This window comes from Dasypus novemcinctus, chromosome 1 (genome assembly GCF_030445035.2).
Source record: "Dasypus novemcinctus isolate mDasNov1 chromosome 1, mDasNov1.1.hap2, whole genome shotgun sequence".
NCBI lineage: Eukaryota > Metazoa > Chordata > Mammalia > Cingulata > Dasypodidae > Dasypus > Dasypus novemcinctus.
This window is the reverse complement of record NC_080673.1, coordinates 134,516,516-134,588,604: the sequence shown is the minus strand read 5'-3', so window position 1 is coordinate 134,588,604 and position 72,089 is coordinate 134,516,516. Positions and strand designations below refer to the sequence as shown.

Sequence of the window (72,089 nt, the reverse complement as noted above, 5' to 3'; positions counted from 1 at the left end):
GTTTTTTCACGTGGAGCAGCTCTCCTTGCAGGACACATTCCTTGCATGTGGGGCTCCCCTATGCAGGGGACACCCCTTGCGTGGCACAGCACTCCTTGCATGTATCAGCACTGCGTGTGGGCCAGCTCACTACATGGGTCAGGAGGCCCTGGGTTTGAACCATGGATCTCCTATATGGTAGGTGGATACTCTATCCATTGAGCCAAATCTGCTTCCTGATAGGGTTCTGATTTGAGTTTCCTAAACAAAAATTTTCCAAATCATGGACAAAACGATCCAAACTTTCCTGATGCCACTGCTTTGGTGTTTTAAATTCCCATATATATTCAACTTTCTATTCTATTCTGTTCTTGATTTGTATTTTCTGTGCCCCTGCCATACTGCTTATATTTCTATGGCTTCGTATTATGTCTCTCTTGTTTTTTAAAGATTTATTTTGTTTATTTCTCCCCCTCACCCCATTACCCCTGTTGTCTGCTCTCTGAGTACATTCGCTGTTTTGTTCTTCTGTGTCTGTTTGTATTCTCATTAGGCAGCTCCAGGGACAGCATCCCAAGTGAGCCAGCACTCTGCATGGGCCAGCTCACTGCGTGGGCCCTGGTGAGGGCAAGTTGGGCATCGAACCCTGGACCTCCTATATCGTAGATGGGAGTCCAATTGGTTAAGCTACATCTGTTTCCCTATATTACATCTTAATATCTGGGTCTACACATTCCCACACATTACTGTTCCTTTGTAAGGCTGGCTTCATTGTAGAGTTTTATTTTTCTACATTCATTTTAGAATAAGGATATTGAGTGACAAAGAAAATTCCATCTGAAATTTTGATGAGGATTGCATTTACTTTACAGATAAATTTGGAGAGAATTGACCTTTTATGGCAGTGAGTGATTCACTCCAAGAGCTTGGACATTCTTTTTGCTGATTCAGACTAATATCTATGATTTTATTAGAGTTTTAAAATTTTCTGAATACAAGAGCAGACTTTAAAAACTTTTCTTTAGCTTCTTTTGCCCCAAACTGAAACTACTTGTGATGGTTAGGCAAATGTGTCAACTTGGCCAAGTAATTGTGCCTAGTTGTCTGGTCCAGCAAGCACTGGGCTAACTGTAATACAAGGGGATTTGTGGACTTTAGTCACCATTGACTTTACTCCAGTAGTAAATCATAGATAGCTGGTTATAATTACATCACTCAGGGAGATTACCATCAGCAAGGAGTAATGTTTTATCCAATCAGTTGAATTCCAGCATTGAGTGAGAATTTTCCAGCTCATCTTTGGACAGCCAGCATCTCCCAGAACTCATCAAGAACCTTCACTGGACTTTCATTGGAGCCCCTGGTTGCAGCCTGCCTGCAGAACCTAGACTTGCGCATCCCACAGTCATGTGAGAGACTCCTATAAAATTGTATACTATTGACAGATATGTCTTGTTGACTCTGTTTCACTAGAGAACTCTGACTAATACAGCTTGGTACCAGAGTGGTTCTTGAGGAACAGAGTCTTAAACATGGGGTGTCTGAGGTGGTTCTGGGAGTTTTGGAATTGGCTCTCTACTCTAATGGGCTCAAGAGTAGTGACAACTCCCTTTTCAGTAACGAAGAGGCTGCTAACAGTCCATGCCACGAGTTGGCAATCAAGATACACAAAATATCATCACTGGATTCTCCTACTTCCATGCTTATAAGAAGCAAGGATCTGGGTGAGAGTGTTTTCAACACCTTAACAGAGTTTTTTGGAGTCAAATGGGATAATAATGTTGGCTGGCTCCTCCTAGATACTCTGAATACTATTACAAAAGAAAGAGATGAGTTAGAGTCTTCAAATTTGAAACTTAAACATGCATGAATGATGGGAAAGTTTCTATGTGTGCTCTGAAGGAAAATCTTGTCTCCTGTAGCCACAAGCTCTAAATACCTGAGAACCAAACTCAGACTCTCATTGTATGAGTAGCTGAGTTACAAAGGAAACTAAAATCTCAACCCTGCAGGGTTTCTGCAGTTAAAGTGAAGGCACTGATTGGAAAAGAGTGGAATCCAGATAATTGGCATGGAGACATATGGGATGATGACAATATTGGGGAGACATTGGAACCCTGAATTCTGCTAAGACTTTACCAGATAAGCCTGTGATGGCCTGCCCTGTCCAGACCATACCTTGTCAACCTTATATCATCCAGCCTCTGGCCTGCTTCAGGGAGTCTGAAACAACTTCCAGCCCTGAGGTGGTTACCAGTCAAACTGAAGCTGCCCTGTCCAACCTCCAGACTGCTCCAGGGAGTCTCGACCTCCTCTCAGCTCTGAGGCATGTACCAACCAAACTCCAGCATGCACTGAATGAGTTTTCCCAACTTATATAGACTGAAATCAGGGGAATATGTGTGGGAATGGATACTAAGTGTATGGGATAATGGTGGAAGGAATATAAAGTTGGATCAGGCTGAATTAATTGATATGGGCCCACTAAGCAGAAATTCTTGATTCAGCACTGTAGCTCGAGGGGTTAGAAAGGGCTCTAACAGTTTGTTCAGGTGGCTGACTGAAACATGGACCAAAACATGGCCTACCATGTCTGAGGTTGAGATGCCTGATTTGCCCTGGTATACAGTGGAAGAAGGAATTCAAAGACTTAGGGAGATTGAAATGCTAGAAGGAGTTTACCATTTGAGAGCTGCCCACCCATCCCAGGAATGTCCAGAGGACACGCCTTACACCAGGACTGTGAAGAGTAAATTTGTGAGGCTAACTCCATTTTCCCTGAAGAGTTCTGTGGTTGCTTTTCTCTGTAGTCCAGATATTACAGTAGGCAGGGCTGTGATGGAATTAGAATCCTTAAACATTATGGAAATGAACAGGTGATGGTCTGGTAAAAGTCGAGTATCGGCAGTTAATCATCTGTCAAGGTGGGCGTGGCTACTGCAATAAAAGGCAGATTCAAAAAAGCACTCAAAATATTCTGAGTCCCATAGAGTTATGGCATTGGCTAATACATCTTGGGGTACCTAACAGTGAAATAGATGGGCAGTCTATTAAATTTCTTCTGGATCTGTATAAACAGAAGAGTTCTAAGTACAGTAGTCACTAAAACCCTAACTCAAATTACAGACACAGAGAATCATGGCCCCTTTATCAAGTCCAAGATGTGAGACAGTTTACAGACACAGAGCCCCTTGAATGAGGAAAAGACCAAGTCTCCTTGGGGAAGGATCCTGTTAAATTGCCCAAAATTTATACTGTTAATCTTCTTCCCACTTTTCCTCAAGGAGATTTATGGCCTTTTACCAGAGTAACTGCACTGGGGAAAGGAAATGTTCAGACATTTCAGGAATTATTAAACACGGGTAAGAAGTGACATAAATTCCAAGAGATCCCAAACATCACTGTGGTCCACCAGTCAGAGTAGGAGCTTACGGAGGTCAGGTGATTAATGGAGTTTTAGCACAGGTCCATCTTACAGTTGGTCCATTGGGTCCCCAGACCCATTCTGTGGTTATTTCCCCAGTTCCAGAATGCATAATTGGAATAGACATACTCAGCAACTGGCAGAATCCTTACATTGGATCCCTGACTTGTGGAGTGAGGACTATTATGGTTGGAAAGGCCAAGTGGAAGCCACTAGAACTGCCCCTGCCTAGCAAAATAGTAGACCGAAAGCAATACTCAATTTCTGGGGGGACTGCAGAAATTAGTGCTACCATCAAGGATTTGAAGGATGCAGGAGTGGTGATTCCCATCACATCCCCATTTCAACTCTACTATTTGGCCTGTACGGAAAACAGATGGATCTTGGAAGATGACATTAGATTATCATAAACTTAACCAGGTGGTGAATCCAATTGTAGCTGCTGTCCCAAATGGTGGTACCATTGCTAGAGCAAATCAACATGTCCTCTGGTATCTGGTTTGCAGCTGTTGATTTGGTGACTCCTTTTTTCTCAATTGCTATTAGTAAGGACCACCAGAAACAGTTTGCTTTCAGCTGGCAAGGCCAGCAGTATACCGTCACTGTCCTGCCTCAGGAATATATCAATTCTCCAGTCCTACATCTTAATATTGTCTGCAGGGATCTTGATCATCTCTGCCTCCCACAAGACATTGCAGAGGCCCATTATATTGATGATATCATGTTGATAAAACCTAGTGAGCAAGAAGTAGCAAAGACTCTAGACTTATTAGCAAGGCATTTGTGTGAGAGAGGATAGGAGATAAATCCAACTAAAATACGAGGTCCTTCCACCTCAGTGAGATTTCTAGGTGTCCAGTGGTGTGGGACATGTTGAGGTATCCCTTCTAAAGTGAAGGATAAGCTGTTGCATCTGGCCCCTCCTATAACCAAAAAAGAGGCACAATGCTTAGTTGGTCTCTTTGGATTTTGGAGACAATACATTCCTCATCTGGGTGTGCTACCCTGGCCCATTTACCCAGTGACCAGAAAAGCTGCTAGTTTTGATTGGGATCAGAACAAGAAGAGGCTCTGCATCAGGTCCAGGCCACTGTGCAAGCTGCACTACCACTTGGGTCATATGATCCAATGGATTCAATGGTGCTGAAAGTTTCATTGGTAAATAGAGATGTTTTCTGGAGCCTTTGGCAGGCTCCTATAGGAGAATCACAATGTAGACCCTTAGGATTTTGTAGCAAAGCCCTGCCATCCTCTGTAGATAAGTACTCCCTTTTTGAGAAACAGCTTTTGACCTGCTTCTGGGCCTTAGTGGAGACTGAATGCTTAACCATGGGCCATCAAGTTACCATGAGACCTGAGTTGCCTATTTTGAGTTGGGTATTATCCGACCCACCAAACCATGAAATTAAGCATGCACAGCAGCACTCCATAATAAAGTGGAAGTGGTATATATGAGATAAGGCTCAAGCGGGTCCTGAAGGCACAGGTAAGTTACATGAGGAAGTAGCCCAAATACCCATGGTCACCACCCCTGCCATGTTACCTTCTCTTTCCCAGCCCATAGCTCCCTCTTGGGGAGTCCCTTACAATCAGTTGACTGAGGACGAGAATACTTGGGCCTGGTTTACACGTGGTTCTGCATGATATGCACGTAGTACCCAAAAGTGGACAGTTGCAGCCCTGCAGTCCTTTTCAGGGACATCCCTGAAGGACAGTGGTGAGGGAAAATCCTCCCAATGGGCAGAACTTTGAGCAGTACACTTGGTTGTTCATTTTGCTTGGAGGAAGAAATGGCCAGAGGTGTATTTGTACACTGACTCATGGGCTATTGCCAATGGTTTGGCTGGATGGTCAGGGACTTGGAAGGAACATGATTGGAAAATTGGTGACTAAAGAGGTCTGGGGGAAGCAGACTTGGTCCAGTGGTTAGGGCATCTGTCTACCACATGGGAGGTCCATGGTTCAAACCCCGGGCCTCCTTGACCTTTGTGGAGCTGGCCCACATGCAGTGCTGATGTGCACAAGGAGTGCCCTGCCATTCAGGGGTGTCCCTGCATAGGGAAGCCCCAGGCACAAGGAGTGTGCCCCGTAAGGAGTGTTGCCCAGCACAAAAGAAAGTTCAGCCTGCCCAGGAATGGCGCCACACACACGGAGAGCTGACATAACAAGATGACGCAACAAAAAGAAACACAGATTCCCGTGCCGCTGACAACAATAAAAGCGCACAAAGAAGAACATGCAGCAAATAGACACAGAGAACAGACAATTGGGTGGGGGGGGGGGGGGAGAAGGGGAGAGAAATAAATAAACAAATCTTAAAAAAAAAAGAGGTCTGGGGAAGGGGTATGTGGTTAGATGTTTTTGAGTGGGCAAAAAACATTAAATATTTATGTCCCATGTGAATGCTCACCAGAGGGTAACCTCAGCAGAGGAAGATTTTAATAATCAAGTGGATAAGATGACCCACTCTGTGGCTAATGCTCAGCCTCTTTCCCCAGGTACTCCCATCCTTGCCCAGTGGGCTCATGAACAAAGTGGCCTTGGAGGTAGGGATGGAGCTTATGCAACACAGACTTCCCCTTACCAAGGCTGACTTGGCTATAGCCAGTGTTGATTGCCCAATTTGCCAGCAGCAGAGATCCACACTCAGCCCCTGATATGGCACCATTCCTCAAGGTGACCAACTAGCCTGCTACCTGTTGACAGGTTGACTTCATTGGACCACTTCCTCCATGGAAAGGGTAGCAATTTGTTTTAACTGGAATAGACACATACTCTGGATATGGGTTTGCATTTCCTGCAAGCAATGCTTCCTCCAAAACTGCCATCTGTGGACTTATCAAATGTCTTTGTGGCATTCCACAAAGCCTTGCTTCCAATCAAGGAACCCATTTGACAACAAATGATGTGCAGGAATGGGCACATGCCAATGGAATTCATTGGTCTTACCATGCTCCCATCACCCTGAAGCAACTAGATTGATGGACCAGGAATGGCCTTTTGAAGACTCAATTACAGTATATCTAGGTGGCAATACCTTGCAGGGCTGGGGCAAAATTCTCCAGGAGGCTGTGTATGCTCTAAATCAGTGTCCACTTTATGGTGCTGTTTCTCCCATAACCAGGATCCATGGGTCCGGGAATCATAGAGGTGGAAATGGGAGTGGCACTATTCACTATTACCCCTAGTGACCCACTAGGAAAATTTTTGCTTTCTGTCCCTACAACCTCAAACTCTGCTGGTCTACAGGTTTTAGTTCCATAAGGAGGAGTGTTATCATCAGGGAACACAACAGTGATTCCATTGAACTTGAAGTTAAAACTGCCACCTGGCCACTTTGGGCTCCTCTTACCTCTGAATCAACAATCAAAGAATGGAATTACTGTACTTATTGGGGCAATTGATTCTGACTATCAGGGTGAAATAGGACTTCATCTACATAATGGAGTAAAGAAGAGTTTGCCTAGAATATGGGAGATCCTCTAGAGCATCTCCTAGTACTGCCATGTCCTATGATTAAAGTCAATGGGAAATTGCAACAATCCAATTCAAGCAGGACTAATAATGGCCCAGAATCTTCAGGAATGAAAGTTTGGGTCACCCACCAGGCAAAGAACCACAGCTAGCTGAAGTGCTTGCTGAGGGTAATGGAAACAATGAATGGGTAGTGGAAGAAGGTAGTGATAAATATGAACTTCAACCACATGACCACTTACAGAAACAAGGACTGTAATGGTCAAGAATCTTTCTTCCTTGTTTCATTATGATGATTGTATATATACTAAAATTAACTTCTTTATCTTCTTCCCAAAACTTTTCCCTTATCAGATAACAAGTTGAATCAGTTTCATGTCCTAATATTTGAGGATGTCAAGTTTAAGAGTGAATATTACCCAAAAACTTGCACCCTATTCTGCATGGAACTAATGTATTTCCAGTTGTATGCAGAAGAGTTGAATATTGTTAGGCAGAAATATATATATCATGTTTGTTATTGTTTTTACTTAGAGACTAATTATGGTTTAAGGTAATGTGTATGGTTGCCAAGTTGACAAGGGGTGGACTGTGATGGTTAAGCTAATGTGTCAACTCGGCCATGTACTTGTGCCCAGTTGTTTGGTCCAGTAAGCACTGGGCTAACTATAATACAAGGGGATTTATGGACTTTAGTCACCATTGGCTTTAATGCAGTGGTTAATCATCGATAGCTGATTAAAATTACTTGAATCAGGGAGATTGCTATCAGCAATGAGTGAAACTTTATCCAATCAGTTGACTGCTTTAAAAGGGGAAGTGGTTCCAGCATTGAGTGAGAATTTCCCAGCTCATCTTTGGACAGCCAGCATCTCCCAGAATTCATCAAGAACCTTCAATGACAGGTGAGTTTAATCCATTGATCCAATACTTTCAAGGAATTATTTATGTTAGCCATATTTTGTTTGGACTTGTGTTTGTCATATTTTGTTTGTTTGTTTTTCCTTTTCTTTTTGTCTTTTTTGTTGCTCTTACACTCTCTTCCCAACTCTGCCTCTCCTGTTTTTTTCTTTCTTCCTGCAGAACTCCCTTTAGTATTTCTTGAAGGGCAGGGTTCTTGTTGGAATACTCTTTTAATTTCTGTTTATCTGTGAATATTTTGAACTCGCCATTATTTTTGAATGCTACCTTAGCTGGGTAGAGTATTCTTGGTTGGAAATTTTTTTCTTTTAGTACCTTGACTATATCATACCACTGCCTTCTTGCCTCCATGGTTTCAGGTGAGAAATCAGCACTTAATCTTATGGAGCCTCCCTTGTATGTGATGGTTCTCATTTCTCTTGCTGCTTTTAGAATTTTCTCTTTGTCTTGAGCATTGGATAATTTGACAAGTATATGTCTTGGGATAGGCTTGCTGGTATTTATGGTGTTTGGGGTGCATTGTGCTTCCTGGACATGTACATCCATCTCTCTCAGTAAATTTTGGAAGTTTTCAGTCATTATTTCCTCCAACACCCCTTCTGTCCCCTTTCCCTTCTCTTCTCCTTCTGGGATGCCTATAATATGTACGTTTGTGCATTTTGCATTGCCATTCGGGTCCCTAAGTCCCAGCTGGATTTTTTCTATCTTTTTATCTATCAGTTCTACTATCTATTTGATTTCAGATGTACTGTCTTCCACTTGCTAATTCTCTCCTCTGCCTCTTCTAATCTGCTGCTATTTGCTGAGAGTGTATTTTTGATGTCTTGAACTGTGGTATTCATCACCATCATATCTGTTATCTTTTTGCATATATCTGCAACTTCCTCTCCAAGTGTTTTCTTCATATTGTTAATCTCTTCCCTTACTTCATTAAGTTGGTCTCTAATATATGTTTGAGATCTTTAATTACTTGTCCAATGTTCTGCTCCTCTTCCTGGTTTTTAGTTTGTTCATTGGATTCGGCCATGTTTTCCTGATTATTGGTTTGGTTTGAAGTTTTTTGTTGCTGTCTGCTGTGAGTTGCTATTCCAAGTTAGCAACCCCTGCTGTGGGCTGCTATTCTAAGTTAGCAACCCACGAGGACCGGGCGGGCTTCCACGGCTCGGCGGTGAGCCCCTAGGCCAGCGCGTAGGCCTAGGTTCTCCAGGCGTGGGGGACGCACGGTAAAAACCACGGAGACAGCCTGTGAGAATGAGCTAGTCCAATTTATTGCGGAAATACACTTGATTATATAAGGTCGGGTCAAGGGAGGGGTAGGAATTGGGGCGGGTAAACTACGGGGCGGTAGTGGATAGGCGGAACTGTGCAGGCAGCTATGAAGTAGGCGGTGATTAAGAAAGGGGGCAGATTATGAGTTGGCTAAGTGGACGGGACTGGCGGGAAGGATAGCAACGGCTGGAAAAGGGAGATAACAAAGGCTAGGAGGAGGGGTGAAGGGAGGCAGCAACAGCTGTCTGGTCATCATTTTATCTTGACAGGTTTAATCAGTTCCTTAGCTTCTTTGTCTAGTCTTGGGGATTAATTAGTTGTTGTTCATGTGTAAGTGTTATGTCTTCTCTTTGTCACTTTGTTCTTCTTACTCTATTTTCTTGTTGCTGGCTAAGTTCACTTTGAAGGAAAATATTAGGGCCAGGGAAAGCAAATGAATTAAAAGACCAGTGTTTTCATGAGAGAGGGAAAGAGAAAAGAAAGACAATAATATCAAAAGTGGATAAAAGACAGAAAACAGAACAAAGGTATTAGAAATAAAAAGTCAGACAATTTGGAGGCCAAAGAAAGGGAGGTGGAATGTAAGAGAAACAGTAGATGATGGAGGATAGAAAGATGTAGGGGAAAGGGGATAGTGTAGGTGGCCAAAATCAATACACACAGAAAAGAGGTAATGGAGGATGAGGAAACATAGCAAATCTGAAGCGCTCCCTGCAGCACCTCTTGCAAGAATCTCCTCTGTCACCGTCCCACCAAATCGACGTCCAGACACCTCCTGCCCTGCAAACACACAAAACAGCCCGGTCCAGCAGGACTCTGACCCTACTCAGCCGCTTCTTTGCAGGAGAGATTATGAGGTGCACTCACCCAGATGCCATCTTGCCCCGCCTCCCCCACTGTTATTTTTGAAGGACAGCTTTGCCAGATAAAAAATTCTTGGCTGGCAGTTTTTCTCTTTCAGTATCTTAAATATATCATACCACTGCTTTCTCACCTTCATGGGTTCTGGTGAGAAATCTGCACTAAGTCTTAAACATCCCTTGAATGTGATGGATCACTTTTTCTCTTGATGCTTTCAGAATTCTTTCTTTTTCTTTGACAATCTGATAAGTACCCTCTTGGAGTAGTTTTACTTAGATTTACTCTGGAGTACATTATGTCTCAGACATGGGTGTTCATGTTGTATTAGTCAGCCAGAGGGGTGCTGATGGAAAGTACCATAAATCTGTTGGATTTCATAAAGGGAATTTATTTGGGGTAAAAGCTTATAGTTACCAGGCCATAAAGCATAAGTTACTTCCCTCACCAAAGTCTGTTGCCACATGTTGGAGCAAGATGGCTGCTGATTCTGCAAGATTTCAGCCTCCCTCTTCTTCTGAAGTCTCTGGGTCCCAGCTTCTTCAAATATTAGCTGTAGGCTGGGATAGTCTCTCTCTCCTGGAGTTCATTTCTCTCTGGGCTCAGCTGCTCTGCTATCTCCATAAGGCCAGCTGTAGGCTCTCAAGCTAACAGCAAGTCTCCTCATATATCAGCTTCTCTGTGTGTTATTTCCAGGGCCTCCAATATCAAAACTCCCTCCTCTGCTGTGTAGTTTCCTCTGTGAATCCCACCCACCAAGGGGGTGGGGACTCAATGTTACTGACATGGCCAAATCAAAGCTTTAATCATTATTTAATCAAGTAAAAGTGAAACCTCTTAATTTAATACAATCTGATACACCCAGAGGAACAGACCAGTTTATAAACATAATCCAGTATCTATTTTTGGAATTCATAAATAATATCAAACTGCTACAATGCCTTTCAAGACAATTGGGAAATTTTCAGCCATTATTTCCTCAAATATTCTTTCTTCCCCTTTTCTCTTCTCTTTTACTGGAACACCCATGATGCATCTGTTTATGCACTTTGTGCTATCATTCACTTCGCTGAGCTCCTGCTCATATTTTTTTAAATTCTTTATCTTTTCAGTTACAGATGCCCTGTTCTCTAATTCCCTGACCCTTTCTTCTACCAATTCAAATCAGTTGTTGTACTCCTCTTATGTGTTTTTAGTTTCATCCATTGCATCTCTTATTCCCTTAAGTTCTGCTATTTTTCTGTTAAGCTTTCAAATTCTTTATGCTCACCCAGTGTCTTCTTAATATCCTTTATCACTTTAGCCATATTTTCCTTCAACTCCTTGAATTGATTTAGGAGCTTTGTTTGAACATCATTGATTAGTTGTTTCAATTCCTGTGTCTTGTGTGATATTTTGATTTGTTCCTTGGACTGGGCCATATCTTCCTGTTTCTTAGTATGGTTTGTAAGTTTTTGCTGAGGTCTAGACATCTGATTATTATGGTGGGTTTATTCTTATGGTCAATTTCTCTCTTACCTGGTGTTTTATTGTTAATTGGCTTTGTGTTACAGCTCTTTGAGTGTTGGTTCAACTTATTCTAGATCTTTAAAATTGCTTGGGTTTCACTGATCAACACAAGGCCAGGGATGCAGATCAGTTTCCAAGGGCCCTGGTGAGAGGAACAGGAAAAACACCAAAAAGCCTTTTTTTCCCCCCTCTAAAAATTCCTAGAGGTGCGCTTTTTTGGCCTGCCGGCAGATGGCCCTATTCAGGAAACCATTATAGCCCTAGTGGGAGGTTTATTTACCCCAACATCCTCCAGGGTGTGCTGAACAGGGTGTGCTGAAACTGCATCTGAAGGAATTTCCCCTCAGGGCCAGTTACTACAGCTGCTATTCAGAGCCAGGCCCAGCATTCCAAGCTCACCCATTCTCAGCCTTGGGTGCACCATCCTTTCTCCCAAGGACTAGCCTGTAACTAGTGTTCTTGACTCTAGGGTGCTGGTGAGCACTGTTCCCTGCCTCAGGGGTGATTTGCTCGTGATTTTTGCTTCCGTTTCTTCATCTTCCTGACCTGCTCCCTCCTGGTTATTGGATAGCACTCCTTTGATCTGCAAACCTCTAGAAAACAATCTTTTTTTTCCTGGATAGTTTCTGCTTCCTCTTACCTGTCTCTATGCCACCATCGTCCCAAAAGCCTCCCCACTGCTTTTCTATTTTTAACTGTATAATTATGGTTGATGGTAATTGCCAGTGAACATTCAGCATCTATTTCAGCATAGGATAAGAGATCAGTTATCTTGACTCACACCCTAACTTTGACACTTACCAGCTGTTGACCATGGGAGACTTATTTAACCACATTGTGCCTCATCTTTCCTATCGTTAAAATGCAGAAAGTGGTAGTACTTCCCTGTTGGAAGTTAAAGAGGCTAATACATACTAAAAACTTCTGCAAATTTTTTTTATACTCCTCAAAACACGCAGTCCATTTTCCCTCCCCTTAAGCTTAGGTGGGCTTTTGGGCTGTCTCGATGAATAAAATGTGGTGGAACAGATGCTGCCTGCCTTGTGAGGGTTGATTAGAAAAGCACAACTTCTGTTTGTTTCTTGAGAAACTCACTCCTGGACTCCACAGCCACCTTGTGAAAGGAGAGACTGCCATGAGGAGAGACTACCTGGGAAGACGTCTCAGAGAGAGATGCCCCAGGAACCCCAGCTATTCCAGACTCCACCTGTGCGATTCCTTCCAGCCCAGGTGCCAGTCACGTGATTGAAAAGCTTTCACGTTGGCCCTAGTCCCAGCCACAGGATTCTCATACCTTGCCTTACATTGTTGTGACACATTTGTTAAAAATGATGAAAGAACATTGTCATAATATTACTGCTATCTATAGTCCATTATTTGTATTTAGATACGCAATTACATGAGATACGCTGAGATTTGTGAGCAAAGTTAACAATTGTTACTGTTTTATGTGCTCATTTAGGGTGATTTGCTACAGAACACATACATATATCAGTGGCACTGTTACAAAGGATTAAGTGCTATATCTAACGTAAGGAAAGTGCTCAGTAAATGTTTCTAATTTTTAGTCAGCCTTTACAGTTAGCTAGCTGTGACCTCATTATAAGCACTTTCATCTCATGGATCCCATTTTATATCTAAATGAGATGTAATTGAACCTGGGTTATCTGCTTCATATGCTTGTGATTGTTAAGAGATAATAGGTAAGAAAATCCTTTGAAAAGTATATAGTATATAAAAACTGAAGTATTTTTACTATCCTTACTTTTTTTAAGCCCTAAGCCTAGCAGACCTTATCAATGAGGAGACATTCTTACTTGATCACTAACACTATCCTTTAAGAAATAAATTAGGTCTAATTTTCTTGAGAATTTTTAAACATTCTCAGGAACAAAAAATTTTTTTGATTGGTCATTTAGCCTGCGTGTACAAAATTGTCAAATTGACATAACTGCAAAAATCTCTGAGAATAAAAGTTGAAGAATTTTGTATTTTGTTAATTTGTCTCCAAGCTTTGCATATTGCTCTAAATAAAGCTGTAGCACAATGTAGCATATTTCAGATAACGACATACTATCAGTTTTAAGACCTGATTTTACAATCTATTTCTGCAGGGGCAAGTGCGTTTAGATCTGCCAACCACAAGGTGGAAGCAGAGGTTTTTATTTGAAAAGGCATTTTTCTACTTTTAGTGATTATTGGCTTTTTTTTTTTTTAATTTGAGAAACTGTGAGTTAACAAAGCAAAGCAATCATGCATACCACACAGGATTCTCATACCTTGCCTTACATTGTTGTGACACATTTGTTAAAAATGATGAAAGAACATTGTCATAATATTACTGCTATCTATAGTCCATTATTTGTATTTATTGTATTTTTTCACAAACCATCCTATTATTAACACCACAAGTTAGTATTGTATCTTTGTTATAGTTCATGGGAGAATGTTAACATATTTGTATGAGAATAATAGTCCATCATTCACCACAGGTTTCCCAGTGTTATATGGCCCTTGTACAATAAATCAAAGTGTACATTCAGTGGCTCTCATTCATCTCAGTCATCATCCACCACAGAAATCACTGTTTTACAGTCCCTAGGCTATCCTCCAGCTTTCTTTCAATTGACATTAACCTCTTTAGATGACCATTTTCAGCCACTGTCATGTTTATAAAACTGCAGTGTTGATTATACTCACTATAGTGTTTTACCATCAACTCTAACTATTATTGACTTTTTAAAAAATATATTCATTTATTTATTTTGTTTCTCTCCCCTTCCCCCCACCCCAGTTGTCTGTTCTCTGTGTCTATTTCCTGCGTGTTCTTCTTTGTTTGCTTCTGTTGTTGTCAGCAGCACACAAGAATCTGTGTTTCTTTTTGTTGCATAATCTTCTTGTGTCAAGTCTTCATGTGTGCGGTGCCATTCCTGGGCAGGCTGAAATTTCTTTCACACTGGGCAGCTCTCCTTATGGGGTACACTCCTTGCACGAGGGGCTCCCCTACACGTGGATACCCCTGTGTGGCACAGCACTCCTTGTGTGCATCAGCACTGTGCGTGGGCCAGCTCCATATGGGTCAAGGAGGCCCGGGGTTTAAACCGCGGACCTCCCATGTGGTAGACGGACACCCTAACCACTGGGCCAAGTCCGCTTCCCCATTATTGACTTTTAATGATTATATGATACAGGATGCAAAGGGCCATACTTCTGTTATTGAAGAGTGTGGAAACAGATGCTTAATTTGTTGCTACAAACTTTGTTTGCAGAGATAGAAGCAATGCAGGAATCCAAAGCTCTTCTCTAATGGGGGGATAATAAGTAAATACTATTATTATTAATTGCAAACTAGAATTTGCCAAAAAGTATGTTATGAAACTAGAAGCCTTGTGGTGGGTATGATGGAGGAAACAATCAGGTGCTTTGTTGGCCAAATCAGGAAAAGACTATTTCATATCTTGGAAGAAATGGGTAAAGGTAAAATAATATCTGAGAAGGATACCTTTCCACTTGATTGTCCATACCTGAATTTTCTTTAATGGGAGACAAAGTTTTATTCTAAAGTTAAGGACCAGATAATCAAAATGCTGGCTCAATCCAATGCTGGATTGATGTAAAGATAGAAATTTAACCTTGCTAAGGGTATGATTGGTCATTTGGCCAGTTGGTGTTTAGTTGGTTGATCTCAGATGATTTCCTTTTTCAATTTGAGTGAAGGCACCAAGCTTCTAAAGCAGTGATTCTCGGCCTTCTTTGCACCCCAGATTCTACTCCAGAACAATTAAATACAAGTCTTTGAGGGGTTAGTTGTCTGAGCATTGGTAATTTAAAAATATTCTCCAGGGATTCTAATGTGTAGGTAAGGTTGAGGATTACTGATCTAAAGTTTGGGTGGGGGTGATCTCTGCTGGGAGAAAGGTTCACAAAAGTGTGACCAGAGGCAAAGACAATCTTCTGACTCCTTATTTTCAGCTATTTATTGCCAAGTGGAAACTGGGTCAACTGTCAAGTTGTTCAAATCTTCCTTCATTAGGGCCTATTGTCATTGTTACATGACATAACAGAACAGTTTTTCATTTGCTATGATTTTAAATTAACATCTCCATAAAAAGGAGTATCCTTTCCCAAGAATTTCCAGATGTGGTATTAATACAATAATATTGACCATTTAAGGTAGTGATTCTCAGGTGATTGAGAACCACAAGTGGGATGGATGATCTATTAATATAGAAAAACTGAGGGTGTTTATAACAATTTTTAAGATTGAGAAATGAAATGTATACAATGATTTTGTAACTTGAAAGAATTTAGACTTTGTAAACAATAACAAAAATAAAAGAATGCTCATAAATGTTATTTTTAGAAATACAGTAGACCTTTGCTCATTTGTTTTTATCATGGTGAAGACCCTGGTTCTTAGATGAAGGTGATATATTAGGTACCAAAAAATTAGGAACTACTTATTTAAGGGAACTAAACTAGTAAAATTAGCTATGGTTCACAGTAGATGTAAATTTAAAAGCATCTCTTCAATACCAGGCAGCCCTTAGGAAGTAAGCATAAATTTTGGCAGTCTTCTCAAAAGTTCTCTGCTCCTTTACACAATGGAGCAAATGTGAACAAAATTATGCAAATACAGTCTAAAAATAAAACTCTTGTGCTAAGATGACAGAAGATATTCGGGTCAGTAATATAAGAAAACATGGCTAGAGATGCCCAGAGTCTGCTGGAAAACATATCCAGCAGAATCATGAAGATACTACTTTAACCAATCATCTAGTATTTATTGAATATGTAATGACAAAAAATGCTCAGTTATACCAGGAGGTCAGGAATAAAAATATTTGACCAAATGGAACAGTTTGTGATGTTAACAAAAATTTTAAAACTTAATATTTCAACTAAGAACAGAGCAGAAATTTTGAAAATTAATTTTGCAAAGTCATAATTCTGGGTGATATTCAAAGGGAAAGGAGTTTGTGGTTTAAAAATTTGGGGAACACTAATTACATACAGTAAATTGTGATTCTGCAAGAAAGAAGTATACTATACTGTATTTCCAAAAGTAATTTGATTAGGGAACACATTCTTTAAATGATGCCCTTTAACTTTCCATGGAAACTGGAATGGAAATCTAAGTCCCTTTCCTGTTCTCTGTTTACTCTGTGACCTTGGCCACTCATTCACAGATTTGGAGTCTTGGTCTCTCCATATTTTATCAATAATATCCATTTCTCAGAGTTGGTTTGAAGCTTTAGTAAGATAATTTTTAAAAATTAAAACTTAAAAATATCTAAAATGCTTAAATTGTAATGGATGATTTGTTGCTTTTTGACTTCATGGCATCTGAAGAACTTTCCTATTTGAGGTTAGTTTCCTATTTTGAAATTTTTTTTGGGAAAGAGGGTGGTGCCTTTTATCACAGACCCTGCCTGCTTAAGACATGGGCATGTGACCTTGGCCAAGTCAATAAAATCTACCCTGCTGGAACTTTGAGTCTTGAAAAAGTGAGAGGGAGTAATTCTGGTTAATTTGACTCCAATTTTACCTGCCACAAAATATGCTTCATCTCTGCCATATAATGCTACATCTACCATGAGGATTCAAATTCTCTGATGCAGTTGGCTATTGCATATAAAAAGCTTTCCTTGTGTATTTAGTTTCAGAGAGAGATTTATTCTGAAAATATGATCTTTCTTTCAAAGCAGAGAATGTTGAGTTACAACAACTTCATTTTCCCTGGGCCAAGAAGGCACATAGAAGCAATATTATATATGGTTTATATATGGTAAATTGAGTTAAACTGAACAATCCTGGTGTTTTAGAACTTTGCGTTGGTAAATTTCTCTGAAGAGTCTCATTCAGGTTATGAAATTTTCTTTTGCAAGGCAGATAATTAGATAACTAATACCATGCAACTTGTTTATGGGAACAAGAAGGTATTCTCAGAAGGTGTTTCTGAGAAGGGAGATATTACAGGCTGTTTACAGTAAAACACTGACTACCTTCTCCCTAATGGTGCCTACTAGGTCCAAAAAGCAATCAGGGTGTGGAGTTTAGTCTGTTGGGAACTGTAAAGTGGATGCTTAATGTTGTGAATCTTTTAGAAAGACTGCAATGACCTAGAAAAAAGCTGAGATCATGAGATTGGGTTGCCTTCTTTCTGAACAAAACTGGACCGGTGCTGAAGATCAACATATTGACATCATTCTCAGTTGCATTTGTGGTTTGCATTGTATTTCAATTTATTTTCCTGGCAAATCTATCATTATTCTCATTGTATGAATTCATGTAGCTGGAAAAGAGTCAGGGAGGATCCTTGTTGTCTCCCCAGAAGCTTATGGTTTTGCTTAGTTTAGGCCATGGTAGATCATTCTTCCTGGTGGCTCCAGCTTTGGGTCTGTGAGAACAAAGGAAATGAGTGATGTGTTAGAAAAACAGAGCTGGTGGGCACCAATCATAGAAAAGGATTTCATATAGGGTCATGTTATTTATATGTTGATGCCAAAGATAAACCTGTCCACCATAATGCATATATCCACTATAGCCTACTTAATTAAAAAAATAAGAAATTCCTAAGACCTGTATGATTGTACAGGTCTTTAAACTAATGATTTGAGGACTTTCTTTTCTATGAGAATGAATAATTGCTGCCAGTCCTAAAAAGGCAACCAATGGCATAAGGAAGCCATAACCCACATCATGATATTGTGAGATGGTAGTGCAGCAGTCTTTATTTAGTAAAATACTCATGAGTGTGAGTTTTTGTCAAATCACTTTCTACTTTGTATTGAGGCAAATGTTTCTTCTCTTATTTTTTCCTACTTTTCTAAGATACTAGACTAAAGTTGTACCACAGTTCTATTTACAGAGTATAAGAAATTCCATTTTTCATTCTATTCAATGAACTTATGCCTTGGTATGACAATGATATGAGATAAATGAATCTGCTCTTCCCTCACTCAGTCTCAGTTCTTATGCTTTTCTTATAGTGTGAGAACCTGGCTGTGCTGAGTGTGAATCTGGTATTTAAAGTATTTTTTGATCCACCCAGTTTTACGGCATAGCCAACTTCTTGTTGACAACACAAGGAACACTACTTGCTTCCAAAACTGAAGGGAAAAAACAAGTTTGTGGGACTTATTAAGTGACAGTATTCTAAATCCAACAGTGCACAATCCATCCTGGGGCTTGAAGGTGTGAAGAAAGAAATTGATCAAGGGGACCAATAACTGGTCAAGGTGACAATTCAAATTTATAAGATGACGTTAGTTAAGATGAAGAAGGCATCAATTTGAATTATAAGTTGTGCCCAAAGGATGGGAATATTTTGAGACAAATGACTTCAGCTTCTCCAAGCTGATCAAATCTCTAATTGAAGAGTAGGAGATTTTTATTGGAAAAAAATAGCAAGCAGCTAAAGTTGGCTTAACGATTTTAGGCACTTCTTCATGTGAAAAATGTGCTGCATCAGTTGGCTAGGCTACCTATTATAATGAGAGAAAAACCACAGAAGAAAATGGATATATTCTGGGACAATTAAAAACCGGGTTATTTTAGGGGAGGAAAGTGCTCAGTTTCACTTAGTTTGCAATCATTACGCAAAGGCCCTTGGGATCAGATCAGATCAGATCACTATTGGGACTCTTGTTTTTGGGCAGCTACTGAAGATTGAGAATTCAATGAATCCAGGATTGTTCTATAGGGCTACAAAATTTTCCCTAGAATACAAAAGTCACAATTTGGTAACTGTGTTTTGGAAGCTTATTAAAAAGGTTTAGGTGTGACATTATTATTTCTGGATTGGATCCATAAACATTTTTCTGAATATCAAGTAATATAGTTGAAGAGAAATGACTATTTCAAAATGTTAGTATTAGATGATTCCAGAGGAATTTATGACATTTGGTTTACATATGATGAAGTTGGAACTGTAGCTATCTTACCTTCTACTCCAATTACCTTCATCCTACAACTTTTAAACAAGGTTTAGTTTACTCTTTCAAGGCCACATAGCTATTCCTAATATAATGGAGTGCTGGTAGCTCTTCATCATGCAGACTGTGATTATAATAAAGAAGCAGTAGATTAAATCAAGCTCCAAAGAGTCAACACATGCTGTTGACATCTGTGGAAGGAATTTATGTATGAATTCAGGGCTTCTTGCCAGATAATTAGAATGTGTTTGGGTGGCCAAACATTGGGTGGTGCAGAAATTGAAGGATTTATTAAGGACCATAGAAAAACACTGACTACCATTGACTAACAGGAGAATTAAAAAGAAATTGTTTAGGAAATGAAGATAACAACTATAAACAATAAGAATCAATATATTTAATCTTCATAATGTGAAGTATTCCAAGCAGCAAAAACACTTGAATAACTTGATTTATGTATAGGATTTTTAGTGGAACAAAGCCTCACAATGATGTATAGCAGTGCGGACTCTTTAACATCTTTAAAATAATTGTTAAAGTAGCTCCAAAAACTATATACCAATTGTTGCTTTTTCAACCTCATTTTTTTCAAGGAAAAATAATCAGCACTTATTTAATTAAGTAGTCAACTTCTACACCTGACATGCACAGTCAACTCTCTGTTTTTTAAGACTGGTCTATGATATATTCCCAGTGGTATTGTCAGGAGCATAAGACAATGAATATCAGAGCACATATAATAGCCTTCAAAATTGTTTCATTTTCATCATAAAAGCACTCTTCTACTCATCATTGGCATTATGGCATATTGTATGAGACTATGAGCACCTGAGCCAGATTGCCTGGGTTCATATTCTAGATATGCCCTGATGCTAGCTAAGTGATCTTGAACAACTTAGTCTCTTTGTGCCTCCTCCATAAAATGGGGTTAATAATAATAATACATGTACATTAGAGTTGTGATGATTTAATGAAATTATAAAGTATTTAATGCAGTGGCTGGCAAATAATAAGAACAAAATGATATTGTCTTTCATTGTTATTATTATTCACCATCACATCACCATTGTCATTTTTATTGTACCATCCATTTTGGCATCATTGTGGATTAGCAAGAATGTCCAGAATGAATGTGTTCAGGCATTAATTTTTATTTTGTTGCTTTAAATTTTTTTCTGCTTATTCTTCTTTATGTAAATAAAATATTTAGTATATGTTGAAGATTATATATGCAACATGAAATTATATATGCATAGTTTTTAATTATATACTATATATTGATGAGTATTCATTTACACATAAATATTGTCTATATAGGATTCTATATACAAACTTTATAATTCATAGTTAAAGTAAGGAATTTTTGAGAATAATTTTAGCTGTATTCACCTTATGAATTAATTTAAAAACTAACTCTTGTGAAACTAAAAAAATAAAAGTGAAAAACATGGCACGTGCTTAAAGTCTCTCAAAACTTCTTGGAAAATTGAGTTCAACCTTCCTTTTTCTTTAGTATTTTTTGGTACTTCAGTATTTCTGAAAGCTGTTAGGTTAAAAATTATCTTTTGAAATCCATCAAATTAGTATTGCCTTCTACTTTTCTTAGGATATTCAATCCTGTTTCAATTTACGCACCCAAGAGCCTGAAAGTCTATACATAAGTTACTGATGGATAACATGGTCCAGTGAAAAACAAATCCAAAGGTGAGGTTATACAGCTTTCCAAATAAAACAGATTCCAAGCTTAAGATATCTTGAAGGGGAAAGGGATGAGATTATTGTATATTGGAATATTTTTCTCTAGAGATTATTACAGGTGAATTAAGATGAAGGGAGACTGGGTTCATTTAAATGGGGAGGAAGAGCACTTGTTGCATTAGACTAGATATTAGTTTAACTCAAATATTTACACTGCAAGTAACTTGCAATTTGATTTTTTCTCCCCAGAAATTATCCAGAACACTTGCATTCCTTTTAAAACTTGATATCTGTATGCAAAAGTGTAAGGTTCATATTCTCAGTAGCATAGTAATAATTTCAGTAATATAACTATTGCTATTTAATTATAACTATTTCCTAGGCATTTTATATACATCATTCACTTAACCATTGTAACAATCCTGTGAGGTAGATAATCTTGATTTTTAATTTTGCAGAAAAAGAAATCCAACTTTAAGGAGAGTAAATAACTTGCTCAATGTCACAAAGAGCTAATGGAGGAGTGGGAATTCTAATCCAGATTGAGTGATTCCAAAGAAGAGCTTTCTTGACACCCATTTTTGCTGTCTCATAGAGTATTAATTTCTTTTTTACTGCCTCACATAATTCAAATAGTTGAAAAGCTGAATATGGTAGAATGATTTAATTTCATAAGTTAATGGATTGGAGGGCTTTTGTTTCCATATTATTTAGGGTGCAGTTGTCAGTAAGTCAGCAAAATAAAAATTTTACATCATTGAAAGGACTCAGTTCAATTAAGATCTGAGATAAACTAAAACAATTGTTTTCATTATTTTTTCTGACTATTGTTTTCTTTGAAGAGTATCATTTAAATGAATATTTGTGAATGTGGAGAGAAAGTGTTTTTTTGTTGTTGTTAAAATATACAGACTTGGGTTTGCCTTCAGCTTGAAGTGTGAAGTTATATCTGAATAAACTATTTCATGCTTTTAATATTTCATCAGGTATCATTAAATATGATATCTGAAAAACGCAAGTGATAGTATTTCAACAGTGTTTTAATTAGAATAAGAATGCCTCTTTCCTCTTAAGAATTTTGCTGAGCTATTTTTAAGACTTGTAGGGCCATGCCGCTAAACACATGGTTTTAGGGGTACATCAGAAATCCCTAAAATGATCTTTATGCATGTCATTATCTTAGAAGTGAGGTTATGATAGATATAGCACAAGGCTGGAAAACATTAAACCTGGATTCTAGTCCTAAATTTGTCAGAAGTTAGCTTTATGTAAGATCTTTAACTTCACTAGATGATAATAGTCTCACCTGCAAAATGAGTGTGAATAGTTCATGAATATTTAAAATAGTTCATTTGAATATATACAGATTCCTTCCTATTCTATAATTTTTAAAATACATTTTACAATGCTGGGCATTTTGGTGCTGCCTTTAAAGAATATACTTACCTAAGACAATATGGAAACTTCATGAGTTCATTTGAGCATCAATCTGAAAATGAAACAAGATTAAATTATCCAACTTATGAAGCATTTTATTTTCAGTGTTCTTGATCATGCAGAAAGTATACAAATATCTGAAATATTGCTTAGAGAAAAAGTGTTTGCCAAAAAGCAATTTTATATTGCATTTTTAAGTGATTAGCCATTCCTTCACACTTTGATTATATATTGGTCTCTCCTTTGAAGAGTTTATATTCTGCTAGGAAAAACAGACAAGAAAGCAATGAAGATAGAATTTATCAAGTGCTATGACTGGAATGTGCATTGAATGTTTTGGGGCCAGCGGGGAGCTTCAGTGTCTGGGAAGAAGTCTCAGAAGAGGTGATGTCTAAATTGAATACAGAATCCTGATGAAAGATTTAGCCAGGTGTAGAATGAGGACAGGGCGATTCAGACTAAATCATCATGTACAAAGGCCTTGAGGTCGGAGCAACTTTAATGTTCTGGGAAAACATCAGGTTGCTCAGGATAACCAAAGCAGGAAGTACAAGAAGTAGTGATAAGAGATAGGCCTGGAGAGGTAATCAGGGCCCCAAATCTCTTGATGTTAAATTTAGACTTCAATTTGGAAGCAACAGAGAGCTAGTGGAGGAATGGACTAACAATTTTGGTCTTACAAAGGGTGTGTTGACCTTAGTACAGAGATGGGATGGTGTAAGTTGGAGGAGACTGGAAATGGGAGGCTGTATTCCACGTGAAGATTCCCTAAAATTAAGTGCTGACAATATAGAAAGAGGTCAGTATGTGACTGAAATATATTCAGGAATTAGAAATGATAGGATTTGGAGTTTGATTTGATGTATATGGGAAAAGTAAAGGAGAAATTAGGGATCAGCAAGTTTTCATCTTGGACAACTGGGTGAATGGTAGTGCTATTCATAAATTTAGGAAACACATGAGGAGGTTTTAGGAGAAGGATTCTAGGCCTGTTCAGCTTTAATTTCTTGGGAGAAAACTAAAAGCCTAATAGACAGAAAAAAAAATTGGCTCGATGATGAAGGGAGAGACCCCAGATGGAGGTAGATATTTGGAGAATAAAGGTACTGGCATGGATGAGAATGCTCAGGAAAAGATAATGTCATGGAAAGTGCAGAATGCCAATTTTTTGGTTCCACCCCCATCAAGCATCTGGGTGGCAACTGAGCTCCAGACCTCACTGTCCAAGAACATTGGAGTGATGGCCACTATTTTCCCACTCTCTGGGGTATAGTTTCAACCCCCTTAGTACAGGGAGATGGTGACAACATTCTCCCTAATCTCTGGCATACAGGCCCAACCCTTTCAGAACAGTGAGTTGGCGACCTTGTCTTCCGTAATCTATGAGGAACAGACTCACCCCTCTCAGAGCACTGGGGTGGTGATTTCACTTTCCTCAACCCTTGGGGAATGTGCTCCACCCTCTCTGTAGCCTGGGGTGGCAAAAATCTTCCTGAAAAGTGGGTTGAAACATCCACCCTTTTCCAATGCCAGGGCAAATTTTCCCTCTCCATACATAAGGGTGGGGTCCCTCTTGTGGCCCAAGAAGACATCAGCTTCCATTGTTTTCCTCTTAAAGCTATTTTCCCTTCCATCTCTACCTTCCATGTCCTTTTAGTTAAGGTTGATAGTGGTTTTGTTCACACAGATCTCTCAAAAAGCTTGTTGGTTTAGCATGCAGGAAGCAGCGGTCCAAGCCATCAGACAGTAGCACTTTCCACAAGTCTTTCCTGGATAATTGCATTTTCAATTGTTACTTGTAAGTTCCAAGTAATTAATTCCTCAAATAGAGCACTATTGTCTGGGGGCTTTATTTCCAGAGGTTTTGAATTTCCAGAAACAATTTCTGGTTTATTTGTTCCCAACAATTCAATTCTCAATTCTCAGCTTATCTCTTTTGTTTTTTGCTATAAGCTGCAAGGAGAAGCCAAGCTGCTTTTTCCAACTTTAGTTTAGAAATCTCCTTAGCTAAATGTCCAAGCTCATAATTTTTAAATTCTGCCTTCCATATAACATCAGGAGTCAATCTTGTGGAGTTCTCTTCAACTTTAAAACATGGATTGTCTTTCCCAGTTTCTAATAATAATTTCATCATTTCTTCTAAGGCCTTATCAGAAATAACTTTAGGCTCCATATTACTACTAACAGTCTCATCATAGAAGTCTAGGTCTTTTCCATCAAGCACATTATAATTCCTCCAAAAAATACCCCTTACCTATTTATATAATCATTTCAGCATATCTGGTAATTGCATCAGACTGTATACCACTCTTCTGGTCCAAATTCTGTATTAGTCAGCCAAAGGGGTGCTGATGCAAAGTACCAGAAATCTGGAATTGGCTTTTATAAAGGGCATTTATTTGGGTAAAAGCTTACAGTTACAAGACCCTAAAGGGTCCAACTCAAGATATCATAAAAGGTACTTTCTCACCAAAGTCAACTGCCACATGTTGAAGCAAGATGGCAGGCGATCTCTGCCTGGTCTTTCCTTCCTTCTTCCTCTTAAGGCTCTGTGGGTACAACTTCTTCCAACTTCAGCTGTAGGCTGGCATAGGGCTCATCTCTTAGGGCTTCCTGTGTCAGTCTGGCATGGGTCTCAATTCTTTCCAGGCCTTATCAGCTACTCAGCAGCTCTGTTCTTTTCAATTGCAAACTATCAGGCAAATAGCTTCTCTCTCCAGACTCCAGGATCAAAACTGACAAAGTTCTCTCTTCTTCTGTATGTCTTCTTGAGTGAGTGACAATTTATATCAGCCCACCAAGGGGGTGGGGCCTCAATCCTGAGTCATGCCCTACTGACATGGTTCAAAACCCTAATCTTAACAGGCAATTTCATCAAAGATATCTCAGGTGAATCTAATATAATCAAAGGTGATCACATCCAGAGGAACAGACAAATATAATCTCTCTTTTTTGGGATTCATAAATAATCTCAAACTGCCACAGCTATCATCCATAAATTACATCAGCTGTAATTTTCCCCTGCAGCACTGTATTCTTAACACTTTGTAAAAGATGAACATTCTTATATAATACTACTAATTATAATCTTCATCCACCACTGAATTCAATATTATACATTCCCTAGATTATTCTCTAGTTTCTTTTAAAGTGACATTTATGTCCACAGACTACCCCTTTCAGCAACACTCACATTTATAAATCAGCAGTATTAGTTATACACCTTACAATGTGTTACTATCAACTCTTCATTTCCACACTTTTACAATTACCTTTATTAATAATGTTACATACATTAAGCATCATCCCCCATTTTAATCCACCTTCTATTTCCTAATAACCTATTCTCTATAATTTACCTCTGTGAGTTTACTCATCATATTTAGTTCATACTAGTGAGACCATACAAAATTTTTCCTCTTGTGTCTGTCTTGATTTCACTCAACATAATATCCTCTAGGTTCATCCATGTTGTCATATGCATCCAGATTCATTTCTTCTTATAGCTGAATAGTATTTCATTGTACAGATATACCACATTTTATTTATCCATTCATCAGCTGATGGATACTTTAGAAATTGTGAATAATGCTGCTGTATCAGTTCATGTCCTTACTTTCCATTCTTCTGAATATATTACTAGTAACAGGAATGCTGGATTATACGGCAACTCTATATTCAACTTGTTGAGGTACTGCCAAACTGTCTTCCACAGAAGTTGCAACATTCTACATTCCCACCATCAAAGAAGGTGTGCTCTGTTTCTTCACATCTTTTGCAGCACTTGTAGTTTTCTCTTTTTTAAAACAATAATGGCCATTCTATAAGGTATGAAATGGTATCTCATTATAGTTTTGATCTGCATTTCCCTAATAGCTAGTGATTTTGATCAATTTTGCATGTGTTTTTTGGCCATTTGTATTTCCTCTATAGAGAAAGTCTATTCAAGTCTTTTGTCCAGTTTTTAATTTGGTTGCTTGTCTTTTTATGGTTGAGTTGTATGATCTCTTTATATAATATGGATATCAAACCCTTATTGGATATGTGGTTTCCAAATATTTTCTCCCAGTGAGTAGGGTACCTTTTTAATTTTTGACAAAGTCTTTTGAAGAATGAAAGTGCTTAATTTTGAGGAGGTCCTATTTATCTATTTTTTCTCTTGTTGCTTATGCTTTGGGTGTAAGGTTTAAGAAACTGCTGCCTACCAGAAGATATTGATGTTTTCCTACATTTTCTTCCTGGAGTTTCATGTTTGTAGCTTTTATGTTTAGGTCCTTGATCCACATTGGTTAATTTTTGTATAAGAGGTGAGATAGGAATCCTTTTTCTTTCCTTTTTTTTTTTGATACAGTTAACCAGTTATTCCAGCACCACTTATTGAGTAGGTAGTTCTGGCCCAGCTGGGTGGCCTTGACAGCTTTGTCAAAAATGACTTGACCATAGATATAAGGGTTTATTTCTGAGTTACTGTTTCAGTTCCTTGGTCAATGTGTCTGTCTTTATGTAAATACTATGTTGTGTTTACCATTGTCTCTAAGTAATAAGCTTTAAAGTCAGAAAGTGAGAGCCCTCCAGCTTTGTTCTTCTTTGCTAAGACATTTTTGGCTGTTCAGTTCCCTTTACCCTTCCAAATGAATTTGATAATTGGTTTTTCCATTTCTGCAAAAAAAAAGGTTGTTGGGATTTTTATCCTAATTGTGCTGAATCTGTATATCATTTTGTGAAGAATTGAAATTTTTACAGTATATAGTCATCCAGTCCATGAACACGGAATTTATTTAACTCTTTGGGTTTTTTAAAGCAATGTTTTGTAGTTTTCTGAATACAGATCCTTTATGTCCTCGGTTAAGTTTATTCCTAATTATTTGATTCTTTTAGTTACTATTATAAATGGGATTTTTTTCTGATTTCTTCCTTAGATTCCTCATCAATTGTTTATAGAAATGCTACTGATTTTGGATATTAATGTTGTGCCATGCCACTTTGCTGAACTTGTCTATTGTTTCTAGTAGCTTTGGAGTGGTTTCCAGGATTTTCTAGATATAGGAGTAAATTATCAGTGAATAGTGAAAAGTTTTACTTCTTCCTTTCCTATTTGGGTGCCCTTTACTTCTTTATCTAGCCTAATTGCTCTAGGGAGAACTTCAAGCCCAATATTTAATAACAGTAGTGACAGAGGCATCCTTGTCTTCTTCCTGATCTCAGTAGGAAAGCTTTCATCAGTCTTTCACCATTCAGTACAATGCTAACTGTAGGTTTTTCACATATGCACTTTATCATGTTGAAAATACTTCCTTCTATTCCAAATTTTGGAGAGTTTTTATCAAGAAAAATGCTATATTTTGTTAAAAGTCTTTTCTGAATCAATTGAGAGGATCATGTGATTTTTCTTCTTCATTTTATGAATGTGGTTTATTACACTAATTGATTTTCTTGTGCTGAACCACCCTTGCATACCTCGGGTAAAACCCACTTGATCACTGTGTATAATTCTTTTCATGTGATTTTGAATTCATTTGCAGGTATTTTGTTTGGGATTTTTGCATCTACATTCATTAGAGTTATTGGTCTGTAATTTTCTTTTTTCATAGAATCTTTATCTGGTTTTGATATTAGGGTGATGTTGGCTTCATAGAATGAATTGGGTAGAATTCTTTCATTTCAATTTTTTGTAAGAGCTTAAGAAAATTGGTATCATATCATCTTTAAATGATTGGTAGAATTTATCTGTGAAACCATCTGATCCTGGGCTTTTCATCTTTGGGAGGTTCTTGATGACTTGATCTTTTCACTTGTGATTGCTTTGTTGAGGTCTTCTATTTCTTCTAGGGTAAATGTAAATTGTTCTTGTGCTACTAGGAATTTGTCAATTTCAATTAGGCTGTCTAGCTTTTAGCATACAGTGTTCATAGTATCCTCTTAAGATCTCTTTTACTTTTGCAGGGTCAGTGGTAATAGCCCCACGCTCATTTCTGATTTTATTTACATACATCTTCTATTTTTTTGTTTTGCCAGTCTAGGGTTTGTTGATTTTGTTGATCTTCTCAAAGAACCAACTTTTGGTTTTGTTGATTCTTTCTATTGTTCTTTGTTCTCAATTTCATTTATTTCTATTGTTTCAAACTCTGCTACCTCATTTCTGCTCTGATTTTATTATTTATTTCCTTTGGCTTGGTTTGGGATTTGTTTGCTGTTCTTTTTCTAGTTCCTCCAGGTGTGCAATTAGGTGTTAGATTTTAGCTCTTTCTTTTCTTTTCTTTTTTTAAAGTTAGGATTGAGGGCTATCAATTTCCCAGTTTGCACTACCTTTGTGGTGACCCATATGTTTTGATATGCTGTTTTAGTTTTCACTCATTTCAAGATATTTACTGAGTTCTCTTGCAATTTCTTCTTTGATCCACAGATTATTTAAGAGTTTGTTGCTCAATCTCCATATATTTGAGAATTTTCTCTTTTTCCATCCATTATTGATTTCTTGTTTCATTTTGTTATGATCAGAGAAAGTGTTTTGTATAATTTCAGTCTTTTTAAGTTTATTGAGACCTACCTTATGACTCAACATATTGTCTATCTTGGAGAAGGATCCATGAGCACTTTACAAGAATGTATATCCTGCTGTTTTGTGGTGTAATTTCCATAAGTGTCTGTTAAGTCTAGTTCATTTATTACATTATTCAAGCTCTCTATTTCTTTATTTATACCCTCTTCAGATGTTCTATCCAATATTGAGAGTAGTGTATTGAAGTCTCCAGCAATTGTTGTAGAGAAGTCTATTTCTCCCTTCAGTTTGCCAGTGTATGCCTCATGTATCTTGGGGCACACAGGTTAGCTGCATAAATATTCTATAGTCAATTCTTCTTGGTGAATTGCCCCATATCTTTGTATATAATGACACTCTTCATCCCTTATAACAATTTTGCATTTAAAATCTAATTTTTCTTATATTAGTATTGCTAATCAATATTTTTTTGGTTGCAATTTTTAAAAATATCTTTTTCCAACCTTTCACTATCAGTCTGCTTGTGGCCTTACATCTGAGGTGAGTCTCTTATAGACAGCATATAGATGGCTCATATTTTTTATCCATTTTATCAGTCTATGTCTTTTGATTAGGGAGTTCAAGACATTAACATTCAATATTATTATTGTAAAGGCATTACTTTCTTCATCCATTATATCCTTGGGCTTTCTGTTGTCATATCTGAGTATTGTCTGTTTTTTACCCTTTAATTTATCCTTCCTAATAATCTTCATTTCTACACTCCTCTTCAGTCTATCATCCCTTTTTTTCCTTTCAGGATGCAGCACTTCTTTTAGTATATCTCTTATAATTCTGGTGTTTTGGTAACATACTCTCTCAGTTTTTGTTTGTCTGTGGAGATTTTAAACCATCCCTTATTTTTGAAGAGCAGTTTTCCCAGATATAGAATTCTTGACTGGCAATTTTTAAAAACATCATACCACTGTCTTTTCACTTCCATGGTTCCTGATCTGAGGTTGGCACTTAATCTTATTGAGGCTCCCTTCTATGTGATGCTTTGCTTTTCTCTTGCTGCTTTCAGAATCCTCTTTACGACTGACATTTGCCATTCTGTGTAGTAGGTATCTTGGAGTAGGTCTATTGTTTCAAACTCTGCTATCTCATTCTTCTAGTATGGGCAAAGCCAAGATTCAATGTGGGCTCTGCTGGCGAAATTCACTTTGTAAAAATACTCTCCACCCTCTGCTGTACCATCCCTCTTCCCAAGAGGAAGATGTTTATTCCATTCTCAGTCAGTTGCAGTGAACCATGGGCTTATGCAGGCTGTGCCCCTTGAGGGTGGGGAATGGGTGCCATGCCTGGCTGCCATGGGGGTTTATTAACTCATGGCTGCTATTTCAGGTTCTTCCTTTGTCTGTCCCTTGCCCTCCTGGGGATTGCACGGCACTGTCCTCATCTGCTTATCCCCAAAGCAGGTCCCTCAGACAATATTTTGTCCTTTCTCCATTGTTTTTGTGGGAAAGTTGAGTCCTGCCTGCCTACTCCCACACCATCTTTATAGAATTCCCTGAATGTATTTTATTATTGTATTTTAAGATAGGAACACTTGAGTAACTCTAACACTGAATGGACAGAACCCATAAAAAATGAAACATTGAAGCAAAAGGTGATTATAACAGAAGAATATTCTGAGGAAGAGAAATGAGTATAATTCAGAGTGATGTTACTGACCTAGTATCATTTTTTGTCATTTTTACAGCAAGAATTTTGGATTTTTAAGTCAATAATTAATAGTGTTTTGGTACCAATACTTTGTTTTGTTGTTTTTTTTTCTTTTTTTGTTATATTATAAACAAAATCACAGCCGAAGTCTATGAAAATGACATGGAGTGAGAGTAAATGACTCATCTGGAATAAATTTATGATTTTCCTAATGTCATTATCCTCTGTAAATCTCATTCAATCCTTTAAGAAAAGGGGAATTAATATAGTACCTAACTTTTAGAATTGTTTCAGATTATTCTAAAACACATACACGTGAAGTTCTAATATTCTACTTAACATATTACAATGCTTAATAAATGCTAGCTATGACATTGAGGACCACAGGATCTTCTTACACTGAAATATATATCAATCTACAGAGGAATCACTAATTTTTCCAGAAGGCACAAGAGATAGAGAGTGTGTGTGACAGAGAGAGGGGTTGAGGAGGGAGAACCACTCAACTTGCTAATTACCTCTTTGCCCATGTTCCATATGGCGATTTGCATTTTTCTTTATGTTTTCAAGATTTTAATTATTAACTCTGGCAAATTACAGTGGCTTTCTGAATACTTTGGGGAATCATAGTTGATCGCCACTCGCCCTCTTTTGGGAAGTTATAAAGGAAGCATAGTAAAGTGTTGTTATATGAGTGAACAGGGATATTTTGCCTGAATTATGGTGGGGAGAGAAAAATATTTCAAATCTGATTTTGCAACTGAAAGTTTTTCTCAGATATTGGACCTCTATGGCATAAAGAACAAATTAACTCTGAGAATGCTATAATGAAATCAAAAGAAAATTACACTGGTTGTTCTATTTCCTGGTCATTTCAAGATCATGCTGAAGGTAGGGGTAGAGTTCCAGAAAGGAAAACTTTATACTTGCCCCTTTACTTCTCTTTCAGAAGCTGTGCCATGTATATTTAGAAGAGCAGAAGGCAGGAAAATGGATTCCTAAATATGTGTGTTATTTTCCAGACGTATAGTATGATCCCATTTTTCTAAAAGAAATTTTATCAAGTATATATCCACACAAACACACATATGTATATATGAAACCACATTTACCCTTACTATAGGAGAGACCCTCTGATATTTCTCCTGTATTTTTATTTTTCTCTTCTTTCGTTTTTAAAGGTTGCTAATGGGTACCAAGCTACAGTTTGAAGAGCACGGCACTATACTTTGCTACTTTTATTCAAAAGCCCTTTTATTTCTCATGAATAAAAGTAAAATTTCATAAGTTTTGCAAGAACGTCAATTTTTTGAGTTAGCATAACATGGAAACTGTCAGTTTTCTACTTTCATTGTGAGGAGAACAGAATTATAATATATCAGAAAAAGCCTGTGACATAATACTACGTCAATAACAAGAAAGCAATGAATAAACCTGAGTGTATACATTCTTAGACTCCTGTGTGGTAATTAGCAGACGGTTAAATTTTCCTACCTCTGAGCTGCAGTAAATAGGAGGTGAATTTATGAAACAGCATTTGGAAGCAAAGTCTGAGAACTTGTTAACCAGCTCCCCAAGGTCAGTGGATGTGACTTCAGGCAATTTTGCTCTTAATCGTTCTGCCAGTCTGAAAGACATTTTCGTATAAGTTTTTATTTGTTGTGTTTTATAAACATTCCTAGTGCAAAATGATAGCTATGTCAGATCTTGTACAATAAAGAAAATAGAAATCCTTGCCCCTCTCAAGAAAATTTTATATCTGTGAAATTATTTTTGGTGACTCAATTTGAAATTGCAAAGAGAGGTCTACATCTCTTTGAAGACTTTGAAAGTAAACATATAAATTACTCCTGCATTTGAGTTCCAAACTTTTCCTCTTTATTTGCTCAATAATTTCATTATGGATGACTTCTATTTATCTGAACTTTCATCTTCTCCCCAATTCTAGATTTCAAGATTGTGATTGGAATTGATATCTCTTGAATCTCTTCCAGCTTGAACAACCCATGTTCTCGGTCCCTCTTCACCCTCATAATAGACAAGCTCCCCGTTTTTTGCCTCAAGAAATGCTTGAAAGCCTAGCAGTGGGCAGTGGAGATAGAAGAGACCCCAGTTGATATAGATTGAGGGTTGGCAAAGTGGATACTGGGAGGGGACAAGATGGTGAAGGGGACTAGTTTGCTCATAAAAGCGTTATTGAAATGAGTAAGTCTGAGCTGGGAGGGGCGACAAGTGAGATCAGAAGGAATGTAGGAAATGGAATAAAGAGGGAGTTCAAATAACTAGACTTAATAGTCTTGACTCAAATTTCATAACCCTAAGTCTTAATTCTACTACATGCTCTTTTGGAATCTATCCTATGGATTATCACTTAATTGCTCACATGCAATCTTGAAGTTCAAAACTGTTAGCAGATAATTTAATCTTGAATTACCAGTTTAACATTGTTCTATATTGTCTCAATCATAGTCTATTAGATTCTACAATTAAATAATTTTCTGATAACTGGGAAATAACCATTTTCACCTTATAACTTTTATTGTTTTTCATTTTTCTTTTAAAGCTTTGCTGAAATAGACCTCAAGGGTATCATTGAAAGAGTTCTTTAGAAAAATCTTTTTACAGAATTCTATTTGTCTTACTTGAGGTGCATGTTGTATAATATATTGAAATGGACCTAAGAATTTACCAAATAAAGAAAATTTGGAATGACATTTTTTTTAATAGATACTTTTTTCCAGACAACCAGTTCAAATTCTCTTATTATGGCCTATTATTTTGGTGTTAATACCTCTTTATAATGAATGTTTTCTTCTCTTATTACTTAAAAAAAATGCCTATGTATGACATTATTGATGATTAATTTGCATTTATATTTGCAATTACAGGAAATGCATGCTGGTGATAGCTGCATGCTGGTGATAGCTGAGACTACAACTGATTAAAAGTTTGGGCCTTCTTGTCAGGCAATCAGCCATGAAGTTTATAGTTCTGTTATATATAGCAACAGCTCAGATAGTATTTGGGCAAGAATGTTGATAAGTTATATACTAACTTTGCCACCTAGAACCAAATTTCTACAGACAGATTTTGAAATTCATGTTTTTATAGCTGTGACCTAATTGGCCTCTTACTTGATACACATGACATTTTTTCCCTCAAAAAGAACTCAGTTTTGTCTACACAGGTATCAAATTCTGACTATTTTCCACTGTCTTTTTATTGTACCTCCTCTTTTCATTGTTCACTTAGCATATCTTATACCTTCAACTATGCTTTCAAATCACAATATCAGGTAAATATTATTAATAAATTTGTAGGATAGAACCAGGACAAATTCCTTACTTTTTCTTGTACTCTGTAAATGTGTTTTCTGAGTAATCTGCACACAGTTCTTGTCCCTTATCAATGAAGGAAGATAATTCCTTCTGCAGTAGAGGGGCCTGTAAGAAAACAATAATTACATAACAAAATCATTGTCTTGACACTTATCACCATGATCCAATTAAGTCAAAATTCCATGTTAACATATCAGCATGAATGTTTATTATCTGTAAACACTGGCATTTCCGCTAAGATTTTCTGTATAGGGCCAGATAGTAAATATTTTAGGCCTTTATAGGCCATATAGTTTCTGTTTCAGCTATTAAACTTTGTTATTATAAATCAAAAGCAGCCAAAACAATGCATAAATGATGAGCATGATCATGTTCCAATGAAAATTATTTTATAAACACTGAAATCTGAATTTCATGTAATTTTCATGTCATGAAATATTCTTCTTTTGATTTTTTTCAACCATTTAAAAATGTAAAAACATTCTTAGCTCAGAAGCCATGCAAGTGGCAGCAGGTCACATTTGGTCCATGAGCTGCAGCTTGCCAATCCCTGATCTATGCCAAGATTTGTGAAGAAACTCTATCAAGTTGTACCTTAGCTTTAAAACAGGCCGTAGAGTCTTTCGCATCACAGCATTCATCAAGGCTTTTAAGAGTTGGATCAAGTATTTTACTAAGGAATACTTCTGGGATATGAGAACTCCTGCTTAGTTGAAATGCATATCTGCCATAAGAGAAAAAGTAATGAGACTCTTTAAGTTGCAGATATATAAATAGGATTTCATTCTTTGAAAGGAGGAGCACGTGGTTTCTGTGTCTTAATGGAAAAAGAAAAGATTTATGTAAAATGACTCCAAATTGACAGGATTTGGATTATACAATATTTTCATTAAAAGGCAAGTTATTTAAAATTGCTTTAAATGAAGCTATTGTGATTAGTTAATACTGAATCAACAGTTTAAATCTGTGTACTTTATGTATACATCCATACATTTTATATATAAACCTATGTACCCAAAGGCATATAAACTGGATCCTTTAAGTGATTTTTTTGTGAAAATGGATTTGTGTAAATTCTTCTATTATATATTACCCCATTGTATTGCTCTCTGTGAGTATTTTAGAAAAATGTAAATTAGAATTTCAGTCCAGTCCAAATTCTGCTGCTGATATAGATAAACTAATATTGCGACCTGCTTCTTCAACCTATTTACCTTACTTACACCCGTGGTATAGTTTAGTTTTTTTTGTTTGATGAAACTAGATAAAAGTTTACCATTTCTTCTCATGTAATTTCTTTCTCACATCGTGGTAGTGAATATTGCATAAAATGCTTAGTTATCCAAAAGTTTGACTTAACTTAGGCTTTTGATTTGTGACCTTGAACTAGAAATAATATAATAAAAAGGGTAGGGAAGCAGACTTGGCCCAATGGATAGGGTGTCCGTCTACCACATGGGAGGTCCGCAGTTCAAACCCCAGGCCTCCTTGACCCGTGTGGAGCTGCCCATGCGCAGTGCTGATGCACACAAGGAGTGCCCTGCCACGCAGGGGTGTCCCCTGTGTAGGGGAGCCCCATGCGCAAGGAGTGAGCCCCATAAGGAGAGCTGCCCAGCGCAAAAGAAAGTGCAGCCTGTCCAGGAATGGCACCACATACATGGAGACCTGACACAGCAAGACAATGCAACAAAAAGAAACACAGATTCCTGGTGCCACTGATAAGGATAGAAGCGGTCACAGAAGAACACATAGCGAACACAGAAAGCAGACAACTGGGGGGGGGGGGAGGAAGGGGGAGGGGGGAGGAAGGGGGAGGGGGGAGAGAAATAAAAAATAAATCTTAAAAAAAAGAAAATAAAATGGGTAACGAATATGAAAAGTGTTATTGGTGACATGATAATATTTGATATATGTACAACATTTTATGGTACAGCAAGGTGTTTTCACACTTAGTTTCAGGTACTTTCTATATGCATTTCTCATTAACAATCTGTGTGTTAAGTAAGACAAGTATTATCATTCTCAAATTACTTAAGAAGAGACCAAAGTTAAGAAATGAGAAGTCACTTCTTTCAGTTATACACAACCATCAGAAGAGGTAGAATTGGGAACCCAATACTTCTTTCTCCCTATCTAAAATTTTATTAAACCCATTTGTACTTTATTTTGAAAGCTTATTAATTTAGTTTTTAAAATGGAAAATCATTTGAAATAAATTAAATACTTAAAGTCCATGAAAAACATAAAAATACTTTGCTTACATTTGAAATGAATGACAGCATTCCTTTGCCCTCAGCATAATTCCCATGTGCTCCGATGAAACTCAGAGGGAAACACATTTAAGATCAACTCTACTTACTGATCTTTAGCTTTAGTGTTTCCTTCTTCACACATGTCTTTAACTGTGGGCAACTCAACAGGTGGCAGCTCGAGTGGCTGGGCAGCTGGCATGACATAAACGCACACAAAAATGTCCATAGGTGTTTTTTCTTGACAACACTCCTCAAATTTAGAATTCTTTGTGGATAATTTGTCACAGATTTTTACTGTGTATTCAGGCAGCTAAAAAAGGAATGGTGAGTTTGTGCATTGTTAGTTTCCTTGTTGGTCTAATTAAAAATAAGGCTTACATGTCCATAAGCCCTGGCATGGTGCTTTTAAAAGTCAATATGAGTGCTCTCAGAAAGTAAATTTTGGAAGGCAATTTGTAAATGTATACCAAAAGCCTTAAAAATGTACAATTTCAGTTCTAGCAATTTATCCTCAGAAAATCATTATAAATGAAGAAAGATTTAACTATAAGGCTATTAATTGAAGCATTGCTTAAAGTAATTTAAACAACCTAAATCCAATAATAGAGTACAGGTTAAATAAAAAATATGTTATATTTAGGTAGATAGATGCAATAGATATATGCAATATAATCATATTAAGCCATTATAAATAGGTTATAGAAACACCTGTTAACATGCACATGTATTCTTAATGGATAAGGACCAGGTCACACAATGTATCTATTCCTAAAGACCTCAAGTAGATTCCAGATTTGGGCAACTATTCAAATTTGTATCCAATAGAAAGGGTTATGTAAATGAAAATGGGTAAAAAATATTGGGATGACCATCAAGTAATAAAATATATAATAAGAGCATCGGTAGCTTCTAATAGCTTCTAATAGCATAGTAATGAGCAGTGCTGTCCAATAGAATGCTATGAGATGATGGACATGGCCTGTTTCTGCATTGTCCAATACTACTGACCACTTGAAATGTGGCTACTATGACGGAAAACTGGTTTTTATATTTTATTTAGTTCTAATTAAATTCAAGTAATCACATGTTGCCAGTGGATACTATACTGGATAGCACAGGTAGAGCAAGATCTTGGCATCTTGTGTTTAAGGGTTGACCATGCCACTTACTAGCTGTGTGACCTCAAATAATTTTTCCTGCAAATCTTTTGTTTCCTCATATGTAAAATGGAGGCCACACAGGGTACTTATGAGGATTTATTGAGAAGACAATGCATGTAAAAAGCAACTGAGAAGAGTGTCTTCTCAGTAAATGGTGCGTGATGATGATGGTGGAATGGGATTCTCCTACCTCCTTTGGCAAGCAGTCCTCAGAGGGAGAGTCACAGCACTTGGAGAGAATTTCAGTAATATCTTCAGCTAGTAACAACACATCTTCCAGATCAGCAGTAGGCGCCTTTTGGGCTAATTTTATGAGATGGCTAAACAGTTAAAAATGAATGTATTAGCTTACCAATATCCTCAGTTTTCTTTCTTTCTTTCTTTCTTTCTTTCTTTCTTTCTTTCTTTCTTTCTTTCTTTCTTTCTTTCTTTCTTTCTTTCTTTCTTTCTTTCTTTCTTTCTTTCTTTCTTTCTTTCTTTCTTTCTTTCTTTCTTTCTTTCTTTCTTTCTTTCTTTCTTTCTTTTTTAAATTATGAACACACTGACTGGAGGAATAATAACATAGTTTTCACTCTGGCCTCAGCAGCTGCATGGAACACAGCTGTACTTGATGGATCTTAGCTGTCAAAGCTACTGACTCAAAATTAAACCATCCCTAAAGAACCTTTTCACATATTCAGCACTCATATACTGTTTCTCTTCTGGCCAGATCTAAATATTAGAGCAGGCCCTTATAATGTTAGATCTGAAATCACAGTAAAGAAAAGCACTAATGTCTCGATTCACATGGCCAATATTGTGTTTCTGTGGCCCCAAACATTCCATTAAAAATGTTTTTATAATTTCACTTAGAAAATGGAGATAAAATAAAAGAAGGAATAATTACTATAGAGTTAATTCATATTGATATTTTTGGTATGTAGCCATTAGGTATTTTATAAGGTTAATATATGCATGGAATCATATTCTGCTCCAATATTCTCATATTTGTTTTTTCACTTACTTTGTCAAGAATAAGTCCTATATTATAACGTATTCTTTTGTAATATATTTTTTCCTTTTTTATCTTTTTTTTAAAAAGATATATAAATCACACAAAATGTTATGTTAAAAAATATGAGGTTCCCATATACCCCTCTCCCAACACCCCTTTCTCCTCCCACATTGACAGCCTCTTTCATTAGTGTGGAACATTCATTGCGTTTGATGAATACATTTTGGAGTATTGCTACACAGCATGGTGTAGTATATTTTTTAACAAACTGTATGGCATTCTCATATGGACATACCATAATTAATCTGAGTTCTACTCTATTCTAGAAATATTCAGGAAATCTCCAATGTTTTCATATCTAAAAAAATGTGGCTTGAATATATTATAGCTAAGTCTTTCTTCACACATTACTATTTTTTAGCGATAAATTTCTAGGTATCAATGCAAGTATCAATTAGTGATTAATTAAACACATCTTTGTATAAATTCCTATGTCTTATTTGCCAAACACACTATTTTAATGTAAAAAGATAACTAAAAGAGAAGTCCAGAGAAATGCCTTTGAGTATTTGTACAGTCCTAATGGGAAGATTATTTTTTAAATACTCATGACAGTAGTATTTTTTCCCATTAGTAAGGCTTGTTATACATTGCCCAGCAAAAGAAAGTTTTTCATTACTATTAGAGAAAAGAAATACTGTGGATCAGAGTAGAATGAATTAAATAAACTCTAAATACTGACAAGATAAAGCTGGCAAATCTAGAGGTCTGGGGAGCTAAGAGAGAAGTATAAACATAGAAATTGTCAAAACTAAAATATGCAATTAACACAAAGGACTAGCCATTAAAAAATCAAAGTGAAGGTTGCAAATAGTTGAAACTAGGTAAGTAGAATGAATTCATGCAGGTACATATTGTATCTCCTGATATGTACCAGATAGCAGGAAGTTTCCTATAACAATATAGGAAAATAAGAATATAGGAATATAGGAAGTCTTTTCCAAAGAGAAAAAGGAGTAAAGCAATTAACAGGTAATGTACAAAGATATATATGTATATATATATATCTTTCTTTAGTGTTTGTAAGACATGCTAATATAAAATGTTGCAAATAGTTTCTAGTAGTCTATGAGTTTTCTCTTATAATGTGTGTATGCAAAAGGTTGACTTAAAACAAATCTCATGTCTTTACAACATTTCCCTGTTTCCTATTGTTCAAATTCTATGTAGAGAAAAGAAAAAGGAAGAACAACCAGGAAATGTATTTAAAGAATATTGGGAACATTGTGGACATAGGATATTCTATGTCTTATACTACAAACATACTTTTATAGAATACTAATATTTTGGAAAATAATTATAGAACCAAACAACTAAACACAGCGATGGTGTTTAGTTTTTTACCTGAGCCTTGACCTCTCCTTCCCATAAGCAGCATATTGTGAGCAGACTCTATTTGAAATAGTGGTGAGAAGTGATAAATACTTCATCTGGAGTCTCTAGAAAATGAGAGAATATCATTAGATGGCCAAGAGCCATTGACAGCAATGGATAGGAATGGGAAAAACAGAGACTATTAATTTCATGGTGTATTTATTTATTTATTTACTTTTGATGAGTTGAGAACCAAATTCTAGCCAAAGGAAATTAATGAAATTTCTTTCCCAGTAAGGTCTGTTAATTTTCCAATGGATAAAATGCAAGGGAGACATTTTAGAAACTTTTTCTGATTCCAGAATCTCAATGTCTACCATAATTTATAAGGAATGCCATTAAAAGAAGAAAAAAATTACAAGATAACTATGTAATAAACAAAATAGAACCTACCTCTTTCAAAAAGCATATAGTTGAGCTTCGTGAAGTACAGCAGGATGCTACCATAGAGAGATAACTTTTGGTGTAACTGACTAAAAGTGCTAAAGAGGCATGTCCATAATTAATGGAATATTCATACATAAATCTGTAGGAGAAAATAGGAGGGTTGCTCAAAACATTTGTGGGAAAACAAAACTACTTTTACATAATGATGGATCAAGGGTGCTTGCTGCATCAGTGTATAAGTTTTAATATTTAAAAAGCACTAATAATTTATAGAAAAGGATAAAATACTGATGTCATTTATAATGAATGTTTTGCTAAATATTAGATTCTTTGCTAAATTCCCATGTGGTCTGCTTGAAGAATGGGTTTATTTGTCCCTTTATTCACTTCACCAAGTACATGCACTATACTAGTTGCTTATTAGTGTTCACTGAATAAATTAAAATGAACATAGAAGGATTGTGGGAAGATGATATTGGACTAACAAGTAGAGCTCAATGCCCTCACAAAAAACAACAGAGAAAGGGAAGCAGACTTGGCCCAGTGGTTAGGGCGTCTGTCTACCACATGGGAGGTCTGTGGTTCAAACCCTGGGCCTCCTTGACCCATGTGGAGCTGGCCCATGTGCAGTGCTGATGCACGCAAGGAGTGCCGTGCCATGCAGGGGTGTCCCCCATGTAGGGGAGCCCCACGTTCAAGAAGTGCATCCTGTAAGGAGAGCTGCCCAGCGTGAAAGAAAGTCCAGCCTGCTCAGGAATGGCACCGCACACACGGAGAATTAACACAGCAAGATGATGCAACAAAAAGAGATACAGATTCCCATGCTGCTGAGAACAAGAGAAGCGGACAAAGAAGAACACGCAGCAAAATGGACACAGAGAACAGGTAACTGGGGGGGGGGGGGAAGGGGAGAGAAATAACTAAAAATAAATCTTAAAACAACAACAACAGCAACAGAGAAAGACCCAAAAGCTGTCTGAGGGACCTGCTTTCGGGGTCAGCAGACCAGTACAGTGCTACACATCTCCCAGGAGGGTGAGGGACTGAGGGATAAAGAACTCGAAACAACAAATGGGAGTTACCAACCCCTGTGGCAACCCTCCTCTGTCCACAAGATATTAAGCAGGGGTAAAACCCTGGCTCACTGCCGCTGAGAAGTGAACAGACATCTTCCTCCCTGTCAGCTGTTTCAAAGGAAAAGGGAGGGGGGGTTAGGGGGATTTTCTTTAGTGAATTTGACCAGCAAGACTGCTTTGAATCTCCATTCTGAAGAATCAACACAGGAACATAGGAAAATCCAGACTGAAACACTTCCATGGAAAGGTGCACTGATAAGCACCATCTTCTGGCAGGTTGGGAAGCTGCATGGAAAAAAAACTGTTCTCAGTTTACTCTGTGTCCTAAACCTTGGGAGAGAATCTGTGTCTCATTAGTGAGTACCTGCCTGATTTTGATAACTATAGCTGGGCAATGAGTTGAACCAAATTTCAAAGAAAAACCATGGAAAAAAAAAAATAGGTAGGAGAAAGAAATTGGCTATCAGAGTAAATTTGTCAACATATTCAGATGCCTAGACATCAGGAAATATTACAAGCCAACTAGGAAATAGGAAGAGATGGCCTAGCTTAAAGAACAAACCCAATATCCTGAAGAGATACAGAATTTAAGACAATTAATAATGGTAATCACAAAACTCTCCTAAATCACTTCAAAAAATCTGAAGAAAATATGACTAAAAAAATAAAGGATATTAAGAAGACACAGGTTGAGCATAAAGAAGAATTTGAAAGCCTGCAAAGAAAAGTAACAGACTTTATGGGAATTAAAGACATGATGGATGAGATTAAAAATACATCAGAGGCACATAAGAGCAGATTTGAATTGCTTGAAGACAGAATTAGTGATTTAAAAGACAGAACATCTGAACTGGAAGAGACAGAAGAGAAAGAGAAGAGAGTGAAAAAAATGGAACAGAGTCTCAGAGAATTGCATGACAACATAAAATGCACAAACGTACTCATTATTGGTGTCCCAGAAGGAGAAGAGAATGGAAAAAGAGCAGAAGAATATTTGAGGAAATAATGACTGAAAATTTCCCAACCCTATGAAAGACATAAATATCAGTACAATGCACCACAAACAGAATAAAATCAGAATAGACCTATGCTGAGACACCTACTATTCCAAATGACAAATATCAGAGATAAAGAGAGGATTCTGAAAGCAGTAAGAGAAAAACAAGGCATTACATACAAGGGAAACTTTATTAGTGCTGACCTCTCATCAGAAACCATGGAGCTAGAAGAAAGTGGTATGATGTATTTAAGATTCTGAAAGAGATAATTTGCCAGCCAAGAATTCTGTAACTGGCAAAGCTGTCCTTCAAAAATTAGGGTGAGTTCTGAATCAAAAACTCATAGAAGTTGTTACTAAAAGACCAGAATTACAAGGATATTAAAGGGAGAGATGCAGCCTGAAACGAAAACACAAGGGCTACAGATCTGAAGAAGAGTTTAAAAATGAAGATTATTAAGAAGGGCAAACAAAAAGTTAAGACAGATAACAGAACAATATGATAACAGAGAGTCAAAGGACAAAATAGATGAAGTAAGTAATGCCTTTACAATAATAACATTGAATGTTAATAGCTTGAACTCTACATTCAAGAGAGACTAATAGAATGGATAAAAAAAATAAGCAATCTACCTGTTGTCTACAAGAGATTCACCACAGACATAAGGACACAATTGAGTTAAAAGTGAAAGATTAGAAAAAGATATTCCATGCAAATAGTAAACAAAAAAGAGCTGGTGTAATGATACTAATATTGGCTAAAATAGATTTCAAATGCAAATCTGCTTTAAGAGATGAAGAATGTCATTAAATATTAATAAAAGGTGCAAGTTACTAAGAAGAAATAACTATACTATTTATGAACTTAACCTGAGTGCCCCAAGATACATGAGGCAAACACTGTTCGGTCACACTTGGAGGAGAAATTGTTGTCTTTATAAAAATAGTTGGAGACTTCAGTACACACTCTCAGTATTGGGTAGAACAGACATCTATAGAGCCTTGTACCCCAAAACAGCAGGATATAATTCTTTTCAAGGGCTCTTGTGTCCTTCTCCAAGATAGACAACATGTTGGGTCACAAGATAGGTTTTAATAAATTTAAAAAGATTGAAATTATATAAAACACTTTCTCTGATCATAACGGAATGAAGCTGGAAATCAATAATGGATGGGAAAAGGGAAAATTCATAAATATGTGGAGATTAAATAACATACTCTAAAATAATCAGCGTGTCAAAGAAGAAATTGCAAGACAATTCAGCAAATATCTTCAGACAAATGAAAATGAGAACACAACATATCAAACCTATGGAACACTGCAAAGACAGTGTTGAGAGGGAAATGTATAGCCCTAAATGCTTACATTAAAAAAGAAGAAAGACATAAAATTGAAGATTTAATTGTACACCTGGAGGAAACAGAAAAAGAATGGCAAGCTAATCCCAAACCAAGATGAAGGAAAAAAATAGTAAAGAGAAGAAATAAATGAAATTGAGAACAAGAAAACAATAGAGAGAATCAACGAAACCAAAGGAGCTTCTTTGAGAGCCACAAAATCAACAAACCCTTAGCTCAATGACAAACAAAAAAGGAGAGAAGATGCAAATAAATAAAATCATAAATGAGAGGTGGGACATTACCACTGACCCCACAAAAATAAAAGGGATCATAAGAAGATACTGTTAACAACTGTATACCAAAAAAGAAGACAATGTAGAGGAGATAGACAAATTCCTAGAAACACAAAACCACCTGCCTGACCCTAGAATAAACAGAAGACCTCAACAAACCAATCACAAGTGAAGAGATGGAAACAATCATCAAAAACCTCCCAAAGATGAAAAGCCTGGAAACAGATGGCTTCACAGACTGTCATTCAAAGACAATCTAATAACAATCTTGCTCAAGTTCTTCCAAAAAATTAAACAGGAAGGAATGCTACCAAACTCATTCTATGACGTCAGCATCACCCTAATACCAAAAACAAATAAAAATACTATGAAAAAAGGAAATTACAGACCAGTATCTCTAATGAATGTATATGCAAAAATCCTCAACAAAATACTTGCAAACAGAATCCAAAAACACATTGATAAATTTACACACCACGATCCCAGTTATGCAAGCGTAGTTGAACACAAGAAAATCAATTAGTGTAATAAACCATGTTGATAAATTGAAGAAGAAAAATCACTTGATCCTCTCAATTGATGCAGAAAAGGCATTTGACAAAATACAGCATCCTTTCTTGATAAAAATTCTCCAAAAGATAGGAATAGAAGTAGGCTTTCTCAAAATGTTAAAGTGCATATATGAATTAGGCTAGATAAAGAAATAAAAGACACCCAGATAGGAAAGGAAAAAATAGAGCTTTCATTTTTCACTGATATGATCTTATATCTAAAATCTCTTGAAAAATCCACCAAAAGCTACTAGAACTAGTAGATGAGTTCAACAAAGGGGCGGGATAAAAGATTAATATGCAAAAATATGTAGCACTTCTATACACAACGGAAGTACAAGCTGAGGGTGAAATCAGAAAAAAATTCCATTTATAATAACAAGTAAAACATTCATATATTTAGGAATAAACTTAACCAAGGATGTAAAGGATCAGTATTCAGAAAACTACAAAACTCAGCAAAAAGAAACTGAAAACTTAAATAAATGGATGGACATTCTGAGTTCATGGATTGGAAGATTAAATATCATTAAGATGTCAATTATATCAAAACTGATTTACAGATTCAATACAATCCCATAAAATTCCCAACAGCCTTCATTGCAGAAATGGTAAAACCAACTATCAAATTTATTTGGGTGGGCAAGGGGCACCTGATAGCCAAAAAGAACTTAAAAAAGAAAAATGAAGTTGGAGGACTCTCACTTCTGGATTTTAAAACATATTACTTAGCTCCAGTGGTAATAACAGCATGGTACTGACATAAAGACAGACACATTGACAAATGAAACTGAATTGATAACTCAGAAATAGACCCTCACAGGTACAGTTACGTGACTTTTGCAAGGTGATTATGCCCTCCCAGCTGGGCCAGAACAGTCTATACAACAAATGGTGCTGGGAAAACTGGATATCCATATCCAAAAGAAAGAAAGAGGACCCCCGTCTCACACCTTTATACAAAAATTAACTCAAAATGAAACAAGGACCTAAATATAAAAGTAACAACCACAAAATTACTAGAAGAAAATGTAGGGAAATATCTTCAACATCTTGTGGTAGGTGGTAGTTTCTTAAATCTTACATCCAAAGCACATGCAACAAAAGAAAAATTAGATAAATGGTACCTCCGCAATTAAACAATTTTGCACATCAGAGGACTTTGTCAAAAAGGGTGAAAAGGCATTTGATTAAATGGGAGAAAATATTTGGCAATCACATATCTGATAAGGGTTTAATATCCATGATATACAAAGAGATCATACAACTTGCCAATTAAAAAATGAACTATTAATTAAAAAATAGGCAAAAGACTTGAAAAGACAACTGTCCAAAGAAGAAATACAAATGGCAAAGAAACACATGAAAAAATCTTCAACATTGGAATTGATTAGGGAAATACAAATCAAAACTACAATGAAATATCATTTCATACCTTTTAGACTGGCTGCTATTAAAAAGTGGGAATATTGTAAATTTTGGAGAGGATGTAGAGAGATAGGAATGCTCATTCACTATTGGTGGAATATTGGATGCTACAGCCCATGTGGAGGATTGTTTAGCAGTTTCTAAGGGAGTTGAATATAGACCATGTGACCTGACAATATCATTATTAATTGTATACCCAGAAGAACTGAGAGCAGAGACAAAAACAGAAATCTGTACTCCAGTGTTCATAGTGGCATTACTCATGATTGCCAAAAGTTGGAAACAACCCAGGTGTCCATCAACAGATGAATGGATAAACAAATTGTGGGGTATACCCATGATAAAATATTATGTAGTGGTAAGACATGGATTACAGAGTTGAAGTTTTATTTTTAAGGAAAATTCACACTAGCTAACATCCACTTAATCCATTATCACCCTTTATTTTATTGAAATGTATAATTAACTTAACTGAAGAAAAGATTATTTTGGGAATATGTTGCCATAACATATGAAGAGATTTCCCTTCATTTAAACTAAATTACTGTTTTATGTTGATCTGCATATTTCTGTATATTTGTCATGACAGTGCTTGCATCCTATTTGGTGTACTGAGCAAATAAACTTTCTATTTTAAACAAAAAAAGAAGAAATGAAGCTGTGAAGCATATGACAGATGTATGAACCTGAATGACATTATTTTGAGTGAAGCAAGCCAGACACAAAAGGGCAAATATACTGTATGATTGCACTATTATGAACTGAATATACTGCATAAACTCATGGAGTTAATAATTAGAATATAAGTCGCCAGATAATAGGAGGGTCGAGAATGGAAAGCTGAGGGTTAATCTGTGCAGAATTGGTAAAAGAAGTTGTTTGTAAATCTTTGGAATTGACGAGATATGGTAAAAGGAATATCATGGTGTTTGTAACTAGCAGTGCTGTTATATGGGTATGACAGTGATTGAAAGGGAAAGTCTAAGATCATGCATTACTACAAGGAAAGCTAAAAATTGTAACATGGAACTGTGTAAGAGTAAAACCTCATGTAAAACACAAATATGGGTGATATTGCATATATAAGACTTTCTACAAAATATAAACACAAATATACTAGAGAGAAGGAAAAAGAACAGCAGCTATGTTTGGCAAGGGAGGCATAGAGAGATTGAGAGGTGAGTTTGTTTTTTGCTTATTATTATTTTTATTGAAATAACGAAAGGGCTTTAAGAATGATTGAAGTGATGAATGCACAAATAGTGATTACACTGGAAACCATTGACTGTACACTTTGGTTAGATTTATGTTTTCTTAATATGTATCAATAAAATTGATTTGTAAATAAAAGAAAAAAATGAATGTGATTAATGACTTACTACTCTTCATTATCTATCTCAGTTTACTATCTAAGACAATTAATGTGCATGGATTTATTTGTTGTAGAAATGCTTTTCAACTTAGTAAGAGAATAAGTCTCTATGAACCCAAAAGCAGCTGTGAAATCTCATCCAAAATCTCCCCGGAAAATTTACATGGATCAACAAACAAACCAATTTTTAATGAAATTGTGACTTTGATGTCATACTTTTTTTAAAAAAGATTTATTTTATTTTCCCTCCCTTGCTGCTTCTGTTCACTGTCTTCTGTGTACATTCAGTGCATATTCTTCTGTGTCTGCTTGTCTCCTTTGTTGCATCATCTTGCTGAACCAGCTTCTCCATGGTGTGGGCCAGCTTGCCTTTACCAGGAGGCCCCGGGAATCAAACATGGGCCTCCCATATGGTATATGAGTGCCCAATCGCTGGAGCCACATCCGCTTCCCTGATGGCACACTTTTAAAGTCAGTTTAATGATTTTGCTTTTTGCATATATATTATATTAAATTGGATTTCCCCCATTTTTTGTTCACCAAGGTTAACATAAAGAATCAGTGTATAATCTATCTCCTCACGCATTTTAAACAATGAGAAGCCTAAAGGTACATGCTCACTTATATGAACATCTGTGTAATATGTCATGCTCACAACTGTTTCTGTTAGCAAATGTCCTACAGGTGTGAGTGAAAAAGGTAGTTTATTTGTTATGGTTCATTGGAAATTAAGTCTTAAAATGAGAATAGCCATAAAATGAATTCTTTCGTATGGATATGCAAGGATTCACAGCATAATGCCTTGCGAATAAAGGATCTAAGTGGTTCTGCTTCAGATAATAAATCTAAGACTAGGAGATGAGAGTCTGGGGAAGTTGATATTATCTCTGTCAAAGAAATTGTGATCTGTGTAGAAAAGGAAATGGGTTGCCCTGAGGGGTAGTTAAGTTCTCCATTATTGGAAGAGTTCAAATAGAAGTTGCTGTCTAGGTTGTTGTTTAAGAGAGATTTGTACTGAGTAGGATCCATTTTTATATTTTATGATCTAAAGTTCTATTTATGATACAAGCAACTTACCGTTCAGCAAATTCCTTGGGATCTTTCCTGAATGCTTCACAGATTTCAAGATTTGTTGGCTCTACATAGGTAGGAAATTCTTGTGGCTGGTGCTTCAACGCAGCCATACAGAGTTTCTGCTCGAGGCCCTCTCTGGTACAGCATTCAGCAGTTTCTGGGTGCACTGGGAATGGAGAGTCCCTTTCACATGACTTCGCAGACAATGCTGAGGTCTGGAATGGGAGAAGGGAAAAAAGTAAACTCATATATATATAAGTGTTCAGGCTCGGAGTTCTCCATTCAGTAAAACATCTTATCATGTAATTTTAAAATTCCGAGCAGCAACCAGTTGCCCATCCTAAGGCTCCATGAGATGATTTGTCAGAGTGACAAGTTGCATATTTATGGTTGTAGGCAAGTAAAGGGTCTTATTCATTTTAATTAATAACTCTCAGAGTAGAACAAAAAAAGAACCTTAATTAATAAATGGACTGCTTGTGCCCATTTGTGCTTTATCCTCTAGTTCACTTGTTCTCTACTGGAATATTAGTGTCTCTGAGAAATAAGGGGTTCATTTCATTTGAAAAATTTCCCCAGGTAATTCTGATATTGTTCTTCCTATCTGCTTTCACTGCAAATATCCCACTGAGAATTTTGACCTTCTACTTTTAACAGTACCTCTTTTATTAAATCAGTAGACTCCTAGTTCTGCTTTAGTTTTCTATATTGGTTTGCATTCTCTTAACCAGGGGTTTTTGAGCCTGCTTCTGCATCAGAATCATTTTCAGAGTGTATAAAAATCAGAAATTCATGGGTTGCACAGCCTGGAAATTCTGAATCAGTAGGTCAAAGATGGGACCTGAAAATCTTTTTTTCTCAAAGCACCATGTTTTATTCTTACGTACAGCAAAGATTGAAAACCATTGGTGTAGCTTAAAGTACAAGCACAACACAGATAGACTGATACATGTGTACAGACTAAACCCATGATTAGCGCACCAAAAAACCAACTGCAGCATAAAAAAAAAAGTTCTTTTTGGAAAGAAGTTTATATTTCAAATGAAAAAAGTCATAAGAAAATTTAGCACTTTGACATGCTTATACTTAGTTTACAAGTTAGTCATCTTTTGGGGACAAAACTTCTAACTTCCTTCCTCATTAGTGAAAGAAAGTGACATGATGAATTAGTTATATAAATCACAAGTGGCAACTTCTCATCATCTCCCATACCTATCTTCCGTTAGATTCTCAAGAACTGAGGAATTAGACTTCCTTTATTCTCTCTTTTAACATTCTTATCTCTCATTTCAGTGAACCTCCTTTTCCTTTCTATTTCTTTCCCTGGAAGCCTTTCTGTTCTTCCTTTTTTATTACCTCCTTTCAAATAAAAAAAGAGTTTGAGAAGAAAAAGTGTGGACCCATTTTTAAAAAATGCTTTGAAGAAGCAGGAAAAAGAGTAATGTGTCATTCAAGAAATGCCAATCCACCTCTCTTCTCTTATGATTTGTCTCTACCATCCTGGAACTTATCTCTGGTATAGGGATGCATTAGCAAAATTTCCCAATACTAACTGAAATAAAATGGAAATAAATTAAAAATGTATTTTGTTATTTTGGTCAGGTTTGTTTTTTTTTTTAAAGATTGTGTGGAGTATTATGTTGAAATAAAGAGTATTTATAGAGTAGATGGTGGCAGAAAATGTTTATAAAATTCTTAGAAAGTAGAGGATCAGATAAAACAATTGATGGCTAAGAAAAATCATTCTATAGAATACATTCTGTAGAATATAACAAAATGTGTCTGTTATTTCCACCAGGCTTGACAATTCCATTAGCACATTCTTAAACTCCTGTGGTTTCACCTTTTTACACTACTTTCATTTCAGTGTTTTAATTTCTGCATATATGCTTTTGCAAGGGGACCCTAAAACTAGTATATAATCTGTAAGACAATTTATGAACCACTAAATACTTTGAGACCAACATTAAACTATTCTTGGCTAGTTGGTACCAGTTATGGCATGATAATAAAGGTATGGGTAAGTTTTGAAGGTACACAGTTTGTGTTAGAATTATTATAAGAGGGTCATTTTCAGGTATACGAATATGTAAAAGGCTCATATTTATACTCATCCAAAGTTCATATTTTAGAATCAGGCAGGTCTGGATTTAAATCCTCTGTCTCTTACTAATAATGTATCTTTAGTAAATCACTAAGGCACTTCATGATCCAGTTTTCTTATTTGAACTTGGACCAAATTGATTCTGGTAATGTTTGAATAAGCCTTGCGTCTAGTGATAATAGGTTTCATGTTTTCCCCAAACTGGGAGTTTATGGATTTGCTTTCTCAGATTTCTCCAAGACAGAGTAGAACGTCCTCTTTTAGCTTCCTTCTATGGGCCACCATAGGGATGGAGAGTCACAGCCTACCCTGTTGTCATAGCAGTCAGGGTCAGCTCCATCAGCACAGCAGGCTTCAGTCAAGGAGACGACCTCGTTCACCAGCTGTCTGACCTGCTGAAATGTGCCACTGGGAAATTTTCTGCTGTATAGGACCATCGATCTGAGTAGAAAAGAGGTCAATGTATCAATTGGAAAATTACATTTCTTTCACATTTGTTCATATTAAAACATAAAACATGGTCATTTATTTCAGCATTTTTTTGTTGTTGTTAATGAAAGGAATGTGCAGTTACTTTGAAATACAGTTCCTGTTCTAGGTAAATATACCATGAAAAGCAATGCAAATTTGACTCTGGTGTTCTATCTCACCATCCTGGAAGAGGTCTATTGGGCTGAGCTTCCCCAAGTGAACCTGTTCTGTACGTCTTTCCCTTTGTTTGTCAGAATCTTAGCATGTAACTCATTGCATTTTAATTTATTTTAGAAAACTATGCTTAAATATTCTCTTTTAACTCATTAGTCACTTGATGGTGACAAATTTTTGGACTGTATTAACCACAGTCCAACTAAAATCATTGCATGACCTCTATTGGCCCGACAACTCTGCCTACATTAACCCTGTGCTCTTCCATCTTTATGTTAGCAGAGATCATTTCTCCCTGTTGAATTAAAGTTATCTCTAACTCAGTTTCCTCCAAAGTCAAATTACTAAGAGAGTGTGAGAGAGTGAGTGGCTCCTGCACACTTACAGAAATCTGAAGTCATCTTTTCCCAGATCGGCGAGTTCCTTGCAGACTTTACTCTTTTCATAATCACGTCCTAGGAAACCAGAAATAGAAAAATGTGAAACTTTTTCTTTAAATGAATGCTATGTTAAATACGTATATTTATGTATTTATGTATAAAGGGTCCTCCACATGAGCTGTGGTGAAAATGATGTTTTCTTAATATCTATATGAAATTTTACTTTTTGCTACATTTCTAGCTGTTTTCTCACAGTGGATTAGAATATTAGAATATGCTGTTATATTTTAATAGACTGTGGAAAATAAAGAGAAATAGAGTCAATACTGAATGTAGGTCAGTACAAAGACATATTACAGTTGACAAGTCAGACCCCATCCTTTATAAAATTGCTAAACACGGCTTCCTCCCTCCCTTTCTTCCTTCCTTCCTTATCTCAGTTTTACCTAAGACCTCAAAAGACAAAAAGGACAAAAACAAAATAAGTGGAGAGCATGTCTACATTCCATATTGTGGGTCTAGCCCACCAAAGCAGGGTTCTAAAAGATGTGTATGAGAGCAGATGTTGCCACTTTGCTCCATTATTCACCTCCATGCTTTGTCAGGAAGTCTAGGAATTCAGCTGAAGGAGAAGGTAGAAATTAGACAAACTATGTTTTGGAGAAAACTGTCAGCGTGACGAATCTGAGAGAATGGTGTGGAGTGCTTCCCCCTACCTCACTGGTAGTGAAAGATGAGAAAGGCCTCAAGGAAACCACGGAGAGACCTTGACACTGACGTTTGGAGTACAAGGGATTGGTTTCTGTTTCAGACCTGAGACATCTAAAGGGTGAGGGACTGGTCCAAGTGCCTTGGGTCAGCAAGGAGAGGGCTTTGGGTGGTAAGCTTTGTAGCCTGTAGACCTGATGTAGGTCAAGTAGGAGAGTTGTACTGAAGTGTCTTAAATGTTTTCTTTCCTCCCAAAAGAGCCCTCTAGAGGGCAGCAGGCTGCCAGCAGTGGGATATCTCTGTGAAGACAGACAATTTAAAAATCAGGGCCTAAAGGGAAGCCCTAAGGTATTAGCTGAGAGATCTTCAAAGTACCCACAAAGAGGAAATATCAGCTCTGAACATCTCCCATAAGCAGAGGAATCAAAACCAGCACCACATTGCTCATCAAATTACTTTTGCCTGTTACTTACCTCACCTGCTAGTTACTCTCTTCCCTGTGCTAATCCTGAAGGAGCTAGAAGCAGGCTAGAGAGTGAGAGGAGGAAGATGCGGGAAATAAAGGAGAGAGAGAAGAAAGTGAATATGTCTCCCTTTCACACCATACGCAACATGTCTGAAACCTAACCTCATGGAGAAACTTCAACTTCAAATGAATGAATTTAGGAATTTTTTGACTATTAAATACAACCAGACTACCTCATGACTGAAATAAGGTAGCTATTTTGGGATGAAAAGGGACAGCTTTATTTATTTGAGAGTGAGCAGGAAAATCAGGGCCCACTCAAGTCCATTCATGAGGCAGGGGAGAGGTAGTCCCCTCAGGGGAAGATGACTTCATTACTGATTGTGAGACCCACTAGTTCAGCATACTTATTGCACATTCAGTAGGGTGGACACATGGAAGTCAGGCAATGTTCATCTTTCCTGATGCATCACTTATGCAAAGAAGCCTAGGACACTTCCTAACACCTTATGATGCCATAGCTTTTGAAAAACATTAAGTATATAAACGACCCAGTTTCTATTATAAGATTGTAGGTTTAGCTCTTACTAATTTATCCTTCTGGTTTTAAATGTTGAGAAAGCTATCTCAGGTGATATGGTGACAATGACCATCATGTCTTTAACCCCAAAGATGAACTGTTTTCTGTAACAATTACAATCTGTGAAAGGGTGAATATACATATGCTCTGGTAGAAATCGTTAGTTCATGGGTTAGCAGTAGAGATGGGTGTTTTGTCAGAATTAATGGTGAAAATGCCTTCTATAATGTGAGAAGAGTCAGAATTGAGGGACAAAATCAATGTTAAACTGTATTTTGCAGTAAAGAACCAATTTAATCCAATTTTATTAAAATCACGTGGTAGGGGGAAACCATATATTCAAATCTCACACTATCTTGGAAACTAGGAATAAAACTAATGGTCAATGGGGTACAAAACACCACTTACTACAAGCCTGTGATATGTCTGAAAACTTTCACATCTAGCAAATTTTCTGGAATTTATTGATTACTTTATATGGTCAGATATTGTCACAGGTTCAAAAGGTTAAAATAAGGCAGACATTTTTGTTAATCATTAGTGGTATTCTGTGAGACAAAGATTAGGGCATTGAGAGAGAGATTTTAAGGTAGATCTGTCCTCAAAAAGTGAAAACTTGTAACATTAGGATGTCAATAGAATTGTTTTATGTTTCACCTAAGGTAGAGCTCAGAAAATGACTAGCTGTTTATAATGCAGTGAATTTTAGTTCAATGTGAGACAAATTTATTAAACCTGTGGGTAACCAGTAATTGATATAATGAGCAGCCTTTTGAAGAAGTGATGAGTTTGTTTTGTCACTGGAAATATTCAATTGGAGTTTAAAACACCATATGTATTAAAGATTCCTGACTTTAGTAAAGGATTGTATTCTCATGATCTCTAAGGTCACTTCTAATATGTTTTAGAAATAGTAAATTATTTTAAAAATCTTTTTTCCCCTAAAGCTTACAAAACCAGCTCTAAGAACTTCTTTCTTCTTTAAATGCATATGAGCTAACTTCCTTTAACAAACTTCCCCTACATAATCAAAAAGGTTGTTGTTGTTGGTATTTTTATTGTGGTCTTTCAGTAATATGCAAAGTGAGAGCCTGTGTTTAAATGGAATACCTCACATGTACAGGTTGAGAAATACTTTATTTCAACACTTCCAGGTTCAGATTTCTCATTTCATGAAAAATTAGAATTTTTTCTCCCTGTGTTCTATTTAATTGTGTGTGTTGACTTGAAAGAAAGTGTAAATAAATAGCACAGTTTGTCCATATTAACTGCTTGTGTTTTCACAAATACTTGAGGATTCATGGATGTTATATATTATTTGAGTCAGGATACATAACGATGAGAGAAAGGTGGGAAAACTCGGGTTGTATAAAGTTTAAAATGGTTGTTTTGAAACCATTTTTTTTGCTGGAACATTCAGCTTGGAAGTGAGAGGAAGTAAAATGAGACCCAAAAGGGAGGCATTCAGAATTAAAATATGAAAGGCAAATGTTCTGATAAAAATAACCTGCAGAGGAAGCTGTTGCACCACGTGCCTTTCAGGTGGAATACCCTGAAGTACATTTTTGATAACAAAACATCCATTAATTTATCCAAAGAAAAGATATACAGCTTACAAGGCTAAGAAAATACATGTTAACCATTTTCACATCTTGTCAAAAAAACCACAAATACATGCTCAAATTAATTTGCAATGTGATTATTACAAATTGATTACTAAGCCCAAGGAATACTGCTCAATACTTTTTAAATACCAGTTGAACTCACTTTGATTCTGATAGTTAAATCACACCTTAAATGAATTTTGGATGACATACTCAATCTTAGTTATGAAGAGGATGACCTGGACTTTGATATGATCTCAGTAAATATTGGCATAATCTTAGTGACTCTTGCAAAATCATTTTCACATCAAATGACCTATCAGTACTAAATATTTACAAATTTCATTAACAGAATTTTTCCCTTTTGTAACAGCCTGTCCCATTTTTATCTATATTGTGAAATATTCTGGTAACTCACCTTTTTTTTTGGTAATTCATATCTAATTCTGGACTTGTGAAAACAAATTTGATTTACTTTCAAGATATCTTCACTGCTTCATGCACCTCAACTTTCTCAACAAACCTGACAAAATTCATTCATGCAAGTAACATATTTTTTGAGAGCTTACTACATGTCAGGGATAGGGTTCAGAATTCAATATGCAATGAAGACCAAAACAGCCACAACCCTGCTCTCATGGAACTTTCAATTCTAATGGGGCTACCAATAAGATACTCACTATCTTGGTACAAGCATTACTACAAAGATACTTGGGGTGCATTAGTGTTACTGTAATCTTTCTCTAAAACCTAATTTGGCGCCCCCCAAAAAAGTTGTTTGCAAACAACTTTGGATAGTTGGACCTAAAGTAACATTAAATTGAATAGATGTTTATACAAGATGCTAGGAACTGTTTTAAATTATTTTCTAATTGTGTTATAGGGAATCATGGACTCTCAGGGCTCTGGCATTTTATATTTTTGCAATTGCATTTATTTGGCATTTTTATTTCTATTTTGCACTGACAGGATCATCAGTGTCAGAAATGGTCAGGATATTTATTAGTGTTTTCAATAAAATGTTATCTTTGAAGAATATGCTTTGCAGTATTTATTAAAACTAGTCAGGCTATAGAATGGTGATTTCATCTGAATAATTAAACATTGTTGGGTTGGTTTAGGAAGCTGCCTTTATTATTGGAGATAAAGAGAACTATTGATATGTTCACTAGAAATACTCTCCATGAGTGTTGCCACTTTTAACACTTCCTTTTATTTTATTTTTCAGGCTGATTTTTTCATCTTCATTGAGTGTTTTAATCATTATGTGGAGCATTGAACTTGTTTTTTCATATTAATATTGGTGTTTGCAAGCATGTGCCCAATTCTCTGTTTGAGTCAATGAAAAGAAATTCATTTATTTAAAGATTAAGCCCTGAGTCCTAGATGACATCTACAGATTAACTAACTCAGAGGAAATTAAATGTATCTTTTAGGATGCCATCATGGAACAACGAGGGTTTCGTGTCAGACTCTGAAAATTCAAAAACCAATGAAAACAATAGGACATGTAGAATCAATGGATCTGTGGTCCAAAAACTGAAGCTGCAATAGGGGCAGCCTCAATGGCTCACGCAAACTATTGTCAACGGGCCCACTCTGGGGGTAGGTGCCACACTTATTGAAGTCCCAAAGGCAGAAAGGAGGCATTCTTCCTCTCTGCATCTCATCTCACCTCCCATTACCTCCATGGCTTGAATACCTCATCAACTATAATTGTGTCTGTGGAAGAGAGATGGGAATAAAGTTTCCCTCTTCCATTTTGGGATGGCTGAGTGTGATGTCCTCAACATCTCCATTTGGAAACTCAGAATTCATTGCAGGGCTTAGGTGCTAAAGAAATATAAGGATAAATAATAATATTGTGATAATAGTTAATAGCTGAGTACCAACAATATAGCAGTTACTGTTCTAAATATTTGAATACGTTATCTCATTTAATCCCCACAAAAATCCTGAGGTTGGCAGTTATCATAGTTCACCTCCAATGTTCATAACGTGTTCTTTTTTTTTTTTAAAGATTTATTTATTTATTTATTTCTCTCCCTTCTACCCCCACCCTGGTTGTCTGTTCTGTGTCTATTTGCTGCGCCGTCTTTGTCCGCTTCTGTTGTTGTCAGCAAGGGAATCTGTGTTTTTTTCGGTTGCGTCATCTTGTTGTGTCAGCTCTCCATATGGGTGGCACCATATTGAGGCAGGCTGCACTTTCTTTTGCGCTGGGTGGCTCTCCTTATGGGGTTCACTCCTTGTGAGTGGGGCTCCCCTATGCGGGGGACACCCCTGCATGACACGGCATTCCCTGCGCGCCTCAGCACTGCGCGTGGGCCAGATCCACATGGGTCAAGGAGGCCCTGGGTTTGAATCGCGGACCTCCCGTGTGGTAGATGGATGCCCTAACCACTGGGCCAAGTCCGCCACCCCATAACATATTCTTGTGTGTCACTCTAAGAACTTCATCTTTGTGTATTAGTTGTTTCTATAGAAAATCGTGTTTTGAATTCCAAACAATCAAAATCATATTGACCTTAGGAGCACATTTTTTCTATGAGCCTGAGAATTATTCTATTGGCATTTAGCACTATTCTGTTTATGTCATTGGAAGAATCATTATTTGTGCCCTTATAGTGGCATTAATTTATAACTAATGCTAGGGAAAATCTTATCCTTTCTCTTCACATTTTCCCTTTTAACAACTTTAAAGCCCTTATATATGCCAGGCTTTGGCCTTAATATAGACAAGGATATAAAGTAATATTCACTAGTCATTTGCTAAATAGATCTTAGAAAGGAAGTTATTACTAGTTACTTTTCTGCAGGATAAGTTGTCCTTATGTTCTCTGAAAGATCATTCAGGACAAGGATTATATATGGCATTTTTAGGTCTTTAGTGTTTGGCATGACTCTGGGCACAGCACAAATATTTAAAAAGCCAATTCAATGAGGATTTATTATGAATCATGAACAAAATAGCATTCAATAAAGAAGGGATGTCAAAATCCTGTTTCCATGGAAGTGGACTTGGCCCAATGGATAGGGTGTCTGCCTACCACATGGGAGGTCTGTGGTTCAAATCCCCAGCCTCCTTGATCCATGTGGAGTTGGCCCATGCACAGTGCTGATACGCGCAAGGAGTGCTGTGCCACGCAGGGGTGTCCCCTGTGTAGCGGAGCCCCACGTGCAAGGAGTGCACCCTGTAAGGAGAGCCGCCCAGCGCGAAAGAAAGTGCAGCCTGCCCAAGAATGGTGCCACACACATGGAGAGTGGAGAGCTGACACAACAAGATGAAAAAAACAACAACAAAAAAGAAACACAGACTCCAACTGGGGCGGGGGGAATAAAAAATAAATCTTTAAAAAAATCCTTTTTCCATAACTTTCATGAGGTGGTATAAAAAGGAGGTGGTTGGTGATGCCTCTTTATGCTTAGCCATGCTCTATCTGTATCTTGATTAAAACTTCAGAAAATATTGGATAGGGATGATTTCTGTTCATTGCCTCCTATTAATACAGACATCTTAATGCATCAATGGAAAATAAATTGGGTGATCTAATGACAAGGGTATATTATATATGTGTATCACTATAATACTATATCCATTCATGGTGTTTGTTAAGAAGATTCTCTGAGGCATTTAAATGCATTTTAAAGTACAACAGATTATCATAAAATACATTACTTTGTATATAAAAATTTCCTTTACAAGAGTTATTAATCATTCTTTTATAGTTATAAAAACTAGATTTGTGTATGTTTGTTTTTTAAGGCTGAAACAATTCTACATTATTTTTTGTTATACTGAAATAAAAACTTCCATTACAAAAGTTATTAATCATTCTTTTAATAGTTATAAAAATTATATTTGTGTGTTAGTTTTTTATAAGGCTGAAACAATTCCATAGTTATTGACTGTTTTACTGAAGTCCCTCCCAGCAAATTTTTTTTTCCTGAATGGAATACAGCTTTCTAATTTTCTTATTAAATTCCAGTGAGAAGTCAAAGACTCATTATTGGATATTTGTAAGATCTCTAATTTTGATGGAAATATTTCATAAGTATTAAACATTCAGTACTATTTTGTGCTTAGCATTGTAATTTAGGTTGCTTTTAAAACAAATAAATTAACAATCAGCTCTGCAAGTAACACATACATAGAAAATGAAATGCCACTGTTGCCTGTAGGATATACACCAGGTGTTAAATTCTAGTTGTCACTGTATGGTATCTTAAAAGAATACCCACTGTGATAGTTAAGTTCTGTGTCAACTTGGCTACAATATGGTGTTGCGATTGGTGAGCAAGCACTGGCCTGATTGTTCATGTGAGGGTATTTTGTGGGTTTAAATCATCAGCCAGTTGATTGCATCTATGACTCATTACATCTGCAATCAATAAGGGAGATGGCCTTCAGCAATGAGAGAAAGCCTATCCAATCAGTTGAAGGTCTTAAAGGTAGAACTAACGCGTTCAGCAGTCAGAAACAATTTCTGTCTCTACTTTCTTTACCCAGCCAGCTTCTCTGGGGAATTCATCAAAACCATCATTGGAGTTCCCAACTTTTCGCCTGCCTAAGGGAATTCAGAATTGCCAATCCTCACAGTCATGTGAACTCAATTTCTATAATAAATCTCATAATATTTACAAACACACACACATATGTACATACACTGTCAGTTCTATTTCCCTGGATAACCCTGACTGAAACATCCACTTAAATGCTATCATAGCCAACAATTCACTATTTTTGTTATTTATATTTGACAAATTGAAGTATTCTTACTATCTTCTATTAGAGTCTTTAATATATACAAAATTCTAGTTTATATATGAAAGTGTTGAGCAAGTTTGCTTCTCTAGGATGAAAATTACAACTTGTTAAATGTAAACCTATTTAAGGAATTCATATGTAATTTCCTTTATGGATGACACAAATAGTTGATAATTAATTATTTTGCCTTTTTTTGGTATAAGAGACAGTAATTATCTCGTCTTCCTTTTTTGGTGGCATTAAGTCTCAAACTACAGCCAGGAAACCCTGTATAGCAAACTCAAATGTGCATAGGATCTAGGAAGCTCATAACTGATATTTGAACCAAGGGATGGAAAGAAAAGGACCAGTCCAGTGGTGGGAGTCATGGTTTCAGTCCAAAAGGGGCCATCACAGTTCAGTTGCAGTTCATTATTGCCTTGTGAAAATTTGGTCCTTAATATAAAATATTTGCATGTTTCCAGAGAAGCCAGAAATGTGGATTTGTATGTGAAATCTCTAGTTTTTAAAAGTTGAGGGCACATCAAATTATACTTAAAAACACTTTGCTAGTCCTAAGCATGGCCTCCATAAGAGGATCTATTTTATAGTGATTTGGAGTATGGATTCTGGACCCAGTTCACTTGATTTGAATTTCTGTTACCCAAGTTAATAGTGAGAGCATCAGCAAGTTGCTTATCCTCTTCATTCCTCCTCAGTTTTCTTTCCTTTTAAAAAATGGAGATGATAGTACCACATAAGATTGTTGTGAGGATTAAATAATAAAATAAAAAGTTTACTTTCACTTTGTATTGTAAGACTAAAATATTTGTTATATAAACATTCAGAACAGTACTTGCCTCCTCCATGGTATACATTAAATACCTGTCAGTTATTTTTATTATTATTATTTTGAGCTGAATCCAGTCAGATTGTGATTACTGTTATACAAATGCATAGGAGAGATGTTTTTGACCATCTACTAGGAGCAAGGCTCCATGAAAAGGAAACTCTAAAGCCTCCAATCCCTAAGGAACATAAGTCTAATAGTAGAGGTAAGTATATAAAAATAAGTATCCAAAAGTAAAGTCTTGCCATAGAAGAGATAGAAACAATGCTTTATGATTGGAAGAGGACTTTTAGAAAGTTTCATGATGGAAAGTTATTACTTGAGGTGGAATAGAAATAATAGGTAGGATTTTAACGGAAGTAAATGAAGTAGGGGAGAAATATAAAGTGGAGAGAACAACATGAAGGGATACTGCAAGTTAGAGAATCATGAGTCATGTTTGGAGAATAAAGAATAGTCTGATAAGGAAACTGGAATATGATACTTAAACACAGAAAGGTTTGAGAGCAAAAGTGTTACTTGTTTTCTTAATGAAGAATCTATTGAAATATATTTATATAGGGGAATGGCCAGCTTGGCTATATTCAAAGAAGAGTACTCTGGGATTTAAGATAAGATAGTACTTTCTTCAAAGGCTATTCTATGAAATAGGTTATTCCATGGAAAAATACTTAGCATAAATGTTAGCAATTATTTAAACTAAAAATCCAGTGATAAACTACATTCAGATATCATGTAATTTTCTCAGTCCTTTTCTCAGGTGCTGGGCTAAATTCTTATTTTCTGGTTAGGGGAATGTGGGAAATAAGGTATAAAGAGAGGGGTAAATTCCCTGAATGTAAAGAAATGAGTCAACATGCCCCCAGCCATCTCCTTGCCAATTCTTCCTACATCTGGCCAATGAAATTGTTGCCTGAGAAGAAAGAGCTACCTTGCCTCACTGCTCTTGCTGTAGGTAGTCCCAGCGAGCCATCGACTGTATTGGATTTCTGTTGCTACTGGAACACATTACTACAGACTGAGCAGCTTAAACAATACAAATTTATTACCTTACAGTTATATATGATAGAGTCTGACACATATCTCATTGGGATAAGATCATGGTCTTGACAGAACATATTCCTTTTTCCTTTTTTTTTCTTTTAAGAATGTATATAGCAGTTTTATACTTAAGAACATTAACAAACAACATCTGGAAACATCTATTATCAGGAGAGTGGTTCTGTAAATTTTTATATAGTCACACAATGAGAAACCACTCAGAAAATGCAAAACAAGCAAGCAAGCAAACAAAAAAAGTACTAGCACATGCAACAGTTTTTTGAATCTTAAAAATACCTTGTTAAGTGAAATAAGTCAGACAGAAAATAATACATATGTTCTTGTTTCATTTATAAGAAGTTCAAGAACAGTGGTCATGGGGATTTGACTGCCTCAAAAAGGAGCTCAAGGGGACTCTACGAGGTGATGGGAATTCTCCTTGTTGCGGAAGGTGGTGACATGGGTGTGTGCAAATATAAAAACTGATCACATAGAACACTGAAGATCAGTGCATTTAACTGTATGTAAATTTTACTTCAATAAAAAAAGAAAACTGAAACATTGCCTACAATGAGATCCAGTTACCTGAAAACAGAGCCTTGTTCTTAAATGAAGCTGACTTCAGTTCTCATCCATCTGCTTTTCTCTCTGGCCCTGAAGCACATTGAACATGCCTCTATCATGATACACATCCTGGCTCATTGGAGTTAGCAAGGACTTGAATGATTCTCCCACTGTTCCTCATCTCCTGAGGGCTGGGGCTTTCTTTGTTTTGCTCATCTTCTTGTCCCTAACACTGGGTGTGAGGAAGACTTTGATGAGTGTGTTATATGTCGAATGATCGTGATGTCAGAACATGGCAGATGGGTTCCTTTTGAAGGCTCTAGGGGAGAATCCATTTCTCTTCCCTTTCCAGTTTTTAGAAGCTGCCTAAATTTCTAGGCTTGTGGCCCCCTTTCTCCATCTTCAGTGTCAACAACTTTGTCTCTCTCTGTGCCTTTTTATCTGTAGTCATGACTTCCTCTGTTATATCCTTCCCTCTTCTACCTTTAAGACCCTTGTAATTACATTGGGTCCACTCCAATAATCCAGATAATTTTATCCAATTTCTTGGTGTAAAATTCTGTTTATGCTTATTTCTATCTTGAGTAAGTTATTTAACCTCTCTATACCTGTTTCCTCATCTATACTATAGACACAATAATAGCTCTGAGTTTTTGACAATGTTTATAATAATTGAATAATCCCCCAAACCTTAAACATGCTACTACTTAGTAAATAAAATATTAGTAATAATTATTGTTATGCACAGTGCATAAAATCTAGTGCCAATGCTTCACAGGCAGTGGATACTTTCTATAATAAAAATAATTCATAGAGTTTAGTTCTTCCAGGATGCCTATTATGAGTCCTAGGTGACCCTTAGTTTTCCTTTAATATTCCAAACACACTTTATGACATATTCTAATAATCTTCATTTTGTGATATTTCAACAGAAATTTATTGAACTCTTACCATAAGCCAAATAATGTTCTAAAATTGGGAATTATAGCAAGGAAGAAAAATAGGGTATTTAATTTCATGGAGCTTTTTTCCTATATTTTTATATCTGCAACAGTAAACAAGTAAAGAGCTGGCAGTCAGTTGGTGAAAGTGCTAAGAAGATAAATCAGGGAGAGGACAGAGAGGAATGGAGTGGTAGATGCTATTTGAGGTAGGTTGGCCAGAGAAGTCCTGTCTAAGTGTACACTTGGAGCTTTTAGAGACTTGGAGCTTCAGAAACCTCAAGTAAGTCACGGAAGGAGCTATGGGGATATCTGGGGGATGAATTCCCTCAAGGAGAAGGATGAGTTAGTGCAAAGCCAATACTGAGTGTGGGAATAGAGCGGAGGCCAGTGTGTTTGGAGCAGAGTAAGCTGGAGGAAAATAGATGATGATTTCAGAGAGATAGGATAGGATAGAATAAAGATGTTACCAGAGATACTGGAGAAGAGTAAAATCAATTTTCCTCTTCCTATATAGATTATATCTGTGGCACTGTAAAGTCTGGGACACTTATCCCTATACCACACTTGTAATGGTGACTGTATACCTGCATTGTTCCTTACAATGATGAGGTTAACATTGCTTTTGATTTCCAGTGAGGTTACTGTTGCTTTTGATGAAGTTACCTACCTCTGACTTCAGCTCCCTCTACTTTCCCCTCTCAGCCAAGCGTCTTCTATGTTTTTACTTGGAATTCTGTATGAAATTGGACCAGGCCTAGCTTGTTCCTAGCTCAGGTCTTTTGTACCTGAGTTCCTTCACCTTGAAACATATGTCTAGGTCTTTGCATGGCTCTCTCCTTTTTATCACATAGGTCTCAAATCCTATGTCACCTCCTCAATAGCTATTATATAAGTCTTATTGACAGGATACAGAGACATTTACATCTGGAAAAATAGAAAGGACATCTATTTATCCGAAATTACTTCTCTCTGTCATTCTGAACAACTGTATTCTAGAATCAAACTTAGGACAACTTTGTTTTTAAAATGGCTATAGATACGAGTCAACTCATAAAACAAAAATAGAGTGATTCAGTGGTTTGGGGGATTGGAATAACCTCATCATCTAGGGCTGTTTTAACAAAGAAGTGGAAGAAGGAAAGATATAGCTCACCCACCAACCCAAAGGGACTTGCTTTCTTCTTGCTGTTTGATATCCAGTTCAGTAAATACATGCATGTTGTAAATGAAAAGATTAAAGCAAAAGGGTAAATGTTTGCAATAACAATCCTACTCTTGCTGAGAGCTCTTATAAACTGCAGCAGTTTATTTTCTGCTGGCATTATATTATTATTATTATTGTTACTATTTGGTTTGGTAGTTATTCAGCTTGTTAGCAGCCTGTGTTGATTTTGGCGGGGAGCAGGGAGAGGGAAAGACATATTTTAGCAGATTAGTGTTACATCTATTTTCAGTCATGGAGAAAGAAGCCAAATGAAGAGTACTGGAAAATAGCCTTCTTTCCTCTTATGGAGTAGCTAGAGTGGAAGTTTTCTTATGACACCATCCAAATTTGGGAGAATTGGTGAATCCTTTCTTGAATGGCCCCTGAAGGGCTTATGTCTGTAAACCCCAATGCCGTTTGATAAGAGAGAAAAGTCCTCTTTGGAGTTGATGTTTTGCTGAGCAGCGGCAATATCCTGTTTAAACTCAAGATTTTCCAAAGAATGGTTCCTGGGGTATAGGCATTTTGGGAACAGTCAATATATTTGGAAAATGCTCAGTTAAAGGTTTCTCTCCAAAGGACTTCTCAGAGCCTTCAGGATAATAAAAACATATTGTGAATCAGCCAAGAAGTGCTATGTATACCTTATTTCTTAAAAGTATTTGACCATGAACACTTTTTTTCAAAATGAGTCTTGGTTGAAATACACTTTGGGAAAAGTGTTCTAGATAAACATGGTAGATGGCTAGTTCTCTAGAACTGTAACAACAACAGTGTACTGCAACTTTGGCCAACTCCCCACCATCCAAGGCTCCTCTGAACCTAAGATCCCTCTGAATTCCTCTATTCCATACACTTCATAGCTTCTTGGTGGCTGCTCTGCAAAGAAATAAGACAATAATGAACCTTTCTGCCACGAGAAAGGATATTCAGCTTCCAGTTAAATTGCTAATTTTGTCAGATAGAGCTTCGTTGCTCTTTGGGGCATGTTCAGGTGTTATAGAATACAAGACTACTTGTCTCAAATATGGGAGTTTTATATGTATATGTGATCTGACCTCTGGTACCTGGGGAATATAATTGAAGTTCATTGTGAAGTTCAGAACTTCAAAGGAGCTGAACTGAGGTTCTTAGCATCCATTTCATCAAGGTCGGAGAGACTGTTGAAGGATTTTGAAATAGAGGTCTCAGAATACTGTTATTCTCCAAAAGACACTGTAATATCTTAAGGTAAAGTCGATGTACACTCAATGAGTCAGCAGTCTGGAATGATGACTCATGTCCTGGGTTATGGCCTCACATATACTTCTAAGTCCTAGCTATTTCTAGAACTTCTGTGTTTGACTGTCCTGATCCAAATTGACTTCAGTAAGATTTTCCAGATTCACATCTGCCCCAGGGAAACTTTGGACTAAAAGTCAGTTTTCTAGGTTTCTTGGGACTTGACCTATTCCAAGATCTGCTAAGGGCTACAATTTATTTTGCTTATTCATACCACAGTATATCTCAGAAAGACTTCATAGTCTTACTTAAAGACTTATAGTTTACTTAAGGATTTGCAGACAAGGAAAACAAAATTTAAAATAACTTGAAAGACAAAATTAAGTTCTAGAAAACATGAGTATAAAAAGAATAAGAAGTCAGGAGTAAGATTATTCATGTCATAGTTAATAACTGATATCTCCTTAGGGGCATGTACTTTATTCTGCTGGTTAAACATATTACCAATATGAATACTAAAGTATGTCTTGGGTGAAGTTTACTAACAGCAATAAATGAAAATTTTGATTTTACAAAGCATGATGAACACATATTCTTTCATAAACGTTAAAGGGTAAACCAGAAGAGTAAATTAAAATCCGGTGGAAAATTCCAAAGCTGCAAAATTTATTATGTTGCTTATGTTAGATGATTTCCACTTGTGTCACTTTAAAAAGTTTTTAAACATTGCCCAAAGAAGAAGCCACCATTTGAAGAATAACTTCAATGAAAACCATAGCTAAATTATCTTACTTACAGTTGTGTTTCATAACTATAGAAAGTTCTTATTTATTTGGGGGATATTTTAGGAACTATAATGCCTTTTCAAATACTGCATGTATAAGATCCTTTGAAGAGGATCAAAAAATCTCTCAGTTCACTTCATACATTATGGCCACAGTATTTATTATACTCTCAAAGGCAATAAATATTTGAAATCTGCTCAGTGATGGCTCATAGTCTCCATATGCATTATCTTTTTTTTTCATGTATCTTTTTTTTACTGAGTTTAATATGGTAGAAAACTGTGAATGCTAAATTGCTGCAATGAAAAATGAAAACTCTTCTTTTGACAGAGTACATTATCTTTTAACACAAAAATTGTTCAAATTTCAAACCATTCTTTTTAAGTCTCATTTATCAAAAAAGAGAGAAGAGATAATTGATAAACTATATACTTCCTTTTTCTCTTTCATGAGATTCTTCATTTTTTTTAGCTTTTCCAATCCAATGCTATTGGCACTGCTAAGCTCAGCTTAAGCCCTCTGTGATCCTTTCCTCTCTCTCCAACATATTTGCAATTCTTCTATTGGTCATCCTTTTTGTAATTTTTTATGTTAATAGAATATAAGACTAGGAAAAGTTCTGGTAAATGGTCACAACACAGAAGTCTTACCTCTCTCTATAGCATGCCCAAATCCTACAGCAAACAGGAGAAACAGAATCCCCTTCATTTTCTTGCTGGTGAGTCCTGAAGCACTTCCTGGCTCCTGCAGGTTACCAAGTGAAAGACAGCTGTCAGGAGGAACCAGTTTCCTCTTACTAGGATTCCCAACTCTAAACTAATCAATTATTAATCATTACCCAGAAGCAAGGGGCAATCATCCTTGGCCCACAAGAGATAAAAATAATATAGTCAATCAACTCAAATAGACACCCTGGGTATATTGTACTGGAAAACCTAGATTTTAATCATTAACTTTGTCATACTGCAAAAGAACCAAATACATTTATTATTTTCCACTGCTTCTTTTGACTGATATTTATTTAACACATTAATAAGGGGCACATTTGTTCCTCTTTATAGGGTTATGTGTCTTCTTGGACATTCCCTGCCCTTGTCATGTATAGATGGAAAATTGGAGGTGATCTCTCTCTCTGTCTTATTCTCTCTCTGTTCAAACTAGTCTTACTTCAAAATATTTCAAACCAGATGTTTTAAAAACTGAGAAGTAAAAAATAAGTAAGAAGTCAGTTCAGCATAATTCCTCAAATCTATAATTTTAATGTTATAAAATAATTTTATTTGAGATGAGATAAACTTTTATATTTATATTCTATATTATACTATTTGTATTATTTAATGTAACCCTTGAAATAAGACAAGTAATATCTGGGGAAGTTAATTTGCTTTGAATCACAAAAGTTGAACTCCCTATAGCTAGTTTAATTCTCTTTCTACAGTTAGTATATAACTAATGGATTTTAGGATGATATAACTTAAAAGCTAATAGTGTCCCTGCAGAGCATGGAATCTAACATCTTCTTTTACAGAAGAGGAACCTGGGCCCCAAGTAGAATCTGTGACATGCACAGAGAGACACAGGTAATCATTGTTGATCGGAATTAGGCTGGCTGTTGGTTCCTGCGACAGCTCTCTTTTCAGGAAGTTGGGTCAGGTAAGGGTTAGGTACACAGGAACTGGAAACAGGCCTACCTAAGTGCAAGTCCCTATTCAGCATTAACTGGCTATAAAATTATGGAAAATTTATTTTAAGTCTCTAAGCCTCACTGCGCTTACATACAAAGTGGCAATAACTCTTAGTGCCCTTTATCACAGACACAGATTGTTGTGAATTTACTTGTCAATCCCTGTGCAGGGCCTACTGTAACATCTAAAACAAGGTGACAGCATTGATGGCATCTACTATTCTGATTCTAGTTATTGCCACTTTCCCCCCACTCATTCTCCAAATTTATAATGATATCTGAGAAGCTCCTGGGAAATACTGTGGCCTGGAATGCAGTGGCAGACTTAGAAGCCAGCTCTGTACCAGGTTTAGAACCATTAGTGATAAATGATCTAGAATTCTATTATCAATTTGGAGCCAAGGGTTAACTGTATGGGAAGTTTTCATTAAAATTTCAAACAGCATTAAGCAGTTACAGTTTCAGTCAGATCCTCCATCTATATTGAAAATATTTGGGATGCTAGGTTCTGAAAATAGAGTCATGTTTGGAGGAAAATTATAACTAAACAAGATCAAAGCAGAGGTAACTCCATAAATCTAATAAAAATCCACATGGTAGAGGAGATTAGAAACTACTGTAAGCATTGTTACGGGCAATACGAGAAGATAGTTTTCCTGTCAAGGATCTACTATAACTCCTTATTACCTACTGAAAATCTTCTAAACTTTCTCTTTTCCCTTGGGCAGTACTCTTAATTTACAATTATTAAAAGCATGTTGAAGCTTACATAAATAATTTGGAAATACAGAAATTCTAAATGAGTGCAAAAAAAGGTTTTAAAAAGTATCGAGAATGCCAGAACTCAGAAAGAAAAACTGTTAACATGTTAGTATATTTCTATAGTTTCCATTTTTACTTAGGATTATACAATTTATATACTTTTGTATAATTTTTAACATTATTTTTACTATTATTGCATAGTCACTTTCTGATGATTTGTTCTTTCAAAGACACACTTGGATCGTTTCCCATGAATTTTGGTATAGTTTAAGACCAGCCTGTTATGTAATTAAAAAATATAGAACTTTTTCTCTGCTTTTGCAATGACATCTTTCATTTTTGTTTAATGATAAACTACATGTAGCAAGAATTGCAACATCTCATTAAGTTGTCCTCTTGAGAAATATCTACAAAAACTGCCAAGTGCATTCTCTTGGATGAGTTTATCTTTTTCCAAGTGAAAATTGGCACAAATATGCTTGTAGCTGAATATATGAACCTCTTCTCTGTCTTATTTATGTAAATTCCTTTAATCTTTTATATGTTGATGGCTTGGGGAAATTTTGAAACTGGGAATAATCATCATTGACCTAAATAAGAAGCATCATGTCATCAGGTGACCATGTTACAACGATTACTATAATAAGACAGATTGGGGAAAAATGAGCAAAAAAGACCAAGCCCAATTTTCTGACAGACTCTGTTATAGCAGAGTTTATAGACATTCAGAAATTTATTATAGAAATAAACTTAAAAAGCAAATACCCATTAAATAATTTAACTACACAGTGGAATTGAACAAGAGCTATTTTACCCATAATGAACTGATTTGAAATAGTCTCTCTCTTCTTTCTTCATCTCACCATTGACTTCAGAGGAAATGCAGTTTTTTTTTCCCAAAACAGGGTTAGTTCTAGGCAAAATTGTAAGGAAGAAGTCTATTTTTAGTTCCCTTCCCAATCACATTTTTCTAATTTTAGCATCTCTCAGGTCTCACACTCTTTACCAAAGCAATAGCTTTAACATTCTTATGCTGCAACAGACTGGTTAAGCACTTCCACTATAGGACTCCAACAGAAATGTGTTCTTTAAAAGATATCATTTGTCAGATTTTTTCCTTTATGCAGATTCTCTTTTACTATAACAATGCATTCCCTGTATCTTTACTTGAAAAATTACCCGATGAAATGGATGTTAGTAACTTAATATAACACCTTTAGAGTTGGCAAGCAGAGAAGAGCAGAGGACAATCTAGATTTCAGGGTATTCATGTAGCTCAGCAATTTTCCTGTTCTTGACCTCATAAGAAATTTCAGTATCCTTAATATAAATATCCCCTTTTGCTTAGGCTTATTCAAGCTGAGTTTCTGTCATTTGAAATTAAAATTGTCTTAACTAACATGCCTTTAGATCATATTCCCCTCTGATACCATCATTATTTATCTGAAGTGCAAATATGAATACAGGCATACTTCATTTTATTGTGTTTTACTTTATTGTGTTTCACAGATTTTACAAATTGAAGGTTTGTCACAATCTTGTGACAATCATGTCCAGTGGTGCCATATTTTCAACAGCATATGCCCACTTTGTGTGTCTATGTCATATTTTGGTAAGTCTTACAATATTTCAAACTTTTTCATTAATTATACCTGTTATGGTAATCCATGATCTGTGATTTAAAAAAAAAAATTATTTTATTATTATTTTTTGAGGTACCAGGGCCGGGGGTTGAACCTACTATCTCTTATGTGGGAAGTCAGTGCTCAACCTCTGAGTCATGTTGTGTTCCTTGAGTTAATTTTTTCATTTATTTTGCTTGTTGTTCATTATTTTTTGCTTTTTCAGAAAGCGTTAGGAACTGAACCTGGGACGTCCCATGTGGGAGGCAGGAGCTCAACCACTTGAGCCACATCTGCTCCTGATCTGTGATCTTTGAGGTTACTGTTATAATAGTTTTGGGATACAATGAACCATGCCTGTATAAGATAGCAAACTTAATCCATAAACGTGTGTGTTCTGACTGCTGCACTGACTGGTAATTCTCCCATTTCTCTCTTCACCTCAGGCCTTCCTATTTCCTGAGACACAACAATATTGAAATTGGCCCAAGTAATAACCCTATAATCGACCTTAGTGTTCAAGTGAAAGAAGAGACATATATCTCTCCTTATAAAACAAAAAAACACAAAAACAATGAGCTATAAATGATTAAACTTAGTGTTTTAGTTTCCTATGCTTCTCAAAGCAAATACCATGAAATGGGTTGGCTAAACAATGGGAAGTTATTCACTCATGGTTAGAGCCCAGGAAAATGTCCAAGTCAAGGCATGATCAAGGTGATGCTTTCTTCCTGAAAACTGGCTATCAGAGATCATCAGCTTCTTTGCCACATAGTAGAATCTTCTGGTCATTCCCATATCCTCCTGATTTTGTTGTTTTTAGCTTCTTGTTTCTGTGGCTAACTCATTCTCTGTATTCATTCTGTTTATAAAGGACTCCAGTAATAGAATTAAGAACCAACCTGAATGAGGTGGGTCACAAATTAACTGAATTTGCCTCATCAAAATGTCCTACTTAAAAGGGCTGACACCCACAAGAACGGATTGAATTTAAGAACATGTTTATCTGAAGTACATATAGCCTCAAAGCATCACACTTAGTGAGGAGGACATGTTGAAAGTAGAGGTAGGCCTTTTGTGCCAAACAGGTAACCAAATTGTAAATGCAAAGGAAAAGTTCTTGAAGGAAATTAAAATAGCGATTCCAGTAAGCACATGCATAATAAGAAAGTGAAACAGCCTTATTCCTGATTTGGAGAAAATTCAAGTGTCTGGATAGGAGATCACTGGATGGTTAAGGAAAGCCTTATCCAGAGCATGGTTTTAACTCTCTTCAATTCTAGGAAGGCTGAGCATGATAAGGAAGCTGCAGAAGAAAAATTGGAAGGTAGAAGATGTTGTTCATGAGGATTAAGGAAAGAAGCCTCCTCATAAAATAAAAGTACAAGGTGAAGATTAAGTGCTGATGTTGAATCTGCAGCAAGTGATACAGAATATCTAGCTAAGATAATTACTAAAATTGTCTACACTAAACAACAGATTTTTGAGGTAGATGAGAGTCTTCCTTTAAAAGATGCTATCCAGGGCTTTCCTTGCTAAGGAGGAGAAGCCAATGCCTGGTTTCAAAGTTTCAAAGTTTCAAAGTACAAATTGACTCTCTTGTAAGGAGCTAATGCAGCTGGTGACTTTAGGTTGAAGCCAATGTTCACTTACCATTCCAAATACCCTAGGGTCCTTGGGATCATGCTAAATCTACTCTGTCTATGCTCTGTAAGTGGAACAACAAAGCCTGGATGACAGCACATCTGTTCATAACATTGTTTCCTGAATATTTT

The 72,089-nt window shown here is 36.5% G+C and overlaps 1 protein-coding gene across 1 annotated transcript; it reads right to left on the bottom strand.

The window, feature by feature from the left end:
- Positions 1-17,654: 17,654 nt before the first annotated feature.
- On the bottom strand, positions 17,655-67,053 carry GC (GC vitamin D binding protein). The gene is made up of 13 exons (XM_058297264.2): positions 66,897-67,053; positions 51,541-51,610; positions 50,819-50,951; positions 48,410-48,621; positions 40,281-40,413; positions 39,858-39,952; positions 37,650-37,779; positions 36,407-36,609; positions 34,642-34,771; positions 34,055-34,152; positions 32,204-32,336; positions 22,516-22,558; positions 17,655-17,834 (listed from the first exon to the last, which is right to left on the bottom strand). The coding sequence occupies exons 1-12, from the start codon at positions 66,952-66,954 to the stop codon at positions 22,535-22,537; spliced, it is 1,419 nt and encodes a 472-aa protein (XP_058153247.1). The 5' UTR covers positions 66,955-67,053; the 3' UTR covers positions 17,655-17,834; positions 22,516-22,534.
- Between the last annotated feature and the right edge of the window lie 5,036 nt (positions 67,054-72,089).

What these genes read in the sequence shown, in the direction of transcription:
- GC (XM_058297264.2), bottom strand. Translation starts at nt 66,954, where the DNA reads ATGAAGGGGATTCTGTTTCTCCTGTTTGCTGTAGGATTTGGGCATGCT. An exon ending in AACACTAAAGCTAAAGATCA is followed by an intron (nt 34,772 to 36,406) that starts GTAAGTAGAGTT and finishes CTCTTATGGCAG; the next exon opens with ATATGCATTTCAACTAAGCA. An exon ending in TTTACAGAGTACAAGAAAAA is followed by an intron (nt 32,337 to 34,054) that starts GTAAGGAATTTG and finishes AATGTCTTTCAG; the next exon opens with ACTGGCAGAACGATTAAGAG.